Source organism: Epargyreus clarus, unplaced genomic scaffold (assembly GCF_041222505.1).
Source record: "Epargyreus clarus isolate Ecla_fem2 unplaced genomic scaffold, WU_Ecla_fem_2.2 ptg000015l, whole genome shotgun sequence".
Classification (NCBI taxonomy): domain Eukaryota; kingdom Metazoa; phylum Arthropoda; class Insecta; order Lepidoptera; family Hesperiidae; genus Epargyreus; species Epargyreus clarus.
The window spans coordinates 15,452,476-15,515,931 of NW_027332223.1; the positions used below are offsets into that span (position 1 = coordinate 15,452,476).

The window sequence follows — 63,456 nt, forward strand, 5'->3', positions numbered from 1 at the left end:
TGTGTCACAGGTCTCCTTTCAGAATGAGAGGATTGGCTGAGGATTAGGCCATAGTCCACCGCGCTGGCCAAGTGCGAATTACGAATGGCTTTAAACACTTTTTTGACTGGCTGTAATACTATAAAAAAAGTATTTTTATTTGTGAATAAGGTAACATATAATGGCTGTTGGATGTCAAAGCAATTTTGAAAATAATGAAACTGTAATTAAAATGTAATTTAAAAATTAAACGATATCGTCAAATTCGGATTGTTTACCATATGTATCTTGTAGGTACATATTTTGAAGTCACGTATCCTTTGAGATTGAAAACTACATAGTGCATCAGGCTGACCAGTCGCCGAATACGACACGAGAAAATAGACCTATAAACTTATATTATTTTACCTACCCGTTTAACTCTACTACTCACCTATTTAGTGAAAAAGACATCATTGTTTAGACACACACTTACACATTAATTTCATAAAAAAACTCTTTTTTTTTCAAAAAGATCATATTAATTAATCCCTACCACGTATTTGTAATAAAAATGAAATTGTCCAAAGTCTAAAGTTTCAGTAGCATAGCGCCAGATTTTTAAATGGATGATGGCCCATTGCTTTGTGTGGGCCGAGTGGTGACGATGCAATTTGGTGCAGCGTGCCTGATGGATCTCTGTGCGGTTTGACGATACCTTGCTTACGTCACGTAATGTAATGTGAGCAGTGATAACCTAATGGTAGTGATTCGTGAGAAACTCAGGAGGTCCGAGGTTCCGATCCCAGACATACTTTTGCTTTTGACTTACCAAAGTTATGTGCCTATTAAATAATAATACATTATTATATGAATAAATAATATGAAAAAAGTGTGTGAAATATACCACATCGAAATTTACCTAAGCCTCTCACTCTAAGAGGAGACCCATGCCTGTAGGACAGTATTGAGTCAACAATATATGTATGGGTATGTTAATGTAAATGTAAATGTAAAAATATTTTCAAGAAACGAAGTATATCAGTCATTACAAGTGATAATACATTACAATACAATTAAATTTAAAAAATAATTTGAGTTCTCCGAATTTAGTCTTATTACTTACTTAATTTTAATAAATCAAAAATATAATCTTTTCCTTTTTCGAAATCAGTGAATTTAATTGAAGGATACATTTCATTCATTTAAAATCTCTTTTTGTCACACAATTTTATATACGTCAACCTATTTCTGGATGCACATCTACCAAAACATTTATTTCATTTAAATTTATTTTATATATATTTTACAGAAGTTCTTTTTAATAAAAAACACAATGTACTAAGAAATATTTTTCAAAAAGCTTGTATCAAAATTATTCTGTTTTTATAAAAACGGTATCGCTGTCTTGTTCTCCATACACTTCGAAATTGATAAAACCAAATACAGCAGAATACATATGAGTTTTTCATACATATAATTATGTGGAAAGAGAATCGACAGTCGACTTGTGCATGATACAACAGCTCCGGGCTACCGCAGTCTGACTGATACAGGGGTACAAAACATTTGGTATATTTTTAAAACTAAAGATAAAAATAAATCCCTTTTAATGTTTGCCAACTGGATTAGTACTTCACTATTCTATAGTATTTTTATCACAACTTGTTACAATAAATATTGTTATCCAAAATGGCGTTATTTCAAAATACTAACACTACCTCTCTTTCGATTACATCGGGTTTACGAAATATTCAAATACAAGATAAAACATGCACTAAAGTCACCGTATTAATATATTTTTTTATTGATATAAATTTTATAACTTTATTTGACTGCTCGAAACATTACAACATTGAAGTAGTTTTCGCTTTTCATCATGGTATTATTTTTTAAATTTCAATTATACCTTATAACTTGTTCAAATATAGCAAGTTAACACGTTTTGACAAGCAACCTCAATAATAAAACATACAGGAGGAAGGGCTCGCCCCAAGCGCGGTGTCCCGAGGCGCAAACTTTTAATTAGACATACCTTCGCTATATTATTCACTACCCTATCCTGAAGGCGTGATGCAAAAATTATTAATTAACTATACTTCCCCAGGCTTCAATACTGTATGACGAGTCTATATTCAGACGGTCTCTAGAGGTTTTTACATTTTAATGTGGATCGAAATGAGGGTGTAACGTATGGTTTTTGGTATTTATTTCCTACAAGTTAATTTATAAAGAGGCTGATGAAAAACAAAGGGGATTAAGCCTGGAGGAGTCTAAATTAATAAAAAGTATAGAGTCTGTCTTATAGAATTACTGATTTTTCAATGCAAGCGATTAGCGGTGGTCGTTGAATCAACGTACTAGTTAAATCAACTGTTGATTCACTCTCAACGAATCAACGTTAACTAGTTAAATACGTCAACGACGTTGAACGGAACGTTTCGTTATTTTCAACGTAAAAATTATTTTGTTCAGAATTAAACTTACTTTAAAAATAAAATTAAAAATTTATATATTTTTCATAATATATGAGTAGCAGACGAGCATACATATATCTTAATGTTGTCGGTATAATAACATAATTTATGGTCCAATTATGTAGAGTATATCTTATAATTTCCTAATAAATAATTATAAATATCGAGAATTGATATTGTAATACACACTATGTCAAATTGTTTCTAAAATAACATTTACCGCACGTCAGTAAAGACGCGTTGATAATTGCAGCATAGTTAACAACCGTTTATCATTGATGCAAGTTGAAATTAGTAGCACGTTAACTCGTTGACGAAATTAACTAGTTGATCAACGGAAATTAACGTTGACGTTTCATTGATGGAAAAAACTTCAACGACCCACCGCTACAAGCGATAAACCTGTAACAAGTAAACTGTAACCATTAGGATTTGATCAAATTCTTATTTTGTCATATTTCAAAAATCTGCTGCCATACTTACAAAAGATAGATAGATATTAAAAAAACGTAAAAATAAATTAATTGTTTTCATTAATCCAATGTAACACACACATAATCCTTTGAACTTACAGTATTGATTCTCTTGTCATTTACTAAGTTTATAGTCTTTTACCAAACTTTTATCCTTTTAAAATTGCATTATATTGAATTAAAAAATAATAAACCAAATATTGACATGAATAGTTAATTGTCATCCTGCAATTAATAAAAACGTGGGTGGGTGAAACATTTTAACATTTATATAAATATTTCAGCAGTCAAATACATTAAATAAAAACAGTTAGGTTCCGTCCATTAATATAAAAGTATCATTTTACTCAGTCAAAACATAAAATCGTCGCGGAATCAAATATATTATCATAATAAAAAACCAACGGTACGGCGGATTTAAAAGCTTCGGCGGTACTGTAGAGTGTAACCTACATACCTCCTTATATCTCTGTATAGAAAACCTAATATTTTAGAGGAAAAATAAGAAAAGACAGTTAGGATGTCATGTCAATTGTGTTGATACGAAAATTAATATTTTATGTTTAAATCTTTCATTATTGTTCGCTTACTTTCGTTTGTTAATTGTATATATATAAATCTTTAATATAGTGAGTCGTGTAAATAACTTCTGAGTATCATTTCCAACAACACCACTACACATTCTATATTGGTGACCACCGACTAAAACACGTCATTTAAGAAGATGGAGAAGTACGAAGACGCGATACCCTTGGAAACGCGAGCTGTTGATCGAGTTGGCGTGAGAATTCCGCCGTTTTGGCCCAACGACCCCAGCCTTTGGTTCGATCAAATTGAAGGACAATTTGCTTTGGCCAACATTACCAGCGATTCCACAAGGTTCTATTATGTGACGTCTCAGCTTGAACATCAATATGCTGCAGAGGTAAAGGACATAATTTCCAGACCCCCCGATTCGGGCAAGTATGAAAAGTTGAAAGGTGAGCTAATTAGACGTCTTTCCATGTCCAAGAATAAAAAAGTGCAACAACTTCTTATGCACGAAGAAATAGGCGATCGTAAGCCGTCACAATTTTTGCGACACTTGCAAAGCCTCGCGGGTTCGTCTTTGCCGGACGATTTTATGAGAACTCTATGGTCTGGTCGGCTGCCGCATTATATTCAAACACTGATAGCTTCGCATCCGGATATGCCTTTATCAAAAGTTGCTGATCTCGCCGATCAAATTTTAGAAATTGTACCACCTAATTTGCAAGTAGCATCTTCTTCATCGACATCAACATCCTCTTGCAAATCAATTGAAGCTACTCTGAACCTTATGGCAAAACAAATAAGCGAACTTACTAGCGAAGTGGCAGAACTCAAGACTAGTCGGATGCCGCGGAATCGGTCGCGTTCACGTCCTAGATACAGACATCGCTCCCGTAGTCACTCGCGATCAGCGCAACCGCCATCTAACCATCCGCACTGCTGGTACCACTTCACTTACGGGTTACGTGCGAAGAAATGCGTCAAGCCTTGCAGTTTCGTTGACTCGGAAAACTCACTGGGCAGCCGGAATTAGCGGCCAACCACTGCCCTTCATCTACAGGCCGCCTTTTTATTACTGATCGCTACACGAAAATGCTATTCTTAGTGGATACTGGTTCAGACCTGTGTGTTTTCCCGCGTTCAGCTTGCAAGGTGCCCTGTACCAAATCTAGCTTTGACCTTGTAGCAGCCAATGGTTCCGTGATTCATACATATGGTCCCATCCACCTGGATTTGAACCTTGGACTCAGGCGTTCTTTCAAATGGAAATTTACGATAGCCGATGTTACAAAACCAATAATCGGAGTAGATTTTCTAACTCATTATAATCTTCTTGTGGATTGCAAAAATCGGAGACTTATAGATAACACTACCACTCTCACTGTGTCTACCCTATGCATGAAGATTCCTGAGGACGTCGTGTCAGTTAAAGCAGTAGCTGGAGACACCCAATATCACGAGATCCTGCGTGAGTTCCCAGAGGTAACTCGTCCTATGGGTATGGTTACAGCACCCAAACACAACACAGTGCACCACATCAGAACCACACCTGGACCTCCTGTCACCAGCAGACCACGACGTTTGGACCCAGTCCGTCTCAAAGCTGCTAAACAAGAATTCGAGGGTATGATTTCTTCCGGTACTGCTCGCCCTTCAGAAAGCCCTTGGTCCTCAGCCCTGCACCTGGTCAGGAAGAAGGATGACGGATGGAGACCTTGCGGTGATTACAGAGCTCTTAACGCCCGCACTATACCTGACAGTTATCCCATCCGTCATATTCAAGATTTTTCATATCAGTTGTCTGGATGCACCATTTTCTCCACTATAGATTTAGTAAAAGCTTACAATCAGATACCTGTCAACCCAGATGATATTCCCAAAACAGCCATAACAACTCCCTTTGGCTTATATGAATTCCCGTTCATGACTTTTGGACTAAGAAATGCTGCACAAACTTTTCAGCGATTCATGGACGAGGTTTTACGCGATTTTGACTTCTGTTATGGTTACTTAGATGATATTTTGATTTTTTCATCTTCTGAAGAGCAGCACAAAAGTCATCTACGCCAGCTTTTACATCGTCTCAAGGAGTACAGTGTGCTTATCAACTCTGCGAAGTGCACATTTGGAAAATCTGAGGTGCAATTTCTTGGATATCTAGTCTCAGCAGATGGAACCAGACCTATGCCAACCAAATTCCAAGCCATCCAAGACTTTACTGTACCTAAGACGGTTAAGGAGCTTCGCCGTTTTCTCGGCATGATTAATTTTTATCGCCGATTCATTCCTAATGCAGCTCAGATCCAGGCACCACTCAACTCAGCACTAGCTGGTCCGAAAATTAAAGGTGCCCATCCAGTCCATATGACGCCCGAGATGACTGAAGCATTTCAGCGTTGTAAGGATTCGCTTGTCCAAGCTACGCAATTAGCACACCCAGACCCTTCTGCTGAACTAGCCATTACAACTGACGCTTCTGACTCAGGCATAGGCGCTGTTTTGCAACAAAGGAAAAACAAAGATTGGGAACCACTTGCTTTCTTCTCTCACAAACTAACACCATCGCAAAAGAAGTATAGTCCATATGACCGCGAATTATTAGCCATTTATGAGGCAATCAAGTATTTCCGTCATATGATAGAAGCAAGAGACTTTGTTATTTACACCGATCACAAACCCTTGACGTTTGCATTTTCCTTAAATAGAGATAAATGTTCACCAAGACAATTTCGATACCTTGACTTTATCTCCCAATTTACGACTAACATTAAATTTATACCAGGTCGTGACAATGTTGTGGCCGATACACTATCCAGAGTAGAGGAAATTGGCTCATCTATTGATTATGAGGAGCTTGCAAGATCTCAGGAAACTGACTCTGAACTGCAAGACCTGCTTCAACATGGTTCATCTTTGCGACTTGAGAAGGTGCAGATCCCCCAGTCGCGTCGAACACTTTACTGTGACACTTCAACAACATTACCACGTCCATTCGTAACACCTAGCTTTCGCCGACAAGTCTTTGACTCCTTACACAGTCTGAGTCACCCAGGAGCAGCAGCTACAGTGCGACTGGTAACACAAAGATTTGTCTGGCCAGGGATTCGCAAAACTTGTAGAGAGTGGTCACGTGAATGTCTACACTGCCAACGCAGTAAAGTTTACCGCCATACCTCATCTCCTCTTTCCTCTATCATTACCCCTACTTCAAGGTTCTCTCATATTCACCTTGACATCGTCGGTCCACTACCACCTTCATCTGATTTCACATACTGTCTCACCGTCATCGACAGGTTCACGCGATGGCCTGAGGCTATCCCACTCAAAAACATTACCGCTGAGACCTGCGCATCTGCCCTTGTGTCTGGTTGGTTTGCCCGATTTGGATGTCCACTCAAAATTACCACTGACAGAGGTCGACAGTTCGAGTCCCATCTATTCAATGCACTTTCATCCATGGTTGGAGCTAAGCATTTCAGAACGACCGCATATCATCCATCAGCCAATGGTATGATCGAACGTCTGCATCGCCAATTAAAAGCTGCGATTATGTGCCACAACTCTTCCAACTGGACTGAGGTTCTTCCCTTCGTGTTACTCGGCATACGAAGTGCATGGAAAGAAGACCTACAGACATCTTCAGCAGAGCTGGTTTATGGCGAACCTCTTCGCCTTCCAGGTCAGTTCATAGCTCCATCCAATGACCACACCACTGGAGACATCACTACTCTAGTAACTCGTCTGCGCACTAGCCTAGCCAATCTCACACCAAAACCAGCATCTTGGCACAGGAATAGTCCGTTCTACATCCCACGTGACTTGAAAGACTCATCACACGTCTTCCTGCGGCAGGACCATGTTCGAAGACCGCTGGAACCGCCTTACTCAGGTCCACATAAAGTCGTCGAGCGCAACTCTAAATATTTCAAAATTATTATGTCAGGAAAGACAGTTACAGTCTCGATTGATCGACTCAAACCAGCCTATCTGATGCGTGAAGCAGATGTACTGCCTGCTGAACCTGCTCAACCAGCTCCAGAAGTCAAGAGAACAAGAAGCGGAAGAAAAGTTACATTCCCAGACTATTATCGATCGCAGTAGCGATCTCGGTGGGGGAGTACTGTAGAGTGTAACCTACATACCTCCTTATATCTCTGTATAGAAAACCTAATATTTTAGAGGAAAAATAAGAAAAGACAGTTAGGATGTCATGTCAATTGTGTTGATACGAAAATTAATATTTTATGTTTAAATCTTTCATTATTGTTCGCTTACTTTCGTTTGTTAATTGTATATATATAAATCTTTAATATAGTGAGTCGTGTAAATAACTTCTGAGTATCATTTCCAACAACACCACTACACATCCTATAGTACTAATGGCGGTTCCATTAAAAGCATGAGTTAATCTCGAAAAAAGTTTATTTTTGTGGAAAAACGTGGTGCGTCCATTTTATTTGGCTAGGCTGGAACGTTGTATTGTGGGTATATATGAGTTTGGTAGGTCATCGTATAGTTTATGCCTTTGCATAAATTGGGATACCGATAGCATTGTATAGGTATTTTAAAATTAAGTATATGACGTTATCTTATGATCTCTATCGTCGATCATTGGGTGAAGAAAAAAAATAGAGCAGAATAAAATAAACAAAAGACTAAATTAAATATTAAACTCTTCAATAGATAGTTAGCTACTGATAAAAAGTAAGTAATACTACTAATAATTATTACAACTTTGGCTCTACGGCGATATATTTTTGTCAGTTTCTAGATTTTACAAAAAAATCTTAATTTCTCTAAAAACCTCGCTAGCTTACCCTCGTAACTGAGAAAGATAGTCCATTGTTGGGATATTGAAATTGTTAGGTCCAGTCCAATTTAAAGAGACGTCAAAATGTAGTCAAAAATGGATAATAACAAAAAATGTTGCAGATCCCTGCAGCGCCATGTTCAAACTCACTTGACCGTCGGAATTTATGTGGTGTCGTCGGCACGCGCCCGCACTCGGGGCGCATAACGTATATCTATGTATCTATGGTATAGATATATCTTTGGATACATAATATATAACCATGTCTGCTTCTCTGGACGTCTGTACCAGGGTTGTTGCTGATGCAGGTTTTTACTAGATCAGCGGATGCTGATGCTGATGCTGATTTTTTCAGATTAATATCAGCTGATGCTGATGCTGATGCTGATATTTAAAGATACTAAATAATAAATATATTTTATACTGAGGTATTTGTACGTCCCTTACGAGAATAGTCTTTTTTAACCAACTTCACAAAATGAGGCGGTTTCTCAATTCTACCGTATATATGTCTTTTTATGTTTATTCGCGGATAACTTCGTCGTTTATGAACCGAACTAGATGATTATTTTGTTGGAAAAAAAGATATTTCCAAAGTAGTTCCATTATAAGAACATAAGGGTCTGATGACCAGAGAAATCGAGGGGAACTTTCAAAAATCGCAAGGGGGACTAGTGCATTTGTAAGATTTTTAGTATGTCATCACTAAAAAAGGTGAAAAAAATATTAATTAAAAAATACAATCGACTTCCATGGTCGCTACAAAGCAAAAATCAACTGAAACAAAATTTTGGCTCAGCACATATCTCCGAAGCCGGCGCTCATACTGAACACGCTGTTTACGCCGTTATCCAACGAAATATATTTAGCACCGACTTCAGAACCATGTACCAAACCAACATCCACTTCAGCTACCCTCCACTCTGCAGTGACATAGAAGTCGGCATTTATTTGTTATTTTTTTTACAAAAACTACACTGTGTCGTATCTTTGTTCAATAACGAAATATTTGGTCATATTGCAGTTTTCACTGGATGTGGCATTATGAATTTAATACATAATTCTGTTATTGATTGATTGAACTATGATCGAAAGTTATTGATGTCTGACCAAATTACGTTGTCAATACAATCGAATGATTGTTTGATGACAACTTGTGTTTATAAACTTCTGTGATTGGCTAAAACTCCAAGTGATTTAAGCTCGGTCCCGCCTTCAACGAACACGTTACAATTTCAATATCAGCATTAAATATCAGCATCTTTTGTTGCGGATGCGGATGCTGATGCTGATATTTAAAAGAAAGCTGATAATCAGCGGATGCTGATGCTGATGCTGATATTCGCAACAACCCTAGTCTGTACTGCCACAGCATCGAATTCGGCTGTAAAGTAACTGGGTCGCCGGCCCAGAGATCGTCCTATCTGATATTGCAAATAAGACTTGAGGACCAGCACTAGTTTATAAGGTTTAACCAATTAATAAGTATGCATGTATGAATCAATGAGTATACTTTATAGATATTAATTAAAACCAGGGTACGTTTAGTACAGTGATTATTAATTCCGAATTGATTTACTAATAACTTGAATCGAACGTTTCACACAGTAAAGCGATTTATAATAAAAACATTACTATGTACTTATACTGACTTAAAACAAACGTAGACTTAACGATTTATATTTCGGATATTATCTACTGGAAGAATAAGGCTTATTAGGAACATTACTTTGATGTACTGGTACTACATATTTGATTACTTTCTTTATCAATAATTTCATTCATATCTTGTATGATATAGGTATTATTTTTTGTCAGTTACATACCTAACTCCATATCTTAATGCACATTTTATAAAACCTACATTTTGCTTTGTACTTGTGGTACAGTATGCACCAGAATTCCTTTTTTCCACGCAGATAAATTTCTTACCAGCCTCCCATCCTCATCTCAAGTAATATACAAGGCTCACCGCGCCTCTTGCGTGTTATTACTTAAATTTAAAATATGCCATACATTTTTAGGCAGATCCTTTGGTAAGCATGAGCTCGCCAACCGCAGCCTAATACGGCGTACTTGTAGCTTTTAGCCCGGTTGAAGGCATTTAGGGTGGTTACAAGTGGACTTTTTTATGCGATTACAAACTGATTAGAATTGATGCTAAATAATCGAAATATGCTTGGTATAGAAGTAAGTTATTCATTACTTGAACATGTGAGTGAATGCTTGAAATGTGAGTTTTATATAATATATTTAAAGTGTATGAATTCTACTAAAGTACAATTATTGACCTTATGAAACTTACCTTAAGCGCCTCCTCCTTTACACCTATTTATTTAGACTCATATACAACAAGACCTACAAAACAAATAAATACAAGAAATCTATTTTAATCGCTCTGATGTCATCTACTTCCTAGTCTCATACTAATAATATTTTTAAATATAGGACAGTAATACGTAAACTTAAACTCAGCTACTTTTTATAACATATTTAAGCAGAATCAACTGTAGAGAGATAATCTACAGTGCAGTATTAAAATAGGTACAGCCCTAACGTATAAAAGTTAAGGGGAAAAGGTTAATATTTTTGTAAAGTGGTTCATTTCTCTTTCATTAACACATTTACGTTTAATCTACACACATTTCTACATTTTACACGCCTATCTTCAAAAGGCGCGCTTTTAAATAGCAAGTGTGTAGACACCCTAAGGGCTTTTAGCAAAAATCAGCTCCGTTGCAAGCGAAGCGTATTACCCTCGGTTTTGTGATTTTGATGTGATCAAAGTGTTTATAATTTAATGTTTTCGTCAGCTAAATCAAGAAGCAATGTTTTCGATACAAACAGCCTTTGAATATTCAGTACAATGTTATTAATTAATTATTAATAGGCTTCGCACGCGCCTCCGCCCTCTAACGAAATTATGATTTTTAGCAGTTTTTATATTTTTGAGTTAAAAGTATCTTACGTCAGTCCGTGTAAAGTTAGATACTTTTCTGTTATTTGTTGGGAATTCGTTTCCAAAATAGTTACGCGCGTCATTCCTGAAGTATAAGTTAAAACACCTAACCTAGTGTAAATACGAGTAGTGCTGCCTTACCACACTCGTAAATGAAAAAACAGCAGCGCCTTAATCTGCTGTTATTAATGCATGTGTACGATGCCGTTGGCGAACCACAAAGGATTCTACCACCTACATTTTCATGGGAAGAACGTAACAAATGGACAAGTTAAAATCTATTACTGATCATGTTTATAAACAGGACCAACAAACTAAATACGATATTTACAGCGTCTGAAGTCTTAATCCAAGCGGCCAGCCTTCGCCTTGAAGATTAAAGTGGAAATTTTAAACAGTTCTCTTAAACCTTGCTTAAGCCTTGCTCAGCTGACTCGAATGTTAATGCCTTGTGCTTTTAACGGAAACAAGAATATTGATAAAGCCTCCCGCGCGGCTTTAAAATTTCTATACTTCCCCGGCTGTAGCACATGTCGGTTTTGGTAGAGTTTTGCGTGAAAGCCTATTTCGTATTTCAAACCAACAGTTTCTAATATTTTCGTTACTTACTTATAATTAGTAATTGTTGGAAATTTATTTTAAGAAATAGTGATCGTAGGAAAAGTAAAATTTCAATGTTTATTTTGTAAACCATTAAAACCGTAAAAAGGAATTGTACGGATACTTTAGTATCTGTATTGGTCATGGATGTCTTTAAAATGGACAGAAGCTACGCGATCTGTCTTACAGAAATAGGGGTATTTTGATGAAGTCATCTTGCTTTGGTTGAGATATCTAATAAAAAAATAAGTTAGCACGGAAACTCTAAATAAATATTGTATACAATTCCTCCGTTGGTAACGGTCCACGTGTAGCAGCGATGGTATTCTAACCCAAAAAAATAAATCGCATAGGTAATTTAATTCCCACTCCAACTTAATTCCCATTGATGAAAGCCCTTAATATCTTAAAACTACCCGCAGAATTCACTTTGAATTAATGAGGGAGCGTTGCAGCCTTAATAAATAAGAAATGAAGCCTGAAAGCTCTCAAACCATCCGCAGTTATAATAGCCCGATGGCTTGTAAGGAATTTTCAGAGCTGAAAGCAGTTGGAAATCTCAAGTAACGGCGTATTTACACAGAAAATCTTTGCATTTTAAAGTTTTCGTGCACTTCTCAAGCGGGTATTATGTAAAGAAACTTTTCTGTTTTATATTTTTTCTACCAAGTATTTTCATGTAATGTCTCTAAATTTTCATGTTTATATAATCATTTTTTTTACCTATATTAACTGACTAATAATGGTAATGTTTTTCAAGCTTATTATGTACCTACGTATACGGATTTACATATATTTATTTTTTTTGCACGACCTACATCCTAAACCCCTCGGTGGATTTTAAAATATGAGGTCATTGGATTTGTCAAAATTATAGAAATGGACGAGTTCTACAATAAATAAATGACTGATGGATGTTATTAAAGGTAATAAAAGATTTATAAGACTAAGTAGGTACTTATAAGGCCTACTTTTGCCAAATTCATAGCATAGCAAAAATCGCAACCTGCATTCCAATGAACCCATCAAAACATAACAAAACACAAATCACGTCTCAACCCAGAACAAACAAATCCAGGATACTAACATACCTTGACCTCGTCAAGTACCATTCGACATGCTGAATGAATGAACTTTTTTCATTCCGCCCAGTGTTGCCACTCGAATTACTTTACTTTGCCCGCGGCAAGTGTCGGAACATCCGACAGAGTTTTTAATGGTATCTACATCCTTAGGTTATTATATGTTACGAGATTAATTTGCAAAGTTTTATTTTTATTTGGTTTTATGGTTGTCATTTATATTTTTGACGTATTTATGTTGCTAACCGACAATGTTAATGATGTTGGGTATTTAAAAAGGCCTACTTGTAAATCGTAGTTGATCTTTGTGTAAAAATTTGACCTAATTCGCCCTAGGATTTTTCAAAATTAGTCCCTATCAGTATACATCGTTATGTCGAAAAAACTTCCTTCTACGGTTTCATCAACTGCTATACTTAATATAAGCACAGATTAATAAATAGTTACTACGTAAATATAAGGTTCTTAAAAATTCCAAAAAAGTCTTCTTCAATGTCGCACAAAATAACAGCGTAATCTAGTTGGAACTCCAGAAGTAAAAAAAAAACACATCTATAACATAAAGCCACTAAGAACAGATTTTTTGTTGTTAGGTAGTCAGCTCACCTTTACATTGTATGAACCTCCTTTACACGAATACAGTGTAAAATCTAGAACGTTAATAACGGTTCAAGTTTAGACCATAAAACACAATGTTGCTATGTAACAATTGGAAATCTTACAAGCATAGCACTAAAGGCGAATAGCGCACTAAAACTGTTACTAAGTTGTTCGTATGATCCATAAAATAATAGTTCACTCTTATTAGATGCTTAGGTTGACTACAATGCTTATTTCCGATAGCTATATACAAGTTTTCCAGCAACAAAAGAGGTTACTATTAGGTATTACTTAGGAGGAGATGCGACTAGCGAGTCGGGCAAAGCCAAGGCAAATTCTTCCAAAAATGCTGATACTCATATTCCTATGTACATTTGTCACAAATATCATGTGATCATGGCAATTTCTAACTAAAAATGAGCGGCCATATGGCCATATAATACCGTACACGACCGTGTCGATTTTAATAGACTAAAATAATTACATACATAATTGGAGTTTAATATTTCTCTAGCTGTTATAATTGTCTCGCGTGGTAATGTATGTTAAAGATCTAATTCTAGGCACGGGAGATCATTGTCCCTGTAGTTCCGGGACCAGAATAGGGCTACGGTATCTCCTGCCTGTCGTAAGAGGCGACTAAAAGGGGCTTCCGGGGTAACGGGCGGCAAGAGTGATGATGACCGAAAAATTTAATGATATATGTGATAAGAATTCACTTGTATATTTCAATACATTCGAGAACTTATTTTGTAGAGAATAACAAATAGAACGCTTCTATTATTCCAACGCGAATTGTTCTATCTCTAGATCGCGTTATCATTTGCGACGCGAACTCTACAGTTCTAACTCTACCGATTCGTTTCTTACGAACTATGATCCCCAATTTATCGCAGTGCAACTTGCAGGTGGGATTTGCAACTTTACCAACACGAAAGGATTTTTACAAAGATATCCGTGTTTAAATAAATGTAGAGACATTTGTTATGGAGACATTAAAAGGATTTTTGTTTTTATCAAGAAGTCTAGAATGTTTTGTCGTCTTTTTAAAAGTTGTGAATGTATGTACATTTTTAAGCGACTTCCAAAAGGAAATATCTATTTGAAAGTATTTTTTATAAGATTGAACTATCAAATTATCGAATTCATCCTATGATAAATTGATACTACCACCTATGGACATCTGTGACTGTGTGTGACTTGCACCAAAACGCAAGAAGAACTTCATTCTAAAAGTAGTTGCTTTCTTCAATCTTACGCTCTGAGTGCCTGACCGGGGATCGCCCTACCATCATCGGTTTCATGGTAACAGCTTTGTTACGCGTGTCGTATGAAATATTATATTTTATAATCCACTAATTTTATTAGTTTATTAATTAGTTAGGAAATATTTTTAGTTAAGTAAAGAAACAAATTTAGGTATCTAAAGTTTTAATCTTCGCAAAACCTAGAAATAAGATGTTTGTTGAAAAACGACATTTCAGTTGCATTGAGCACGCTCTTCCCTCATTTATATAATTACAGATACATAAACGTTTAGAGGCGGTCCACTCACAAAATACTTATATTTTACTTTGAACTTTGAATAAAAGTAAAATATTAGACTATGCTGAAATAATTTCCTAGCTTTTAAATAAAACAATCTGTATATTATTTCAATATTACTTTCATTAAATAGAAAATTAATTTTAAGCTTGATAATAATTTAAAAGTTAGTTTGGATTTAATATTTATATCCATATTTAAAATGCAACACTATACAAACTTTGCTGGGATAAATGATGTGTATATGCAGGGTGAGGCGATGCTGTGTTCCGTTTTGAAGGGTGTGGTAAGGGAGACAGTCTTGACTCTGGTAGGAATATCTAATCCTATCTGGGGTTAATTACATATGTCCATGGGCGGCAGTAGCCACTTACCATCAGGTGGACTGCATGCTCGTCGGCTACTCCTATATTACAAAAAATAAAAATTGTAAAACTTACCTAATCCTTATAGCGAAGCTGACCAGGATTACTACCTAAAACAAAAAAGAAATGATTACATGGAATTGTGCCATCGATATTTTTCCTATATTATCTATCCTGTGTTAGTTCTCAGAGGAATCAGCGCATCCGTGTCCGACCTCAGGTAGAAAACTAATCTTATCTGGGGTTGATTACAGATGTCCATGGGCGGCAGTAGCCACTTACCATCAGATGGACTGCATGCTCGTCTGCTACTCCCATAACTTAAAAACATAAGAAAACTTTCGAGGCTTACACAACACAAAACAATATGCACTTAATCTTACTTAATCATAAGTATCCAATAATTGCATTTGCATGCATTGAAACGAAAAGAAAATATATAATGTTTCCAGCTTAAAATATGCCTATTTTCTATTTCCAAGTTTATTCTATTCCTACTAAACTCTGCACAAATAAGCCACTGTTGTGTTAGAAGGGAAGTTGCAAAACGTGCTCTGCTCATATTTTGAACGTCAGGCCATTATTAGGATCCCTGCACACTGCACAACATACAAAGGTCGTATACACTATAACTATACAGTTTGCGAGATACTCGTTATATATAAATGAGATGTGCTTTATTTGATAGCGCGCTCTTATTGCAAGTCATGACCAACTTTAAATGTAATATGTCTGGTATATGCGCAGTCGTTTAAGTAATATTCAGTGCATAATCCTGTGAGCTTATACAGTAACTACACTACTTATACATATATTAAATGATACAATACACACTGCTGTAAACTTCATTTTTATAATAATTTAGTATACTAATACTTTTGTGATAGAAAAATAACTTTTACTATAAATATGTTATATTTAAGATCCTAGTAGCCTTGATCTATCTCTGCATTAGTAGCATATCAAGCTGTCCACTAATCGCATTTGAGGTTGATAAAATAATAATAATAGTTAATAAAATAATGGCGGACTGCTTACTCGTTAACTTTCATTTCAAAAAAATTAACAAATAAAATAAAACCGACTTCTATGTCACTACAAAGTAAAAAATAATTGAAATAAATGTTGGTTTAGTACATAGTCCTGAAGTCCATAACTCAAAGTTCTAATCATCAGACCACACCCATGTCAAGGTAGGAAAGTACCGCAAAGAAACACTCTTTCGTATACCGATTTCAATTTTCTTTTTTTCATACGTTAGGTTAAGAAATACTCGAATTATTCAACTTTATAAGAAATCAGGTTTTTCCAATTTTCAGGGAAAACTGGTGAAAATTTTCAAATTTCCTCGAAATGGGTCCGAAGGGGGTCCCCCTGTGAAACTAGCCGCACATAATGGTGTTTGACTCATGACGATCGGTTGCGGCATCGCGAAAAATTCGCTGGTCATACATAAAAAAAAATACATACGTGTCGAATACATAACCTCTCTTCCTTTGGGAAGTCGGTTAAAAAAGGAAAATATTATTAAAATAATATACGAGTGACCACTTAACATAATGTAGACATGCCTGTCGGCTATTTCTATCAAAATTGTTATTTTAATCCAGTCTAAAATCTACATAACATTCAAGTTTTTGATGTGGCACTTATTATTGTGATTGCTGTGAGAAGGGTTAACTTCAGGCCTGATAAAAGACCCTATTTGCATGGAATACGAAATTTAACATTACGTTTTACTTTTATATGTAAAGTTTCGCTTAAGAGGTTGTGTTGTCTAGACTAGGATAATATTTAACATTGATGATATTATTATGTCTAAAATGGAGTGTTGATTTTATTAACCTTTTGAAGTAAGTTTGTAAAGTAATGTTTTTTTAACTAAGGCAAAAACCCCAAAGGCAAATTGTATTCATAGTTTAAAAATTCTGACAGTGTGATAACGATGGAATTTTTATCTAACTAAAAATAAGTCTAAATAAAATGTTTTAATAATTTTTGGTTATTTTCATGTACGCTCCAGGCGAATGAACTTGGTACAAGACAAAATTTTATTTCCAACTTACAAAAAGATAAATAAAAGATCTTAGAAAAATTTGTATCACATAAATTATCATGGAAACTCTCTTTAATGGTCAATAAAAGCTTAAGTACATTATAATTTCCGAATTATGTAGAAACACTGAGACATGAAGAGAGGTAAGGCTGAAGCCTTACTACGCTATCTTAAGCGCTGTTATTATCTGACAGGTATACGTGTAAATGAAGCTATGATGCCATCAGTCAAACCACAAAAATCAAATTATAGTCATATAAAACTCACATTCAGCAGTGATAACCTAGTGGTTAAGAAATTCGGCCTCTCGAGGGATCCGAGGTTCAAATCCCAGGCACGCACCTCTGATATTTCAAAGTTATGTGCGTATTAGATATAAATTATCACTTGCTAAACGGTGACGCAAAACATCATGAGGAAACTTGCAAAGCAAACCTGAGAGATTTATAAAAAAAAAATCTCAAAGGTATGTGAAGTCTACCAATACGCACTTGGCCAGCGCGGCCTAATCCTTCTCATTATGAGAGGAGACCCGTGCCCAGTCGTGGAACAGTAATGCGTAGATGATGAAAACTCACATAGCAATATTGTTGAAGAAAAACATCTTAAAATATATATTTTTAGAAGCAATGAAATACTATACTCCCTGTACGATACAAACACGCCACTTTAAAGCTAAGAACACAATTTGTGAAGTGAGCAAAGGCAGGTTCCTCACGTTTTCACCAATCTCACGCGTGGGACTGAGCGAAAATATGTACGGCGTCCGAATATGGTGCAAGTTGAAAGCGGCAGCGATGTGATTTATATTATTTTGTGTTGTTTATAACAACACGGTAATAGAACTATTAGTACTAAGATGTTACCGTAAAACATGTTTCATTTGGAATAATACATTAATTATGTTTTTTTATAATGAGTCAATTGTACCTGAAGAGTTACTATATCGTAAAAAAATATTTTTTAATAACTCACTTAAAAAAAGGTTTGTCATCCATTATGATACCATTTCTCAGTACAGTACAGTTTCTCTTTTATAATATGAATGTCAAGCTCTGCTTTGTTCTTATATAATTGCAACATGACAAGGCGTCTCACTCCTTAAGGGAAAACTCCATTCTGGCCAGGTATTAACGTGGATCCGTCTCACACGTCTGAGGAACATCACAGATTGATTTATAACCAGATGAGCTGACCGTCGATTTCCGCGACATGTTAGTCGGGTAGTTGGGATTTCCGTGACTAACAAGTCGCGGAAATCCATGGGCATTTCATCCATACTCATTTCAATAGTACTTTTTTACGTAAAGAAAGAAAATGTGTGTAATATCAGACCTCACAATGAGTTCAGACAGTTTGATACCATGTATGCGATACTGAAACATAAAACCGCTGTCAGCCTATACCTCCCACCGCACACGGTATTCCGTCCACGCTCCTGATAATGGGGAAAAATATTCCGGTCACAGTGGCGCCCCCGAGGAGTGCGGTCCAGCGATAGGGTATCGTCCGTTTGTCAAGAACCCTATGAGGTTTCCGCCTCGATGAGGTTTTGCAACTCTGTGAGAGTTTATACATGTTCGTACTTTGATGGTACCTACTTTTGAGTTTATTTAGATTTGTTTTGACGGCAAATATAAGATGCACTGTGATATCGTTATCACCGAAAGATATACAAGAAATTGTTAATTTTTTATTATTATAATATTAAATTATTATAATATGATATGTGATTATAATATACTAGCTGACCTGGCAAACTTTGTACCGCCTCAAAATCTATTTATCAAATATATTTCATATAAAATATAGCCTATGTTACTCGTGGATAATGTAGCTTTCGAATGGTGAAAGATTTTTTAAAATCGGTCCAGTAGTTTTTGAGCCTATTCATTACAATCAAACAAACAATCAAAGTTTACCTCTTTATGATGTTACTAGTTTTTGCCCGCAGCTTCGCCCGTGTGTAAAATAAAATAATATAACATACTAACACACATAAAACTAAAAATTCGTACCTTCAACTTTGCTTTGGGTCTCAGACTATCTTTGTAGAAAAATTCTTTAAAATCGGTTCAATGGTTTAGGCGTGAAGAACAGACAACCAGACAGACAGACAGACAGAGTTACTTTCGGATTTATTATATTAAGTAAGGATATTATAGTATAGATAATGATATGAGATGAATATTCAAATACCACCACTGAATTTTCGATATGACGTGCATATGCGCGATGAAAATCCCTTTGTGGTTCGACACCAGAGGCATCACCGCCTCATCTTTTTCTAATTTATAACAACAATGTACTGAACACTGCTGTTATATTCCAGTTGTTGTTGTTAAATCCTCATTGCATACCAACCGATCTCTGATAGCTTACCTTAGCATTTCAAAAACAATTTCATAAAGATTTCCGCTCCATTTAACTTAAGTAATAATTTTACGTAAATATTTATCATTCGTAATATATTTCTTTATTTATTCAAAGCTTCACAGACGTATTACATAAAGCAAATTAGTTACGCATAGGCTTCAGTGAACACAACATATGGCGATAAGAGACCATTTCCATTCAACGCCTAAAACATTCAGTTTCTCTCTGGAATAACATTTTCTTACGGATATGTTTTAAAATGATATTTGGAGGTGCCAAGCTGTCGCGCTTGCCGCTCCAATGCGTGTGATGTGCACGTGCCTTTATCTAGCGATCATATTTCAACCTTACTTCATACTGATAAGGTTATTTTTTGAAGTATTAGATTCTATTTTCGTCACATATCTAAAGGTTAAATGCGAATAAGTTCGCTGTACATGCAATACACGTGAAAAGTTTGCTTTGCCTAAATGTCATAAGGCGTTTTGATGAGAACAGTAGGTAATGTGAATATTTTGTCATTTGTTGTAGGTACTAGGGAAGCAGAATCAATCGATGGTGGTTAAGAATTTCAATCACAATTTGTTAAACCATATATTACATTTGTGTGTAGGTTATCGAACCCTTCAAAACTTTTTAAAGTCACACTCAAGCTTTTCCAGCTTTGCAAGTAAAATAAAATTAATTTCAAAATTTTACGACGTCCGAACTATTTATGGCTTGCATTAAATCAATAATAGCCAGTAAATTCGACACTTGGGACCGCCATCTTGATCGTTCGTAAACTGAAATGTGGGTTTAAAAAACTGCGAACATTCACAAACAATAAATGAACACATTTAACTGAAACAGCCAACTTTACCCGCTGGATTCCAGGCTTCTACCATTTGTCACTTTTAGTGCAGCTCGATCGCTTGTCGTCTATAAGTCGTTTAGACTTTAGTTCGCGGCTAAAATATAAGACTCTTGTTAAACCCACAAAAATGGATTCAGCCTTTTTCGAAATTACCCAGAATAATCAGATACGCACGAACGTAATTTTTTTCAAAGACAAACACAATACGTAAAGAAAAGCAATTAGTTTGAAAACAAACCCAATTTTAATATTGGTCACATCTTGGTCACTTTCACAATTTAGATGTATTCAACGACTCTCCCATATATTAATCCGCTGCTTCGGATGTAGGGCGTGTCACAGAATGAGACATACATAGAGTCGAAAACCATAACCATTCGCATTCGATTAAAAAGGACCGCGTATAGATCAAACTTAATCGAGATTCAAGTGAGACCCGCACGAGTATCAGTAGTTGAACACAATGTATTAGAGCGTACATTAGTCGCCCGAACAACTTTAATGTCCGTCGCAATAAACATTGCTTGTGTCTCGTAATGTATTTATGGCTGCAACGAAATGCACCTCGTCTGCGCATAGCTGTAGAGATATTGGAATCGCTTATACAGTTCATCTGCTCTTAACGAGCTAACGTGTCTCTAGTAAACAGATATGTGGATTTCACATTAATTTGATCAAATGTTTGGTAAATATTTGATCGAATGTAATCTAAGTTATACTCAAATGTATTGAAAATTTTTGTTCACCTTATTTGATCAAATGCAGTGTAAGATTTGGTCGAGTCTATTGTGAGTTTTAGTCAAATGTAACGTGAATTGTTGGTCAAATGTAATACAACTTACGCTCTTATAATTTTTGTATCAGATATAACTTATAAATAATAAAACCACTAAACATAAATGACACTGAAGTAGTGTCGACAGTAGTGTCGCCGTACAGTTAGATTTGTCCGCAGAATCTACACGTGATTCTGATAGCCATCACAAACATATCTTCCGCAAAAACTTCCATCCCTCATCCCTTGCCAATTACCTTAAGTAATTTTCAAGAGGGTTAACCCTAAACTGTCTCAGAGGTATCCGTTCAACTAATTGATTCAATGGAACATACCGTTAATTGAATCCTGACCCATTTGCGATCGAGATAGCTTTGTGTTTGACCCTCTGAGCCGATTCAGTCAATCGGTTTTGAGTCAAATTGATGAGGATTAGGTCACTTCACTTATTAAGCAGGTTACCTAAGTCGCGACTATACACGACCTTTTATTTCTATACAATTTTTTTTAATCTAACTAAAACTATATTATTTTCCTTACGTTATAGTTTTTGTTTAAGTTCAACATGTTCTTTGTTTATTCATGGAAAAGTGTGATGGACTGTGCCTTACATGTTTCTTATTCTAATAGGATCTCTGCCTAGCAAAGGGTATATAAATAATTTTTAACTGTTATAATTAACGACTTAAAAATGCATGTACCTAAAAATATATAATGTTAGGTTTTCATTCATAGAATAAATTTAGACTTTTAAATAGAACCAAGGATTAAAGATTATCCTCCGAAACCCACACAGTTAAAAATGTAACACGCCTATTTTAAAATTCCATTAATTTTGTTTTAGCGAAATGGTATTTTTGTGAAAATCAAATTTCGCAATAAATATTCTAAAAGGTTTTCATGATATTAAATATTCATAGTTTAGATTTTAACTATTTTGGTTTACATCAATTGACTCTCCTCGTACCTATTGTCCCGTACCTAATATACTATTTTATTTAAATATGCAGTTTTATATAGGATCATTCTAAAAACTTTTATTATCGTGCTGGATAAGCAATTTTTACCACCATCAAAGCTTAAATTGAAACGTTGAAGTAAAAAAAAATACCACATTGAAATGCTGTTGCCATATTTAATTTCTGTTCCGAAAATTTCTGTAGCTTTTAATCAAATACTGAACGGATTTTAACTGTTTGTAGAGTATAAATCCATAATTATTCAAGCTTAGGAATCTGCGATAAATCCCGCACGTGGATATCAATCGAACATGCAAAGATATTGTGGGCACGGACGAAATAAAACATTCCGTTTATGTAGAGTGCACGCTTGACGTGTGGCGTAAGTTAGAGAATATAGCGAGAGAGAAAAATGTCTAATACAACTACCTGTTAATGTATGATTACTATGAGTATTCAATATTGCAATCCAAAGATACTATCGAGTAAGTAAAAATAACTACTTAATAAGCGACAAGCAAAGTTTTAATCACCTACTACTTTTGTATTTTTGGACTGTGGAATCACTACCGTCACACCTATTCTTGGGTTATATTAGTTTATAGGGATATTGTCTAATAAATTACTTATTTAGTTTTTTTTCAGGGCCGAAGTATGATAGCTAGTGTTTATCAAGAAGCTTAACTAGAGTTTAATTTACGAAGACAAACTGTGGAACCCAAACGGACTTCGTGAGATAGAAGAACTTAACAGCCCCAAGCGGTAATAACGCATCTGTGAATGCCTACAGACAAAATGCTATATCGAATTCGTTAATGTTGATAAAGGCTTTGCTAGTAATGTGAAATCATATATAAACCATTCCAAAATGTCGAAAATACCTCAGCTACTAAAATCAAATCCACTGAAGTTAGTACACATAATCGACGAGCGTTTCCAGACCTGCTATTAACATCAAAGCTACTAAAGGTAATAGCCAAAATCTCTGAGTGACTCCATACGCTTACGCTTCTAACTTGCACCAACCCACGCAGTCACAGACGCGGTTCGGACGCGCATAACGAATGTCCAAACACTGAATAGCTGATGAACAATTTGCATACGCGAGTCGCTATAAATCGGGGTGACTACGATTTATGGCGTGCTGGGGTAAAAACGAAACTATTTAATAGTTACCGACTCCGGACCAGATACGCAAGGATGAATCGAGGTCAATTTGTCAAGTGGAATTGGTTTGGAATTTATTAAAATATATGTCACTTTTTTGTTAAATATTGCAACACAGCAACCTTCGGTACATTTATTCTACATGTCACATCTTAGTCTATATCAGTATAACGTCTTAGACACCTCTAAGACTAGTGTAGGATCGCCACATTTATCGATTTGCACTGCATTTCTCGGGAAATGTCCAGACGAGACATAAATTACTCCTGATCATTAGCAAATGAAATTAATTTAAAAATAAAGTTTTTACTTAGATCTTTATTATGTATTTTATCCTTAATTATTTATTTTTATTTTATTACTTTTAATTTACTATTTTTTTTCAACTACCGTTATACGTATGTCAACTACAGTTATTTCACATCTAACAAGCGATTAAATGTGTATTTAAAAACCTTTAAAATGGAAATATAATTACTTTTGAAACTTATCTACGCTTTATTAAAAATATGGCTACCCTACACTAGGCTGTGCGTTAGCACCACTATTTCATTGATTGAAATGTCCCAGCCGAGGTGCAGAGACACATGGCAGCATGCAGCGTGACTGCATAGAAGCGAAGCGTGCAGAAGCGAAGCTCGTTAGGCCCCGACTAAATCCGTAGTTCTGTTGCGGCTATATTTATCTAGTGTGGCAATACTAAAAAGTATTTAAAAAATCATTGACGACCTGTGAGCCATATAACTATTACCTCATATATAGAGGTGCAGAGTTACACGACAGAAGGCAGCGGGATTACATAGAACCGAAGCATGCAGAAGCGGAGCTCGTTAGGCCTCGGTAACTTAGACTGACTGGATTCTATTGAATTGAATATATTTACCAAGATAATAGTTGCTACTTCCCAGGACTAAGATGAACCGGAAAAAATGACTCGACCTTCAAACTGATATAAAAGCAGATCTTATCTAATTCTAAACGGCGTGCATTCCGCCTGATGATAAGTGGCCATAACAGTATTTTGTCATCATCCCAATCAGATCTAAGTCATACCTGAGATCAGTCACAGATGCGTTTCTATCCAATAGCACTATATTTGAACGCTTCAAATAAACAAGAATCCCTTACCACACCTTTCAAACTAGAACTTAATGGTGTCACTAAAGACTCAATCACCACAGAATTTCACAGGATTACTCCCTACCATTTAAAGTCCACTCGCCAACAAAAATAAACGAAACATAAATGTCACTATTATTTCACTGAGCAATAAAAACAATCCGCATTGGATGAAGATGCCATTTAATACGAAATTATAACGAAATCGCTCTCTTATCCTGTCGTAATCTTGGGGACATGTTATGGGATTTCTGGAGAGTTTTCCTTAAGTATTAGGGATTTATTTTACTTACAAAATTCTTTGAAAATAAAAGCTTATTGGATTGTTCGTTTATATTGAAAATTTTGTTAGCAACAGTGTCTTTTGATATATTTTAATCACAAATGAAATTAAATATCCTTATCACGTTTTAATGTTCCAATTCTTTATTGCCCTTCTATAGGGAAAAACTCCGACAACTGGGCCAAGTCTGAATCATACTTTATCATTTACCAATACATGTTGATTGAGGCAAGTACGCATTAGAAAATAATTATATGTTTGTGTGATTTAAGTAGCAAACAAGGTGATGTGGACTGTATTATAAGTGGTCACTGTCCCTCGTGGATATCCCAGTGCAACTTCAGATATAATAAGTTCTATTTGAATCCGATCACGGTTAAGTTATCACTCTTCACGAACAAGATGTTCCTCTTATACATAGGTAAGGCATCCAACAAAACAGAAGAACTGCTTTACTCCAGAAATATGTGAGTCGGCGATACCTCCCCAGTCAAACCATATTGACCTCTACCACCTTTCACTATATAAGAACATATTTAAGGCACAAAAGATACATCTTTGACCTTTAATGAATCCTGTAATCGTTCTCAGAACCCTCCGTCCTACTTACCATGTGTTCTTTTTATTTATTTTTATTTTTTTATAATGTAGGGGTATGCAGTATGCGGTAGATGAGCATGCAGTCCACCTGATGGTAAGTGGCAACCGCCGCCCATGGACATTTGTAATCAACCCCAGATAGGATTAGATATTCCTACCTGAGGTCGGCCACTGATGCGCCGCTACCCCTGAGTACTAAGACGGAACGCCTCGGAAAAGTCTGTTTCCCTTACCACACCCTTCAAACCAGAACACAGCAGCACCTAACACTGCTGTTATTAGGCAGAAATAGGTGTGGCGGTGATGCCACCGGAGTCGATCTACAAACGGTTCTACCACCTTCAAATTAATATTCTAATGTAAACTAAAACACAATTCTTACCTAATATCAAAAGAAACCCAACCTCAATACACGTAAACATAAACAAAATATCGCTCAACGTAAAAAGTATCATTTCAGAGGACCCCCATTAGCGTAACGTAAAGTGGTTATCAACATGAGCTTGGCACATTTGATGAAATTTCCGCTCACTCAGAACGAGTCGTTCGTTGACCGGATATTGTGCCGACCGGCTGACCGAATGAAATGGGTCACGAGACGTATTCATTCGAAGATGCCCCCTCCATTATGTATGATGTATAAGATGGGCTGACAAGAAATGTTTACGATTATATTATAAAAATTTGTTTTTTTTTTTTTTTAATTTTGTTAGGTTAATACAAACGGCACGTAGAGAAATTTAAAGATTCATAACACAATTTAACTGGTTACGTCCCACCGCTGGGCACGAATTTCTATAAAAGGAGAAACCTGAAGCTTACTCCTTCACGGCGCTCCATTGCGGTCTAGTGAAAGAATTTCTGTTACAAATAAAAAAATACATAGCATTGTACCAACATTTCTTTTCCATACGAGCAAGCAATTAATGCGTAGAGACTATTGCTACCTAAAATTATATTTACTCCAAATAGGGCGATGTTTTATTCAAACTTGATCACTGATACGCTTCGATTCTGGAAGATTAAGTAGGAATGTGGAATATAAATAAGTCCGGTTACCTATTTTATATGATAAAATATAAATAATGGTAAGATATTCTACGGCGGTGGTACCATCCACCTTAATTTATCAATTTAGAGGAGAGCGGGAACATATGGAGAATTGCGAAAGAAATAAACAAAAATAAAACCTATTTAAAAACTTGATTAGGCTTAGAAAGACCCTCCAGTCACTCAGATGAACTCGTCGACCGGATATTACATCGACCGGGTGACCGAATGAAATGGGTCACGGGAAAACATATTCATTCCAAGATGTCTCTCGATTATGTATCACTGCACAAACCTTGAACGGTAGGTATAACCTTCACTATTTTCGATTCTGCTATATTTTATGACTTTATTGAATCAAAAAGTAATGTTTACAATGAAGCTGAAATATCATTGTGACAATAAAAGGGATTATAAAATCATCTTCTTAGTTTTTTCTGAGTTTCAATTAAATATATAATGTTTTAAATTAATTGAAGTCCTCAATTCGACCTCTTCAAATGTGTACGTATAAGTTCCTCACACCAATCGCAGTGGCTAATAAATCAATAACATAATTTTAACTGCATGGCACAATTGCGACACTTATTTCTGACAACAAGAATATGGCAAAGCAGAGACGAGGCATTCTAACTTAATTCTCAACGGTAGCAGGGCATCTGTGGTCGACTTCCATTAAAGTCCAATTCGTTAAAGTTATTAACGGGATATATTTTTTCGCTACTTTATTGTCATAAAAAACAACACATAACCTTCACTGACAACCAAAATAATTCGATGAATAAACCAAAAAACCAACAATATCTCCACAACTTTACCACTTCGAAACAAGTATGAGCCATATCCGTGATAACTTTTCCTCTCGAGTGTACGCAATTTAAAAGAAAAAGCAATGGTGCCCTGTCCTTAAATAAAAAGTACAGGGCAAAGACTTTTGTCTGTCGGTACAGGAGTGGAGTGTCGGTGGTAGACATAAAAAATGTGAACCAATTTCACTCGGCGCCCGCAGACTGTCATGAATATTAACCATTTTGCGCCACCGTCATAGATTATGGAATCAAACGACAGAGGCGCTGGTTGAAACAAGTTTCTGCTTAAATTTATAAAATAACACCTTGTTCATAGAGAAAAGATGTTTAAATTAAAATGTATGTGTAGCCATTTTCTCTATTCACTAGCTTTTATTTTATAAACGGACGATAAACTACAATTTTTATTTGTATAAAGTGGTAAAAGTTAATGTAACTTTGAGGAGAATGGTAACTCTAACGTACTTTAAGACTCGCTCCAAATTAGTCCTTAGATTTAGCAACCAACATAACATGGGCAAATTAAGTAATAATATATTTGATTTATCTGGCGCTTTTTTGTTTTAGAACAATTATTTAATTCTTGTAGTCTGGTATCAAGTGTGGTAATGCTGACTTAATTATATTTTATGCGTCACACATAACAATTACCTACAATTATTGATTAATAAATACTTTTAATCAATGTAGCGTCGGTTACAGATAACATTACTATTTAATATCAGGCGAGACACACGCAAATAGGCAAGAAAAGATTACGCAAGAAACGACCACTCTGTAAAACCGAGAAATAGTCTATGAAAAAAACACCGTAACATAGTATGTCGGCGTCGATTGCAGCGCTTACGATCCTTCAGGGCCGTATTTCAGCTGAAAGTGCCGCGTTACAGATTACGTCCAATTTTCTTCGCCAGTACATTGAATATAGTACGGCGTGCCATTGACAGAGACGGAACTGTGCACCACGAGCCCGCGTAAACAGTTTTATATCACAATATCACGAGAAACATTTGTCTTTGTACAAATATTGTTATGGTTTACACTTCGCGATAACTGGCATTCGGAATTTGAAATCTTTTTTGTTTATCTTATTTTGCAGATGATGTTTAAATTGGCTGAATTTTTATATTATAGGTTCAGGTAGTGAACGTACTTGCAATGAACCTGATATGTGACACCTATTGACCTTAGACATATGTTATCAATCCATATATGATCAGGGTCCTACCTGAAGTCGGAAATCGATGCGTTGTTAAATAACATTTGGACTATCTTGGAACTTTTCGTGATAACTATGGTAAGGGAGACCTTGACACACCTTGCAAACCACCCGACAACCCCCATTTATTTTTTTATTTTAAGTATTTTTTATTATAGCGGCCACATTCATACATATTCTGTGAAAATTTCAAGTCTATCTATTACGGTTCTAGAGACAGAGTCCTATGTCAGACGGACAAACATCGGAAGCATAGTATATTCTGCGTAAAACTGCTAGTCCGCTCTGAATATAGAAATGAATCGCGTCGCCATAGCAAATTGTATGACTACACCTGCTCGCAACTTCAGAGCGGACTAGCAGTTTGGCGCGGACTATAATAGGGTTCCGTTTATACCCTTCGGTTACGGAACCCTAAAATCAAACTGCAGTGACATACGAGTAGATTATTCAATAAACATGCAGATCTAAGTGCGTGGCTCCGTTTTATTGTTTACGTATTACAATACGCAAATTGAAAGCACGACAACGCGGGTACGCATAAAACGTGAATACGTTTACATAGAAATCTGTATCGCGTTTCAAATTGTACGCCCATTGTTTAAAACCATGCGTTTATTTCTTTTTTTTTTTTTGTGAAAAAAGAAGCAAATGAATTTGCAGTCAACTAACAGTAAGAGCCGGTCCACACGGCGCGTTGCGTTGCGTTGCGTCGTCGCAACGCAAAGGTTTTGACGCATAGCCGGCCACACGGGCGCTGCGCCAACGCAGCGTTACTACGACGGAGTCGTAACGCTCCGTCATCGCAACGGCGACGCACCGTTGCGATGAGCATTTTAAGTAATCGTCGCAGTCATTCTATAGAAAGCATGGATCGGAAAAGACGTCTGGCATTGCTGCTATTACAACGTCACCGTCACAATACGTAAAAATAAGCGAGATCAGCTTGCGTGTGCGTTCCTTATCAACGCATAAACAACTGAGCGCTGCCGCTCCGGCGACGCAATGAGTACTCCCCCTCCCGCTTCGTCTGGTGCGCTGCAGTTCAGTCGCGTATGCGCTGCGTCGACGCAGCGCACCGTGTGTACACTATGTTTATTAGTATGTAAAACGACGCAGCCACAGCGCTACGTCGACGCAACGCTAACGCAACGCGCCGTGTGGACCGGCTCTAAGTGGCCGCTATCCACAAAAATCTGCATTTTTTTTTACCCGACAGCCGAGGGTAGTGTTTGACAGCATATAATATGTATGTCTCATTCTTTAGCATGCCATGTAGCCCTTATTATTATGTAGCTGTAGGACTTATTATTCTTATTTTTTAGCGACAGGATTATTATTTATTGGCTATATGTTTAAGCAGTCGGGTTTTTGTTTTTTATTATAATTGCTAATTGATATTATAAAGAAAATGAACACAAGCTTTAACGTAGAAAGATAGACTCCCAAAAACATATATAGGAGTAAGTGGTAGTTCTTCATAAAGTTCTTATATATGAAATATATAAATTGCACTCAGTGCACTGTCCTTAATCTTTATTATTCTGAGAAGAAGTCTGCGTCCTAGACAAGACAGTAATTGTTTGATGAATAAAGTGACAAATAAACGGATTTAAGAAACAAACTATACTACGAAGTTTGACTCTGTTCAGTATATTGTAACTATTTCTGAATAAAAATCTTATATATAAAATTCTCGTGTCACAATGTTAGTTACCGTACTCCTCCGAAACGGCTTTACCGATTTTCACCAAATTTCATACTGTCTATTTTCATACCCCTAAGTGATAAGGGTTGTTCACCCTTAACATTTTTTTATTTATAAAGTAACACAACGTTTGCCGGGTCAGCTAGTAAATATATAAGCACAACAGATTTTAATCAAGGTTTCCCTATTTATAAATTTATCTCGTGCTTAAGACCAGAGATAAATTCACAAACGTATAAAACTATCAATTTGCCCCACCGATCTCTGAATCACTAATCGACGACGACCTAATCACCTAAAAGCCCTTCCCGATCGTAAACAAACCCGAACACCCAATAAATTTACACATGGAGTTACATTTAATTTTTAATTCACTCCCGCAAGACGTCCGTCCTGCTCGACGGTCGAAGCGTGTCTGATGTTTTCGGGTCGTCGAAGTGACCGCGACGCTTAGTTATGCTACCTACCCTCATTTATCGACGTGAGGGTTTTAAATTGAAGGTGCTGTATATATTAATGTGTAGCGATGTAAGTAACGACGTATCTATGGTTCTACGAAAGTGTTTTACAGTTACATAGGAAATAAATCTACGAATAAGGTATTTACTGATCATAAGAATGAAATCACTGATTAGACTTTTATATTATTTACCACGCGTGCTCATAACTATTTCTTTTACATTTTTATAATACACGCATAGTCATTTGTGATACATAACTTTCCAATTGTAGGTGCATTAGGTGCTGGAATTAAATAATTAATTTTGGGGATCAGATAATGGGTGAATAATTTGTCATTTATATTTTTAATTTAGTAAAAAGGAAGAATTTGGAGTACGTATACAATTTTCTGCCAAATCTCGAGTACTTTTGGAATTGATCATACAACTACCACACTTAATACAATTTGAAGCGCTACAACCCTGACTTATAGACACTTATGGAAATTGCAAAAAGAAGCATCGGGCCTGATTTTATTATCAAAACTAATCCAAACGGACGTGTGGGCCACATATTAAAATTCCCACCATATGCGGCCTGCCGAAACATTATTCAACGCCACGTCCCGAAGAGAAGGCGCGTAAGTAAAACTGGATGATTTCTCAAAGGGATGTTTGTCAGGGCGTCGGCAACGCACGAGTTCACTTTTTGACCGGGATACCTTCGCGACGTGACGCGAATGACGAGGGCTGGTCCAAATCATAAGCACAAACCATTGTTCTCAGCATTTGTGGAAATTAGAAGATATTTCTGTGCTAGACATTCTGGAATCATCTAAGCTATTGAAAGCTTCCCTACTAGTGAGAAAGTATTATTTCTTGTTGTCTAATATGGGATTCGTTTGGCTTTGATCCTGTGTGAATCCTATACGGTCACGGATGTGTTTGTTTTGAGATCCCTGAACTTCTAAATATATACACAGTGAGACATCTAACTAATCTGATCATTCCCCTGCAACGTTTGGTATCTAGAAGAGTAGTAGAAACATATAGCCTGGAACAGCTCTTCTGCGAGATTTAAATTTTGTGCTAGTTTCAAATTACAAGGAAACCTTTTAATTGCAAATCTGCACAGAGGATACTTAATTCTTCTAGAATAAGTTCTTTAGCAAGACTAAAATATGCGAATTCACTTACACCACACACCATGAAAGGGAAGCCGGTATGTTTTTTCGGCCCGATGATTTTCAGGCAGATCTCTTGTTGATCTGAGAACGCCGAATTTTGGCCCGTACGTGCTCAAATTGCGTAATATTCGGGTTATGCCAGTTTGATATGTGCCTATATTGTTAACACGGTTCTTAGGCCAGCAGGTATTTGTTCTGTGATATTTACATAGGATGTGAAATATTACGATGTAAGCGAAATCTTTGATTTTGTGCAATTTGGGTTTATTTCGGATTACCTTAGTAGACTCAATTTTAGCGGAAATCTGATCAGGTTTTAGTGATTTTTTAAATAATTTTATACTACTTTTAAATAGTCGCAAACGAGCTTGCAGTCCACCTGATGCAAAGAATCCCGCCCCTGGATATCTATAATCAACTTCAATAGGACTACAGTCCTACCTGAAGTCGATCACAATTGTTGGTCCTGAAGACAATTTTTCCTACTAGTTTTGAAACAATTACTTACTTATTACCTAGAAAAAGTATCGATTTTTTGGTAGGAAAAACTGATTAAGACTGATATTATTTTTCACTAACGGGTGTTAGTAGGAATGCTTAGTACATTGTTCAATGTATTAAATAAACGTTGGTCAATTATCGTATCACAAGAAGCTTAGGTACCTAACGGATATAGATCTTCTCAGTAGAGGTCGCGTTCCGATCCGGTAGTAGTTTAAGAAAATATTGTAACTGACAATTTGTAAGTGCCGCCGTTGGCCTATACAAAAATTAATATATTTCATTTCATTTCATTTCTATAATATGTAGTCCTTACAAAGTTATGCAACGTCAAATATTGAATAGGATTGCTAATGGCTAAGCATACGCGTTTCCACACATTTAGATGCCTTTCTGACTGGGACCCGAACCCGAATCTCTCTGCATGATAGATCCATGTCGTGACTATTAGCAAACACAAATAAAATGGTTTCATAAATCTTAAAATTGTATGATACTTAGCAATAAACAAGATTTAATCAAAATAAACAAAAACCTAGATTAAAACGTAAATTCTTTTGCGAAAAAATATAATCCCAACGAAGAACAAAATAATATTGTAAATAAGAAAAGTTTACGCGTTATCCAGTTATAATCAAAATTAATTGTTTCGAAATTGTACCTTGCTTTCGCTAAGGGAAAATTTTTGGGTGCCCTAATTCTAAGTAGGTTTAATGGAGATTAATTTTAGTTTGCAAAATAAAATGAAAATTGGATTATTTTTTTGAATAGATGTCTAAGTAAATAAGTATTAGGTAACTAATCTTATAGACAAAAGGAATGATTTAAAATGTTCCCAGCATTACCTTTCGCAATGAACGTGAAAACATTCCGTCAATGTGACGATAACCTATTTCTCAGGCTGTAAAAATTTAGTTCAAACACTTTTCATTGCCACAGTCTAAAACAATTCTTTTCAAATACTCTGTCCTACTGCATCTTCATGAAAACAATCTATACGTGTTATATTACACTGTGGATAAAGAGAAAGGTATTCTTGCGTTTTATCGAGAGCCCTATTATTTTCCGTAAGGTTCAATTTTATGGTACATTGGTGATTTACGATATTGTTGGTTAGTTTCCGAGGTAGATCTTTTCAGCATTGTATCTAATGTTTATGGCACGAGGTCCAAAAATCTCTAAAGTTTTTAAGAAGATGTAACATTTTTATAGCTTACAACCATGTTAAGTGTAGCCTTGTTTTGTTTGGGTGGAATAAGGATGGTGAGGTATTCCGACATCTAAGGCATACCTACCAACACGAATTTGGCATAATCGCAGATAGGACTCTATTTACTGAATGTGGTATAGTTCTTCGTGTGTACATGTTTTAAGTGAGTAGAAAGGGAACCGAATTTGTAAGAGGCATTCCAACTTAGTCCTGGGGAGTAATAACGCTTCTATGACTTCGTGTCTTCTTAGATGCCTTTTGGCGGTAGCATCTGCTCACCCTTCATTAGGTAGACTTCGTTAGTAAAAAAAAGTAAGTTGACTAAAGTTCATGAGCAGGAGTAATATTTACCATCAGGTTAACTGCTCGGTTACTTATTAAACTTCTTTAAGATAATCTTATTGAGTTACAATTACTATGCAGCGATGAAGATAAAGAATTAAATAATGCAAACAGCCATCGTTTGCTCCACATGATAACACTTCCATAACCTATCTTGCCTTATCTTGTTTTGTTGTTTGATGCTCCCAAGACGCAGCGTGATACTCGTTGTTTGTACGACCGCGATTATGATTTTATGCGACCTCCGAACAGTTCTGTGTTCCTGGTACTTTCTCAAACAAACTTTGTGCTGCTTATATGACGATGACCGGAGTGACGGAGCGGTAACCATACCGGTCTGATATGCAAATGGTCCTGGGTTGATCCCCAGCCGCCTCTTCTCCATAACGAAATACCTTGTGAAGTGGCGGAAGTTGTACTGACATTCAAAAAGTGCTCTGTAAAGAACCTATTTTGAATAAAAAAAATGATTTGATTTGATTTGTGCCAGAAACATATTTAAATGATAAATTATGATTTCTGTTTCTGGGTCTAGAGGATTGTGTGTCTATGACACCCACTACATAAGGAAACCTAGTGTGAGGCTGTGATCGTAGAAAGCGTTTCTGTACCTACATATGTAGATATAAGAAGGAGAAACAGTGTTAGCCTAGCCCTAATGGTATGAATTTCTGTTTCAGCTACTTCCGTCTTTTTCATTGTATGTGTCTATAAGATATTGTTACATACTTTTGTTATAGGAAGACTGTGAAGTGAAGTTCCTGAAAGTTCCCCAAAAAAGGACTTCAATCAGTATTTAGTGCGGTAGATTCTCGCCAAAGACATTCAGGAGACCAGTCTTAATCAGTAGAACAATGAAGATGATGATTATGACCACAATCAGAAGAAGCTTTTTGCAGCAGAGAAATATGTCTAGAATCAGATAGTTTTGGGAATTACATTAATCAAAAACAATATAACAACTTTTGTAGTTACTCGTCTGATAAAGTAAATACGCAGTGGTAGACACCACTTAACCTTGGCCATTTCATTTACATAAAAAGTCAGTATTATCGTTCGTTGTAACATGAATTGTGCCCAAAGGGGCAGTCCTTCGCTCCGCAGAATCACCGCGTTTATGATTTTATGGGGCATCCTATTCACACGTCTACACAACATCAACATTTAGAAGTCTACTTCTGGATATATCATCCGAATTGTTAAGGGGATAAGCGGATCCAAAACGGAGGTTGGATGGGTTTGTAAGTGCCTATGCTAAGGGAATACTTAGTATTAAATACTTTGTTTAGTTAATTTTTCGCCAAAACAAAGGTCCTCCTGCTTAGTAAATTTACAACTTAGCCTCTGCTTAGAAGGTGGGGTGGGGGTCAAGTGCCCCTTAACGTAACATATACATACCCATGATCTAAATGATTCCATTGGATACAAGTCTCCTTTCAGAAAGAGGTTTCGTGGACCCATGGAACCCATGGGATCTTTGTCATTTGGCTCTTATCTTACGGCGGCGATACATTACGGATGGATAGACTTAAACTTTTAACAGATAGGTAAAAATAGATTGTCAAGTAGACGGAAAAACATACCGACAGACGAACAGTGCAAGATTAAATTTCGTTTTATTTTTTTACGAAATCCCAATGAGTCTATTTATGATGTTTGTCAAGTACCTATTTAAGAGCCTAAAGTTACCTATGCTCATGTAGGTTATAGGGATGAACGTAAGGGTTGAAGTGTTTTATGTCTATTTCCCAGCTTAAGCCCCCTAAAGGTCTCTGTTTACAAATGGGGCGAAATATTGTTTATGATGCGAATAATCGCGTTTGTCGTGTATATTTTACTTCTTTGTAAATATTTTCGGGTTTGCGACGATACACATATACATACGGGTTGTAAACTGCTGGATGTAATATACTTTATGAATTTGTAGTAGTAAATGAGTAGATATGAAGTCTACAAAGGACCTTTTAGAGATATTTGTAATCAAGTATATAATAGCTACTATAAGAGGGCTCCTGACGTATTGTTTACTAAAGAATAAGGATGCAAGCACAGACCTGTTATTTTGTACCCAATAGATCTCCCACGTACTTAGTATGGTTAAACCTCGGGTTAAACAGTGCACATTACACTCACATTGACGAAGTGCCATTTAGTCCGAAGGTAACATTTATTGACATCGGATGTCAATTGACATCAATAAATATACAAGACAATGAAATTACCACTATACCTTAATATCCATATTTATTGGTATCACATACTTACAATTTCGATATATCGTTAATATTTTAACAATAAATTCACACTACATCATCGATATTTTGTTAATTCATAAAATATAAGTAAGGCACTTTTTGTCGTCCACGTTATTGTAAAAATCCCAAACTTTCGATATTTTTTATGTATCAATTGACGAAGGCTTAAAACTATAAAAGTTATATTAACGGTTCAAATTTACAAAATGATTAGGTTGATAGTAAACACACGTTATAATAATATGTACCTATTTTTATAGAAATAATAAAATATGAATTATTTTGGCATAGATTTATCGAGGATTTTGCGGTCAAGTCGTTGTAACATGCTTGACCGCTCCGGATATGAGAACCTTTGACCGGTCGAACCCGGATCTACTCTATGTACATATTATATCCTTATTCGATTTGCCTACGAAATATAGGATATTCTACTATTATTACTATAACTTAAAAAAGGAAAGATTCCTATGGTGATAAAAAAAACGTACAGCCGAAAACAATTTTTATATCTCCTAATTTTTCGAAAACAGTAAAAAGTAGGTAAATAAGTTATTTGTTAGTGGGAGTAATTTTGAGTGTAAGTTTGGTCAAAATCAGCTTATCTTTTTGCAAAAGTGGACCCTACCCACTGACTGACAAATACCTATGTACCTACTTATAAAGTTGACATAGAATAATGTTCATAATGATTCACAAATTGAAAGTTATTTCTTCAGTTAAATAAAAGTTATTCTGTAATTAATTCGGGCACTTAGTTAAACTTCATTTTAGTATTGTTAAATCAAAACAGATTAAAATAAACATTCAAAGATTTTACATATAAAACTTTAACGTAGTTAGATACCAGTGATGGGCAAAATTAAATTTAACTACTGATTACTAACTACGATTACATGTAGTAATGAGTAATTATAACTACAGATTAAAAAATTAACTACATAAAGTTAACTACTTTTAATCGTAGTTACAAACCACCACCAGATTACAAATTGTAGTTAACTACACCCCACACTGTTACCTACACTAACTTTTTTTTTATAATATAGGAGTAGAAGACGAGCATGCAGTCCACCTGATGGTAAGTGGCTACTGCCGCCCATGGACATCTGTAATCAACCTCAGATAGGATTAGATATTCCTACCTGAGGTCGGCCACAGATGCACCGCTACCCCTGAGGACTAAGCTGGAACGCCTCGGAAAAGTCTGTCTCCCTTACCACACCCTTCAAACCGGAACACAGCAGCGCCTAACACTCCTGTTATTAGGTAGAAATAGGTGTGGCGGTGGTGCCGTCGGAGTCGAACCACACAGGGTTCTACCACCTTCATACACCTTCATACTAACTCACTTATTATTATAAATTCGTTACATACAAACTATAAAATTACTAACTTACTTAAAATAATGATTAAAATTCGCTAAATAAATAATATTTGAAAATCATATTACAATACATTGCCTTAATTATAATACATAGAACATTATTATATGAAATACAAAATCGTGGCGGCATCTCTTATCACACTGATAAACTACTTTAACTACATGCATTGTAATTTAAGATATATCCCGAACAACGCCATCTTACATCCACAAGATAAACTACAAACTGCTAAGAATACGTCAGTTTGTAAAAGTTCAGCTTCCTCCTGGAAGATGTCGCTAGTAACTAAACAACTTACCCTACGGAGCGCTATCTGTGAACACGTGCAACGTGTATGTGTAACAGCGCCATCTATACATACTTCTTGTAACTTTTAATACGCACAAGGACGTTGCGTCGCACAATTCCCCATAGATGGATCTGCAAGAACTATTTATGATTTTCAATCAAGTCATAATCGCGTTATAATATAAATTTATCTATTTTTATTAATATATTATATCATTACAAAAATATATTTTTAATAATATTTTTTTTACGTTTATATTGAATGTTTTTTTTTTTATATTTATGATTAAATAATAATAATTTTATCTATTCCTATACAAAAAATGTTACGCAATTTAATTTTGAAAATAATACTTTCGTAAATTATATTCTTTTACACTATAAAATGAAAAAATAAATTTTATTTCTTTAAAATAAAATTATACTTACATTTATTATGATGATTTTAATTCGTTGCAATATAATGCATTTCTTTGTTTTAAAATCAAAAGCATCGACTAATGTGTACGTAAATTTTACCAATGCTTACAACGACCGTGTGGCCTAATGGATAAGGCGTCGGACTTCGGATCCGAAGATTGCAGGTTCGAGTCCTGTCACGGTCGAAAATTGTAACTCTTTTTTTTAATTTATCTATTAAACCGTACAATCAAATTCCATATCGTATTAAAAGTATTAAAGAATATTACCATTTATGTTTTCATTTGTTTTTTCTTTTGATCAAGTATTTTTTTTTAATTTACCTGCTCATTAAAAATAATTTAAAATTAGGATGACCATAATCTTAATATAAAAAAAACATTTTTTATTTATTATTAATATTCATAATTTATTCATGTTGAACAATTTAAATTGTTGTTACAGTATGTACCAATGTGTTGATAGATGGCGCTACCAGTTCACTCATTTGATATCAAATTGTCATCTATTAGAAACAGCTCTCGCTTACAATGTAAGTAGATAACAATATAAATAAAAAAAATGGCAATTAAGTGAACGTTGAACACGCACACGGAGTGTTCCGTATAACTAAATTCATATTTATTTTTTATTTGTAATAAGTATTTATATTGTACCGAAAAACGCCGAAAAATAGCGGTTGACTGTATGGCGAACCCCGTTTATTATTAAATTTAATTTACTATTTTGTTGATATAGTGGCTATCGTTAGGTAGGTACCTACATACGCTATAAAAAATCAATCAATCTAGTACGGTTCAAGAGATAGAGCCCTGGTAGAGTAACAGGCGAACAAACAGCGGAGTCTTGGTTATAGAGTTCCGTTTTTACCCTTTGGGTACGGAACCCAGAACAAGGAGGGAGTGGGTCTTCTCAAGAGGGAGAGCTCTTCCCAAAATCCACCCTGAATCCACCACTGTACTACCTATGTATCTAGGTATCTTAGTATGTGTACCTAGAAACGTATGTATGTGTTTTCATCACTTAGGAGGTTTTAGTGAGTGAAAGAATATGTTGTATTTTGTAATTCTGATATTTTAAATACTATGAACTAAAGTAGGTTCTTACAGGGCCGGATTTGCGGGAGGGCCGGCGGGGCACCTGTCCCGGGGCAATAAGAGAACGACCGCCACATAGAGAAAAAACTCGTCGAATCAAACTTTCACGTTTTCTAAACAGTATTTTTTCGCACCTTACCCACAATACTTGCATACATAATCACCACAATCTTTATTGAATTAATTTTAACTGGCAATACATTGTTGAAAGACTTAGTTTTTAGACTTAAACATATTTTTGTTCACGTTTTATTCGGAAATTAATTAACCTTCTTCGTTGCTCCAAGCCCTCCATAAGAGCCTTTCCTCCTTCGGTACCCCAAGCCCACCAACTCCGTCCCTGCCTCCATATGAAATGTAACGTACGTCGCCTCACTCATACAATTGCCGGTCCCATTCGCGATCGATATCATTGTCTGGCGTCTCCTGAAGCGACCATTGTATAAACATTTTGTCGAGATTCTATTACCTAGGCACATTATTGACATCAGGACTAAAATATAAGCTCTAAATATAGCTATATATACAAGGCCTAGACTCCGCTCCTATTTACCCATTTTATTTCTTGTGCCTTACAGAGTGTTAAGAAAAGGTAATGAAATTTGGAAGAAATAATGATAATTTATGTTTTTCGAAATCAGGCGACACATCAAGCTAATATTGCCTTAGACCTAGAAAAATCTTTGGAGTAGTAGTAGAATTGCAAAGCCATGTCGACTGAAGAAGAGCTGGTTTGCAAATTTTGGAAGAACCGCGTATCAAATATCACCTAAGAAATTCAAAGCTATGGATAAGTCTTAAATCTAGTCTCATAGTGCTTCTAATGACACGAAAAACTTAATTTGGATACTACTGCAATATTGCATGTGGAAATCTTTTTAAAGAAACTGGACTTATACCTACTACAAGTGTGTACAAAAGAATTAAGTGATCGAAATAGAATGACAGTTCTAACTGAAGTGTAACGCATCGAATTAGGTATAATGTGAATATTTTTTGCCCAATCAACTCTTCTTAGCCAAATACAACAGGATTGTAGGTTGCTACTACCTATAAGGTGAAAAATTAATTAAAGTTATCGTAACCGAAGTTATCTTCTAAAAAAGAGTGTACCGATCACAGTAAGTGTAGAGATACATGAGACGTTCCATTTAACTTGATGATCTAGTATTATTTAGTGTTGAAGAGTGATCACAGTTGCGTATGTTGTGGAGTATCTACCTCCTTAACATCAGGCAAAGTGGTAGCTCGTTGGCAAACTCAAACTTACAAAGAAGTCGTGTAAACCAATCTTTTATCTTAGTATTATGATGAAAGTCCATCATTAAAAAGGTATAATTAATGGGAAAGAATGCCTTACCTTTATGTCTAATTTCCAGCCACGTTGGGATGTCTGTGACGCATACTACGTCACGAGTAAAGTATATTTTGCTTTACGATATTGACGTAATGTAAATCGCAATCAAATACAACAATACCATAACAATATAGGTACAACCGATAAAAGCAAATCACATAATTAGTAGTCTGGCCATAAAATTTTGAAATAAATGATAATGCTAGAGTTACAGGGTGCCTAAGATTTCGTTGACGTCCCAGGTAGAGTCTAGTTTGGCTTTATAATGGTGAAGTCACAATAGAGACAGCGTCAAAATGGAAAATCAGTGAGTTTCTATGACGCGTAAGTATGACATTTGGTACGGCTAGAGTCGAGATAATCCCTGTTATGATGACATAGAGTCCCAATTGGACATAGCCTCGGCTGCAGAACGGTGGTGAGCGGTGGTTACCAGTGACCAGCACCAGTAGAGTCTAACTCTGATTATTAAATAAAATAGGCTCTATGATTTTCGATTATAGAGTAAGAACGTTTTTATGTTTATGTTTTACGTCCTATTAGCTTTTGAAGTAGCAAACTAGCATGCATTCTCTCTGATGGTAAGTATTTACTGTCGCCCATTAACGCCTGTAATAAACATCTGTACCCTTATCATGAGTTTTTACGTTTTGACAAATATGACTGTTTTGGTATTTGTTTACGTATTTGCCCAAACAATTTCCAATCAGCGCCCCTAGCGGATTGTATTAGAACTATAGTGTCAGTAACGTAACATTAAATATCTAAATTGACAAAACGGCGCTTTATGTTTTGTCTCTCTTTTTTGCGAACATGTGAGGCAGACAAAAAGACTTGAGCACTTACGTTTACTCAGTCTACTGAAGCAAACGGGAACAGAATAATGAATTGAGCAAACGTAACGTTAAATGGTGGGATGTTTTGAAAACAAATGGTAAGGGTACAGATAAGGTTAGTATCCTACCTGGGGAGGGCCACAGATGCATTGCTACTCATGAGGACTAAGTCGGAACGCCTCGGATATGTATCTCTGCCTTATCACACCAATACATGTTTAATACATGTAAATAGGTATAGTAGAGTCTCGTTGACTCACATACTTAATTGTGATGTAGAGTAGTAAGTCTACAATCACACACGGCATTGTCGCTTCCACTCCCGATCGATACGATTGTCTGGCGTCTCCCACGCGCCTATTGTGCTATTTGTGCTGTTTTATTGCCATTTTGCCATGTTTGTTCTGTAGTATTGTCATCAGTTGTTACTAGAATCCATCGATATTTAAAATTATTTCCACTTACCCTACCTTACAATGTCTTACAATGCTTTGCTTATAAAGATCTATACTTGACAATTTCTTCCTACTACAAATTGTAAAATTTCGATCTTTGGTAGGCAGACATGGGATAGATTGATTATTGAAAACAAGAGTTAGGTAGGAAACAAAGGTAGATCTGGGTAGGTAGGTACAAGTTTGACATAGTTATGAAGCTGTTATACATTTTTTTTAACTGACAGATCATCTGAAGACTCTATGACCTCTACATAAACCTGGGTGTAATAAATTCTTACTCTGACACCATACATCTCTGTAACTAAGTATATCAAGGTGTTTAAGTAAAAACAAGAAAGCATATAACTTCATGGAATAAAAACATTTATTCGACAGTCAATGATTCTAAAAATATTTTTTTCAAGCTGTTCTAACTTATGTTATTAGGTATGTAAGTATCATTTAGGTATGTGAATGATATCATTACCTAAAAGAAAGTCACATAGCGGTTAGAGGTTTAGGTAAAAATCCGAGCCACACCTCCATAAGAAAGCGAGATTCGCCCACAAACACCCACAACACGTCACAGCGCGAACAATGCGCACAAAGGGCTCTGCTGTCTTCCCATTGTACGGAACAAAGGGAGCCCCGCCCACAACAAAGGCGGCTTTGTTTCATCTACCGCCGAGACGCCCTGATTGGCTGAGATGCTCCACACAGAGCTGATGCAACTTGACCACCCGGTGTTGAGGAATGTTCAGAAAAACTTGATCGTATCTACAACTACTTAATGTGTCCCCACTTAAATATGCACCTTAAACCTGAGCTACAAGCTTCAGAATACAATGCGAAGGAAAGCAGATGCTTTTAATCGAACGCGGTCGCTTTGATCCGAATTAAATTGACAGCTCTCTATAAATAGCTACTTTAAACGACTTTGGACCGTATGTGGTTTTTGGTAGCCGTTTTTCGAACGGTCAAGGTCTGGTTACGTAATGTTGACATAATGTTTTGGAAGTGCCTACTTCAATGGATTCTATAGATAAGTTACACAAGTGTCTACCTTCTATATTTAACTAATGTACCTACATACATAGCAGTGATAACCTAATGGTTAAGAAACTCGGCCTCTTGATCGAGGGGTCCGAGGTTCAAATCTCAGGCACGCACCTCGGATTTTTCAAAGTTATGTGCGTATTAGAAATTATTTATCACTTGCTAAATGGTGAAGGAAACATCGTGAGGAAACCTGCATACCTGAGAGATCAACAAAAAAAAATCTCAAAGGTATGTGAAGTTTACCAATACGCACTTGGCCAGCGCGGTGGACTATTGCCTAATCCTTCACATTACGAGAGGAGACACGAGTCTCGGCTGGGCACGGGCCCAGCAGTGGGATAGTAATGGGTTGATGATGATGACCTTTATACCTTTTTATAAGGTGGAAGTAGCTAAGGACCATGCAGGTCATCTGATGGTGAGTAGTCACCTCCCATTTATCAATATCTGTAATCATAGAGAACAGGAATTTTAACTGAAGCCAGTCGAAGACACTAAGATGGTTACCTAGTGTGGAGGCAAATCAGCCGCTTATTTTAATTTGTAGTTGGTAGAGTTCTGTGGCACATCAACGTTATCGAGTTCATACCCTAAGCTCCTGGAGGTGGTTTCTATCACATCTGATTCCTGAATAAAAACAATTAAAATTATCTATATTTAGTATTACTTAGGTGCTTAATGTATTATTTATGTAAGTAGTGTATTTAGGTACGTAGATAATTTAATGGTATGAGAACCAAAGACACAGAGTTCATTTTAAGCGGTTTTTTATAACATAGGAATAGCAGACGAGCATGCAGCCCACCTGATGGTAAGTGGCTACTGTTGCCTATGGACATCTGTAATCAACCCCAGATAGGATTAGATATTACCTGAAGTCGGCCAAGGATGCGCCGCTACCCCTGAGAACTAAGCTAGAACGCCTTGGAAAAGTAAGTCTCCCTTACCATACCCTTCAAAACGGAACACAGCAGCGCTTAACACTACTGTTATGAGGCAGAAATAGGTGTGGCGGTGATGCCGCCGGAGTCGAACCACAAAAGGTTCTACCACCTTCAATAACCAACACCCTAAGCATTTATTAAATCAGCTTTAAATAGGTTTAAGAATTCAAGTATGTTACTGATGCCCAATAGCTGTAGTCGATTACAGATATGTTGTTAGCCCTAAACATTTAATTGAAACTCTTAATGTCGCAACTCTACCTTACAAACAAGCTTTTAACACTCCAAAGACAGAAATAGGTGTGAGCTTAAAAAAAAAAAAATGTGAGCCGTCACGGGACGCCTGGCAGATGTGAAACATCGACATTATTTTGTAAAAGTAATATGCAGAAAAGAACATATTGTGATAGGAACTAAATATGTCATAATGATAAAATAAAATATTACGATTTTATCCAGATAACGATGACTATTTATTGAATAAACATTTATTTTCATTAAATACAAAAAATTACGAATTTATTTCAAAGCGTGACTACTTAATGGAGAGAATCGCACAGTGAATCGCACAGTGCGCATGGCGACGCGTCGCCACACCGTACACACTACTGTATATAGACTGTATATATATATACCATCGTATGCGTGCGATGTGCGTGGCATGCGTCGCCACAACAGAAATCAGTTTTACGTGCGGCTATAGATGTTTCACATCAAAATTAGTATATTCTGGTACTATTAGATTTACAAAATCTTACATAACATTAATAGTATGTCTTGTGTTTAACTGATCTTGGTGACGTCCAGTTTCAATAATAATATTTTGTGACCCCTGTGATGATTGTTGGGTTCTGAATTATTTATAAAAAATATGTTATTAAAATATACAGAAAAAAATAAATTGGCTCCAATATATTAGTAAACTCAAGAATCTTAGCTAGTTATTTCAATATATTACTAAAATCGTAAATTATAAGTATCAATAATGAATGTTTCACAATAAATGCCACTATGATTAGAAAAATTAATTAATTTTTGTTTAATGTTCATATTTATAACAAATAAGAAAAAAATTTCGTGCGCTGCACGCCATCAGCTGATTTTGAAATACAATTCTGTCAGTCTTAATAAATTTATTCTCTGAGAAGAATGACATTAAAATTAATTAATAATTTAAAAACATTGTATGCAATGATTTTTATGTGAATTTTAATCTACCAAGATAGTAGATTTTACATTTGCTGGCGCTCAAAACACACCAAATATACGCGTGCTTAATGCACAGATAAATGCATACTTTAATTATAAAAAAATAATTAACTTACTGATGACTTGATGGTGTGTCATAGTGTGATTTTGCTTTCTTTGCAGAAGGCTGATCACTTTCACTCTCTAAATTATCACGGTCAGGCATTTTATTATCAGAAAAATAAGCGGGCAATACTTAAAACATACAAAATACGTCAAGTGGTGTAAAACGAGTTAAAACGACTCCAGTCGCTCTCGCGCGGCGTAGTAATACACACGAATGTCACTGAACACGTTAAACGTCATTATTTTGAATTTTAAGCCTCAAAATGCCTTCTTGTGCAATGCATAAATGCAAAAATTATGCTCGAAAAAGAAACAAGATTCATGGAATCACCTATCACACGTAAATGAAGAGAAATTATTAAATTTTGTTTATTTTTCGTGTTCGATCCGCCATGATTACATGAGTAACCAGAAAGAGACAAAGTATGTTTTTGTCAATGAAAGTGATAATTTTTTATCTTTTATCTTTATCACTTTCATTGACAAAAACTTTCATTGATTGAATTGAACTGTCATAGATCAATGAAAAAATTTTCATTGATCTATGACCATAGATCAACAGAACAGAAGTGACATTTTATTGAAGCTCACGATGTTTATACGTGTATGTTATAGTTTAAGATCCCACGGCTTAATTTTTATATTAGTGTGTTTTAGTCAAAATATAACTTTTTATAGTTTATTTTAATAAAATAAAATCGATATATGGGAAATTCTGTATCCTAATCTCTAAATTTTCTTCGATATCTGTGGTAAATAATAAAAAATATTACCATAAAATTTATATAGGATAGTATACGGTATTTTAAAATTTCTTGAATTGAATAAATTAATCTAAACATAATTTAATAAACAATCTTTGTATAGCCAGAAATTAATCCTCAAAAAGACCACGGTAAGATTAGAATCTTATATATAAAATTCGCATGTCACGATGTTAGTTACTGTACTCCTGCGAAACGCTCTTACTGATTTTCATCAAAATTTATATGCATATTCAGTAAGTCTGAGAATTGGCTACTATCTATTTATTTTTCATATCTCTTAAGTGATAAGGGTTGTTCACCCTTAACATTTTTTTTATTTATATGGCAACACAATGTTTGCTGGGTCAGCTAGTACATTTATAAAATGTACACAACTTTGCAATTAATGGTCGTGTGTAAAATAAAACTGAAAATAATAAACATAAATTAGTAAAGATACTTCGCCGCCTTGAAATTGAATGAAGCCACAAACGGCTTATTAGTAAGTTTTTTTTGAATTATTGACAAATAAAAACATTTTTAGAGAAAATTTACAAATAAATAACTAATACTGCGTAATTTACATAATAGATAAATAATTATTTCAAATATTTTAGGGACATTTTAGCACGGAGACGTGGCAAAACTTTTTTACGCAACTATTTCAATTCTCAAAACTGGGTACATTTTCTTGTTAGGAGTGAGTAATATTTACTAATATACGATAATAAATATAAACAATTTTTAAATCGTATATTTTAAACCAGTCGATACATCTGTATAGATACATTCTTTCATCAAATTATATATTTATATAATAATAATTTATTTAGTTAAACTGTACTATAACATTTCTACGTAAACGATGTACTAAAACTATTATCGACAGTTCTGGACATTTTTTACCTTCTGTTCCATTATTTCATTGTCTTTGACAAGCATGAGTATCAATGAGAAATATACGTCCATACGTCCCGTTTTTAACGGGACAGTCCCTTTTTTCGATGCTTCGTGCCGTTGTCTCCGAAATGAACCGTTGCCATTGTCAATTAAGTAACAGTAAATATTATAATTGTGAAAGTAAAAAACATGGGGTGCTCCATTTATCAGTTTTCATAAAGCGCCCCACATTTTTTGCACAATTATACTATTTACTTTTCCTTAAATGATTCCTAGATTGAAAATTATTTTCTACTTTTTAGTTAATTTTATCATAAAAGCGTGTTTTTTATTATTTCTAACTATATTTTTTCAAGTAAAAAGTATTTGACATAAAAAAATCGATGTCCCGTTTTGACTGAAGTAATCATTGGTCACTATATTCCATGGTCAATATTTACGTTTGCGTACACTTGAAACGCAAGGTCAAACACTAGTTGTCTTTTTTTATCACATTGTTCTAATAGCTCTGTCCCTTATAGAACATTTGTCTATGTAGTTAAAGGTAATCGTCGCCACGCCAGAAATCTTTTTTACGTGCGGCTATAGATGTTTCACATCAAAATCTAAGTCCATGTGTGACAGTGCCTTCTCAGTTGAACCAAAAAAGACTCTACCACGTTTCCATGTGCCAAACGTAGAGTCGCAGTCAAAGTAAAGTAGGCAACCTACGACTATTAGCCTCAGCTACAGCAAGTGCTCTCGAGAATGTCGAAATTGGCAAGTGGAGAGCGAGGGGCAAACAGTGCTCGAGTGTCTCCAGAACACAAATTGCCACTCAGGCCAGCCGAGTAGCGAGGACCACTGATTTTGGCAATAAGAAACGGTAATAATCTTATGCACTACATACTTAATACGTAATTTAATGGGAATTGCAGTACTATACAAAATTGCTAGATTTTATTTAAATGTTTTCAAAATGCTAGGAACTATGCTGAGATCAAAAAAGAGTCGAATCGAATAGTTCTACCACCTAAAAATAAAATAAAAAAAAATAAGACCAAAGGTTTCATTGCACCGTAGGCGGAAAACAGTAATTTTAACCGACTGAAATCGACCAGTTAACGTGTCAGTCATGACGTCATTTCAAACATATGTCATATGTCCACGATATCCAAAGGTCAGCGAACAAAACTATCTATTTCGATAGATAGATAGTGCCTATCGTCTTTTCCGCGTTCCCCCTAAACCTTCACCGGGTGACCAAATCCCGGATTACGTCCTGTAAGTGGACATCCTTATAAAAGGCTGTTGGTATTAAGTCGTAACGTGACTTTTGTTGTAGATATTTAGGGGATTTTCACGTAGCTTACCTTATCTGTACATCCTATAAAATATACCTTTTGACATTGTTAATTATAATATTGAACTAGTGGTTTGGGATAAGTTATTTTGCATATACTTACTCGTAGGTAGGTACTGGTGACAGTTATACGAGGAATTGTCAAGGTCTTTGAGGTAACAATTAAATGTATAATTAAGTTATATTTTAAAAAGCTTAGTAATTTAGTACCATTAAAGTCTCTACGAGATAGAAGTACCTCGTTACGTCGATGTTTGTTAACATTTAAAGTAAGGAAGAGGTTTATTGAAGAGCATTTCGGAACTATTCTCACTAACTACGGCTTACAAAGATTGCATTGATTAGCTGTCTCTTTATTATCATGTTTTCTACAGATATTTTTTTGCAAATTGTGTATTAAACCCGAACATGACTACTAAGGCTGGACCGATTAAACCGAGATTTTAGCGACAAAACCAAACCCCACAATATCAGGCAAATAGGCTACTAAGCAAACCCGACAATACTCCACGCCAGCCTCGCCTCGGCAATAGCCATCGAGCTAGAACAATCCAATTAATTAAAAAGCAAATCTCCAAGAAGCCGTGCCTCGGTGCGGTTTTAATTATTGGCTCAGCGCTGCCTGTGACGTCGTTGGTACTACAATAAAACTTGGGAGCTGGTATAATTGGAGCGCTGTATTCAATATAATTGGCCGGTATTGGAGCTCTGTGCTCCGAGCCAATCAAAGTTTGGAGCGACAATGCCCCGTTGCCGTACCTAATTGCCAATTGGCGGATTGATTAAAAACGTGTCCAACCATTGTGTTTAAACAAATGTTTGCACAATATTCGAGGTTTGCGAATGTTGTGGATTGTTTTGTAGCGTAACATGCGGACTTGGGCTGCAGATTCGTCTGTGTCCTTTCATGGTAGTTATATACAGAGGAGTACAATACTGTTTTTTTAGGAATTATGAGTGCCACTAGCAATAGCTTATGTTGTAAGTTTCGCCTGGAAAACTCTCAGCCAGGACAAAATACTGTGATTGGATTGAGACAATGTACCTATTTGGTTCCGGTTTGGCAAAGTATTCCACTGTAGGCGAAAAATGAGATTATATGTCGGTAATTTATGACCGAGGCCCAGAAGGTCCAAATACCTACCTTATTTGTATCTCAATATAATGAAGTCAAAAACAAAACAACTCGCGTACCACACCCAGTCGCACAAATGATTGCGATTGTGGATATTTGGGTCCATGCCACATCAAAGAATGCTACTTAATATAAATGGAACTATATAAAAATATGTATAACGTGGATAAGGTCCAAGATAGTAACTCAATAGTCAATACCAAATAGGGGATGATTTCTCACATCAAAAAACGACCATTCAGCCACTGCGAAGGTTATAATTAATCATAAATGATACTGGCGGTGTTTACGTGAATGACTGCACAAAAAATATGGCGGTTGATCGTAAAACCTTTGACAACAAAATGGAGCTAACAACCCGTTTGCCTAATCATTGGACTAAAACAGTGGTTGTCAAAGTATTTTTAATTGATTGTATTGAGATTTTTGGTGTCTATTTCAGGATCAGATCTCCTCAAAAAAATGTCCAAAAAGAGCTCTCATCCAAAGCCAGCAATGAATTTGCGGCTCCTCTGGTGACTATTTCCATCATCAGCCCATCTGCCTTATCGCTTAATTTAAATATGTTTTACCAATAGGTACCTATTGTATTCATACTTATGTATCTATTGTATTTTGTTATTGGATTAATAGCCAAAAGCCAAATATAACAAGTATTTTAAGAAATTACTTCAGAAGAACAATAGAGTATTTTTTCTTCAGCTCCTTAATTAAATCCGAAAGGACATTGTTGTAAGGATTGACTTAGAACGCCTTATAAGATCTACAAGGAAGTCCTCCCCATTAAACGTCAGAAAACTTTAACAATCGCTGACCTCTGTCTAAAATAGCACCTGCTAGTTTATTATCGCAATAGATTTGTTGTAAATAAAAAAGTATGAAAGAAGAGGAAGTGATAAAAACTCCTTCGGGAACCCCTATTATAACACCTTACTGACCATTTCTAGTTTTTTTATTTCATTGACAAAATATGAGAACTTTGAATTACGTTTCGAAATTTGCGTTCCATTCGGTTTTTTTTGTGATACTTTTTGTGAATGATAGCGTTTGGTTGGCCACAAAAAGTTCTAAATCGGTTGGTATATTGGTCCATAATTAGGTACAATGGGGTATAAATACATAGACGTTAATTAATAAAATGAAAAAAATAATGGGTATCGACCTTACCTTAAACCATTATTGACAGGGTTTATATATAAGTATTCAAAGTGCTTTTTAATGTCAAATACAAACTTATATACCTAGATAGGTACATTAAATTTTTACTCTAGGTACCAAATTGATGCGCGATTCTAAAAAAATATATTTTACCCCCTTTAAGAACTAATAAAATGATTACTAGAATTTATTTTTGATAAAAACATCATATGTACCTACTACCTATGTTTGCAACTATAGGTGCATACCTATAATCATATAAACATTTGAGTATATATTTCTAAAGTAATAAAAATACAGTTAAAGCACAGATTACAGAAAATGCCATTAATTGGCACACTAAAATAAAAAAGCCTAAGAATTTCAAAAATAATGACCATCTTTTTACGGTTTGAAAATCTATTTTCTTCTCATTGTACCTAACACTAAATTGTAATTGTATCAGACGAGGTGTGATAAAAACGCCATAACAAAACATGGTGGCAAGGTATTTTCGGATCCCATGGGTTTTTTGGTGTTTTAGGCCCGTGACGAAACATCCTTGTAGGCAGCCATTTGTAATGAGTCAGCTGAATTGAGTTTTTTATCTGTGCTTCGCCTTTACCAGCATCTGTTGTGAACATACGGGTTTGAAGTAAATAGAACAGGTAAATAGGTAATTTACTAAGATAGATGATTTTTTTTTATATATTATAGTTTTAAACAAGTATACAGTCTGAACGCCAAGAGGCTCCTACCATCCGGAGATTTCGATGCAACCTGAGGTCGGGCACAGTTACTATTGCAGACTATGTTGGAATGCCTCGTGTCATAACACACTCTTCAAACCGGAAACTCACTACCCTAATCTAGTTTAACCGTTACATCTCTGTGTCAAAATAGCAGAATATGGGCACATGAGACGTTTTACCTTATTTACTTTTCAAGGACAAAAACCTAAGCTACATTAAGCTAGGTAAAATAAACCATCCCTAAGATGGTTTATTAATAAAAGAGAGTAGTAACTAAAGTGATATCTTAAAACATATTAATCGTTGGTAGGTATAAGTATCAACAATATCTTAATTTATGTTGTAATTTTAATTACTGTAATTGTGCAATAAATCATTTAATGCATATCTAGCAGGTATACTTTTGTAAAAAGGTGTTAATTATTCTTTTTTGCGACTCAAATTTTACACAAAAAGATCTTTCAACAGCGTCATTATCCCTTATTTAGTCATTAAATTAAATATTTGCATAACGCCTTTATCCAGCGCATTTCAGAATAGCAAGATGACAATCGCGGCTGAATGTGTGCGAGGCACCTATAGCAATGAAAATTTTAAATTTAATTAATAGCAAGTGGCGTCGTCGCCCCGATTATATTATTACGCAGAGCTATTGTGCGCCAGACGGCCCCTCTTGCCTCCCCCGCGGTGGGGTGGCCATGATACTTTATGAGGCGAGGACGCTTTTTCTGGATGAATATGTCGCGGAAAACGGATTGCCCTAAGTTTGCTTTCACTATCCCATATTAATGCTTGTCTTAAATTTACCTGTGTGATTTTGTTAGTTTTTATATATGTATGGCAATATCCTAGCAGTAAAATTAAGTACTTATATCTACTTACTTACGTTAAAGCTTTTCTTAAATTGGTAGTTTCTAAAAATAACAAAAATAAGAATAGTCACCCTAAAATGTCGCATCCCTTGGCACTTAAATTTTGCATTGCTTTAACACTGAGTCCACGATTATTTAGAGATCAGAGAGAAGCTTAGAGCTTGTTTGTATATGGGAGAGTTGGACGAGACGAGAAAAACCTTTAGGTTTTTTGCTGTCAAATGGCAAAAAACTATTTATTCTTCACGACAATTTTTGAAGCTACGCTATGTATTACATACAGTTCACAACATCTTCGTCAACTAAACTAACTTTTGTGATGTATCCCAAACTGTTCCATGGTCACCCTACAGCAGGGTACATGTCCCCCGGCCGAGACGAGCGCGTTGGGCGCCGCTTTGTTAAGCAAATCCGAGTTGCCTTGCTATTGCTATATATTATGTAAGTATAATGCCGATCTTCGCTTATTCTATGATTATTCTAGCTTTCCGAACTGAATCTTGAGTAAACACGTCAAAGCCTTGCTTTTTTAGGGATCCGTACCCAAGGGCAAAACAGCACCCTAATAAGCCTTCGCTGTCTGTCCGTCTGTCACAGGGCTCTATTATTTGAACCGTAATACTAGATATACACATTTTTTTTACTTGAACCGTAATAGATAGACACTTGATTTTTACAAAGTAGGTATGTGTAATGGTGGCTGCCATAACAACAAACACTAAAAGAAAAGAAGTTTGAAAATAAATGGGGGTCTCCACTATACAAGTGATTGTGAGTTTGTTTGTTTCTTTGTTACATTTTCATGCCTTAAAACATAACTGGTTTTTATGAAATTTTGTACACACGTTATCTGGGGTTCAGAAAAGGAGACATGATACCTTTTATCCAAAACCTTATATCTGACTGCGAGCAAAGCCGCGAGTACAAGCGAGCTATAAAACAGAAAAAGATATTTAATTAATTGTATCAGGCGTTACTTTGTGGAAATGCTTGCTATTAAGTGAAGATTAAAATATGTATGAATGATTTAAAAAAACATATTCATACATATTGGTATGTATGAATAATGTATTTTTAAACCATGCGGTAGGTAGGTATGTACTACCCACCCTTCCACAACCAGAAAGTATTCGTGTAGATCAGCGTTTCCCAACCTTTTTCAGTCCACGGACCCTTAGGAAATCAAGCACATTTTTCACGGACCCCCTTAATAAAATGAAGAGCAAAAAAAAAAAACAATCCCAGCCAAATATAATTTGAAAGACCGATTTATATATACCGTGTGCTTAGATCACGTTTTTCTTATAAAACCGGTTTGCTGATTTTTCGTTTTGCGGCCCTTATGCATTTAATGAGCAATTATGGCAATAACAATTATATATATATGGTCCGGAGACGACACCGCGGACCCCCATACATATACTCGCGGACCCCCAGGGGTCCGCGGACCACAGGTTGGGAAACGCGGGTGTAGATGAAATAAATATAATTAATAGAAAAAGATATAACAGTGCTACCGCGAACCATGATTAGTTCCTTGAAATGATGTTGATGATGATGTTTAGTCAGGATTGTTTGATTCAGCAGTATTGTGTGCCGCTGCATTGTTGTGTAGATGGCAGTGTGCTATTGTCAGTTTTGTGATATTCGAGTGATGTACGATGTGGGTACCCGCGGATATTGCGTAAAGACACTGGATGTGGCAGATATGCAAAATTTAGATAAAAATTTAGATAGAAACTCGCAGGACGATGACGGGTACGTGAACACCGTGAATGAGTATCTACCTACTGTACCCTTAGTATGAGTTCTTACGTTTTTACAAAACTAACTGTTTGTATTTGTTTACGTATTTCCCATAAATTTCCAATCAGTTTTGATACAGTCCGCTAGGGGTGCTGATTGGAAATGTACGGGCAAATACGTAAATAAATACAAAAACAGTCATTTTTTTACAAACGTAAAACTAATCATACTAAGGGTGCTGCACTCGCATACCTTTGATTCGCACTGAAAATCCTACACCCCGCAGAGAACGGACGAGCATCGTAGCGAGTATCGGAAACAATCGAATAAGTTATTTATATTCTCACCCCTATTCCTCTACATTCGGCAAATGTTACTCTATAATTTGTGTGAGCTCAAACTGTAAACTGTGTGAGCTCAAAACAAAATAAACTAAGTAGTTTAGGAACATGAAATGGGAGGTATCTTTTATATGTATATAGTTCTCGTATTGAGTATCTAAGCAGTTGCCAATTAGTCGAACTATTAGTTTTTTAGAGTTCCGTACTCAGAGGGTAAAAACGGATTTTACTAAATTCGACTCGCACTTGGCCATTTATTTACAATCATATAACTGCTTAAGATAATTGAAACAAAAACACGGATATTGTTGTCACACGATATGTTTGTGCATACGCATGACAGAAATATAATATGTGAGTCGTTCTCAGTACGAGTTCCGCATTGAAGTGAGCGTAGTAATTTCACTTCTAGGATTAATAATTCCACACACTATCATATTGAATCGCGTGTATACAGAAACGGAACGCGGATATATAGTAGCGGTATTGTTGGATTGTATGTTTATTGTACGTATTCTGTTGTTCATGTGTTCAACGGATATAGAGGAAAAGGTAAAATTAGGATGGTTGATACAAATAGTTTAAGACATGTCAACAACCTCAAGGACCATGGTAGCAAAGGTACATGCTATCCACCTGATTTTAAGTAGGTCATCACTGCTATCTATGGACATTTGAAACAATCGATTGAATTTATTTTAAGTTGTCCACAGAGATATAATTACTTTTTACATAATTTGTATTCGATATTCGGTGAATCCATTATTCGATGTATCTCTTATAATACTTATTCGTAAGATCATCACCGCTTATCAGACGTAAAAAGACATACGGACGCATCTATGGTCATGCAAAAAGTTTGCGTCGGTGGTGAATTTCGGTATTTATCGCGCCCTTCGACGGGCGAAATCAGTAGCAGATTGTTGATGAAGTACTTTTCTCACAGAGTTCTTTATTTCTAAGCTAGATTTTAATAAATTTTCTCTATCTATTCAAAGGAGTAGAACTTATTTGTAATATATATTTTGAGTTAACAGTGGTGTAAGGCTGCTTTGTGATGAGAGAACTGCAAACAAGATCTAATATAAGATGTTTCAATTAGTCAAACGTAGAAATGCAATTACCATCTTAACAGACCTCAAACACAAAAGGATAAAGATGTATTTTTTGAAAAATTCGGAGTGGGTGGTGGATGTGGTGTCGGCCGGATTCGAACTCCCGACCCCATCTTGTCTGCTTCAAACAAAGGACATATTAGGATTTTTTTGAAATCCTGCTTAAGACATAGATATTAAACTGAAAATGAAAAGCCATCCAAGGACCAAATCAACAATACGATGCGTCATCGAAAACAAATCACAAACGTCGATAATCAAACAATGAACCGTAATCAATATCTCGAAGGGTGTAATCTTAAAGGAGGGTTTTAAGTCCTCAGGGGTTGTTAACAATGGCTGTTTTTCATATAAACAGCTCAAACCCCTGCAATACACGTCGCAACTGACAGCTCCGTAAATTATGTGTTTTTCACAAAACTCGGACCAAAGTTGCGATGTTGACATCGATTTTCAAGTTTCGTCCGCTTAATAATTTATGGGCGAGGTTTGCGTTTCGCTTCGGTACGCTGTTTACGTTTAAGTTGTTACCTGTTTTCGGTAAAATGTTTACGATGTCTGCATTTATGTTAGTGGGTTTAGAAAAGTATCTATAAGGTTTTTGTAGAAATGTAAAGTGAAATTACGAACGGAATTCGGGTGTTTTGTATATTGAGTTTTAAATGAAATTAGCTACTCTTTTTGTCACATAAAAATAAACAAAATAGAGTACTTATGTAACTTGTCTAATATAAGGGATACCTAATTGTCGCTCATGCAGGTCCAACAACGGGTCCTATCCGAGGTCAGTCGCATATGCCTAACTGCACTTGTTAACTTAGTTGAAATGCCTAATTTTAGAATGTTTCCTATCACTCCCTTATAACATTCCCTTAAACAAAAATATAACGCCGCTGTTATACGGCTACTTGGTGTAGTGTAATGATCAAAAGGCATCGTAAGATAAGAACAAGTAGGGTCGTGAGCCTCATAAACTTCGCAACGTAATAACGTGTTTATGGTTGACCATAGGTACGCCTCCATTCTTATTCAGGGTTAATTACAAATGTACCTATATCGACGGCACCACTTCCTATCAGGTGAAGTCAAAAAGAGTAAGTACCACGGTAATAGTTCCGCTCTGAAACAACACTCGAAACCGCTCTGAATACTATCATAACTACAAAATTTTCTATAATGTTTTTAAACCGCGAATTACTTAAAATATTTACCAAGTCTAAAAAGTACGTAGGCATTATTTCCACAAACCTACAATAAACGCAACGTCTCTATTACAATTGTATCCGTAGTTCCACATGTTGTTTCACAAGCAAATTGAAGCAATCATTGCTTAGTAATTATCACCTAGCTGGGTTTAGGGGCGTGTTTCACTGACGCAGAGTAAAGTCTAGCGAGAGAATATGAAAGAAATGTTTTAACTCAATATCGTACCTAGAGAGCATATTCTAAAACTTGTAGTAAAAGCTCAGTGATATGAATTACGTTAGAGGTTCACGGTTCGAATATCTCGATACACTCAACGTTCTATTTCTGCATGAAAGCGCATACGGAATCATAACACCCTTTCATTTGCATGTAAAACTAGAATATGGAAAATAATAGTGAAAATATCACCGTCAATTCGCATAAACGAGAAATTTTCTTTAGCGAGAAAATTTAAACGCTCAGCGTTATCGTTTACGGTGGAACAAATGGCTTTGTAGCAAATATTTAGAGGCAAACCACGCAACATAATGTCTGATATTACCGCGTGCAGTATTACGTGCTACAAGAAACTGTTCCATCGGAGGTTTATCTTTAATTGTATAGTAACTTGTTTAGTGTTGCCATTGTTGCTGTAATACTCGTGTTTTAATGATAGCGTTGGTCTCTAGTGTATGTTAGAATGTAGTGGTTATTATAGTTTGTTTGTTATGGGGTGAAATATAATTTGAAATAATGTCAAATAAAAATAAAGGTCTAATGAGGTCTGGTGTGACTTAAATATTTAGATATTTTAGAAACCTAGTATCAAGAATTATGGGCATCTTAGAAATATAAGAGTATTTAACTTCTTTTCCTCTAAATATTTGTACAGTTCAATCAATCTGATCAATTCGTTAGCTAATTTTGGCTTACACGAATTTTCAACACTGTTCCCATAATTACGAAACCAATTTAGCTAAACCGCTTGACCCAAAGTCAATTACGGAAACAAAACGGTCACCGCCTCCGCCTTTATCTGTCACTTTGACAGCTGTCACGTGACGTGTCAAATGTCACGCGGCACGTGTCGGCGCGTGTACTTTAAACTGTTATCGGGAATTTTGACAGCGGCGTGTCAAAAGTTTAGACTTGTGGGAGTTGGACGCTTTGACGCTACGATTTTGTTTTGTTGTCGCGAAATGAGCTTTTATTCAAAGCTTTTAATTTAAATTATAAATGTTAGAATTAAATGGGCTTGTGGGCAATTGTGGCGAAGGCCATTGTAGCAAAAATTAATAAAGAATTACAGTATTTTTTTTTTAGCTAATTAGGTACATAGGCATTCTTATGCTGAAAGTTTGTGATTCCAAAGGTGGATTTTGCCTTTCAGTTTTTGTTCTTTTTATATACCAAAAGATGACTGAGACAAACTTAACACCTCATAGAAAGTTCATCTAAGTATCAGATAGTAGATAGGTATATACTTACTATATTCCTACGGTATCACACAACTAATCTGAATATATGGGATGCTTCCCTAGCACACCTTTGCCATTAAAGGAAAAAAAAATTGAACGATTTCTTAAAGATCCCTATAAAAAATAGTTTTTTAAAACAAATCTTAAATTATGACAGTATGGCAGTACTCACTTATTATTAAGTGTACTGTACACCCGTCTATAGGTATAAAAACCACGGGACCCTACCACCTTTCTCATATTTTTCTATTCCATTATACTTATGTCTTAGATAAACTCTGTTTAATTTACTCATTAATACAAGACATGACACAATTTCGAGTAGGCCCAGTAATTACTGGAATGACATGGGCTGCGCGGTTGTGATTATAAGGGGCCCATTATCTTGTCACTGCTAACGAGATACCTACACACCGTCCGACGTACTGTAGGTGTTGCCATACACCAGGTAGATAGGCTCTAGCGGGATTAGTATGGTAGGATGGTTAGCCAGATGGAGTAAAAAGTTGAATATGTTTGTCATTGTGTAAACTTCATTTTTTTTTATCAAAGTCAGTCAATGTGCCTCATAAATAGAGAGATGTGGATATCGATGTCATGGAAATAAGTGACTACGTAAAATTAGTAACTAATTATGTAGTTACGTAGCTTAGTTACGTAGTTATGTAGAATTGTAAGCTCTGTAAATTGCAAGTTTCAGTTGTATAATTCGCGTCTTTTTTATTTATTATGTTCGGGACGTACACTTCTCAGACTAATTCGGAGAGCAGTACAAATTTTGAGACCGTGCAAGAAATTCAATAAGACACTAGCACCTGTCAACCACCTAACTCCTGACGGACGACGTTTCCTTTTATAAATCGACTTATAAATAATTTTATAAGATGGATAGCTATGATGACCGATTTTGATTATATTAAAAAATCTGCCACACACTTAAGATACCTAATCTGAGCGCTCTCTTTTTAATCGATAGGTAAAAAGTACATTATTCATTGTTACTTCAGCTCATTATTTAATAATATTATATTTAACTTATTAAAACGTACTTTTGTTTGTTATGATATAGAATTACCCGCGCCGTCGCCTCGGAGTGGATGTATTTATTAGCACTGTTTGCTCACAAAACAATCGGCGGCTGCATCCGACGCCGATTTTATTTATTTTCGCTCGTTTTGTCGTAATCAGGACTGGGGAGGTGCTTAGATGTACAGGGTGATCTTAAATGTTGAGTTAGTTTGTTTAATTTGAGATTAATAATAATAATAATTTACTTATTTCAATTAAAATCCATATGAGTATCCATATAAAATTAAGCTAGCTGGTAGTCCAACAGTAAATGTTTAAATCAACGGCCACAGTTACCTTGGGAATTTTGTTTTAGCCTTTGCACTTACAATTGCACTGTGAAACTACAAAGAGATCTACCACATAATATGTTGTCATAGCGTAAGTGCCCTGAGAAGTATATTCACGAATTCAATTTAAAGTAAAATTAACGTTAATATTAACTGTGAGAACCCTCGCACATCTCATCACATCACATTACGAGTAGGTATGTACATCCATGATGTTATTTGTTTTATTTTAAAAATAGCTCGAGGGTAACCTAGTATCCAAGACAAACAGGTTTTTTTTTATAATATAGGAGTAGCAGACGACCAAGCAGTCCACCTGATGGTGAGTGGCTACTACCGCCTATGGACACCTGTAATCAACCCCGGTTAGGATTAGATATTCCTACCTGAGGTCGGCCACAGATGGGCCGCTACCCCTGAGGACTAAGCTGGAACGCCTTGGAAAAGTATGTCTCCCTTACCACACCCTTCAAAATGGAACACAGCAGCGCCTAACACTGCTGTTATTAGGCAAAAATAGGTGTAGCGGTGGTGCCACCGCAGTCGAACCACAAAGGGTTCTACCACCTTCAAATGCAATAAATAAATAAAATAGTACATTTAAATAATCAGTCAGTTTCTAATTACTAATTTTACATCGTATAACGTGGTTCTTAATGTTATGTCAGCCCATTCCATTTTTCTAATTTTAAGCAAGTATGATTTTTTGGGGCATAAGCCTCTGGGGATAAAATAGGAGTAGCTACATTTTTAACATTACTTAGCTTTAATTTGTTTTTAGGCAATTCGGAAAAGCCAGTTACTTCCTCCCGAACTTTACTGAAAAATCTCGAAGTTGTAAAAATATATTTTATATAATTTAGTGCAATATTGAATGTGATTAAAACTGATAGTGGCTCGTTGTAGAAGCTTTTTTGAAATTCTATACCTAATTTTACAATTTGATAGGTACTCGATTAAGATTCGCCTGTCAAACATGTATTTTCTATCGCCAAAAATTAAACCCTAATTACTACAGAACATGGTACTGACTGTGTTACTAGACCCACTTCAATAAAATCTTACGTTAAACATGTCATTACGAAGAATATGAAAGACATTGAATCATCTTACTGACTTTATGAATGAAAAGATATATCTGTCTGGATTTACTAAAAGAAACACCCTGTACATTCTCACCTACCCATTACAAGAGGGTTCGCGCAATTGTTTATGTTATTCCACGGCGTTCTGCTCCACAAAAGACGGCCAGTTGTTTACTTTCCGCCAAATCACTACCCTTGTACGCAATGATATCTATCCATTGCATATTTTATTAAAAAACAGGGGCGCATTCGGCCGGCAAACGGAATAATCATATTCTAACACGATGGATCTAATATCAACGCTATATTGCTATTTCTAAGGTTTATTTTGTATTAGTGTGTTCTGTATTGTTTTTTGAAGTGATTGAAGGGTTTTTTATTATTTCTAAGGGCTTTAAAAGTGAAATGAGATAATGACGTCATAAATATCCGATTGCAGAACAGTGTTGGTTTTAGGTTTCAAGTTATTTCCATAGTGCTATTATGTTAGTATCATTTTTACTAAATAAATTACATTTGTTATTTCAGTTACTTATTATTTTTTGAGATATGATGTTGTTTATTTTTTATACGGGAACATTAACAAATCCAGTTGAATGATAAAATTCAGTAGGTAAATAGTTGATGCTACCCTCACTTGTCAAATTCGCTGTTGTAACAAATATTAGGTATAGGTACATAAATGTTTAGAAATAACTTATGTCTCTCACTTTGATTTAAGTGTACCTATGTTAAGGTGTGCGATAACTATGTCCCTAGGTCCTGGTTATCGACACCAGTTAAATAGGCGGCGCCGACCTTATTCATAAAGTTACTTAGCACTACAATATACCTACTTAGGTAACATTTTGGGGCTACTCCCCCGTTGTCGTCGATGTAAAACGAATGTTATCTGAGAATTGGAAATATGGTTCTTTCGGGATCCTGGGCACGAATAGTGCTCTGCTGTAATCGGAGGAAAACTCCAACCTTGACGGCGAAGGTTTAAATAATTGGCAAAAATTTTTAGCGCGAAGTTAGATTGCTCCTTAGAATGCTAGCCTTATTTAATGTGATCATAGATAATTATAGATATATCACCGCCTTGTAATCGAAGGACGCCATTAAATGACTTAAACAACTGACAATTCTGTCAGCCGTTTAATGGGTGTCATGGTGTAATTTACGCGGAACAATGCCGACATGCGCATTTAAGACACGAAATCTAAGAAAAAGTGCGAAGAAATATCGTTTCATTCGTAAACGATCTAAAAAGTACATTTTTTTATTATTTTTCAAACACGAAAATAATTGACAGTGACAATTGTCAAAATTTTCTTGTGAAAATGTAACCTAACAATAGGAGCGAGTAATCTTTACTAATCTATGAATGTGATGTTAAGTTACGAGTAGGTTACATGGAGTTTCATAAAATTAGGCTAGCAATAGCAGATCTATTCACCAACCTATAAAGATGAGGTCGTTATAGACCTTCCTATAAGGTAATCAAACGTGGGTTAGGTTTATTATCACATTGTTTTAATTTTGCAATGAATTCTTGTCTAGCATAGATTAGTAAAGATTACTCACTCCTAACAAGAAAACGTAACCAGTTTTGACAATTGAAATAGCTGCGTAAAAAAGTTTTGCCACGTCTCCGTGCTAAAATGACCCTAAAATAATTGAAATAATTATTTATTTATTATATATTTTATGCAGTATTAGTTATTTATTCGTAAATTTTCTCTAAAAATGTTTTTATTTGTCAAGAATTCAAAAAAAAGAACTTACAAATAAGCCGTGTGTGGCTTCATTCAATTTCAAGGCGGCGAAGTATCTTTACGAATCTATGGTCTAGAGCAGGGGTTCCCAATCTTTTGTAACCCGCGGCGCAGTTACAAGTTTAATATTCTTTCACGGCGCCCTGTGCCCTGTCCTTTTTTTTTTTTTTGTCGAGGGGGAAACCTTCAAAAGGTACCCGACAACGTGGGAGCGACGCCGAGTTATGTGGGATTTTTACCGCACTAAAACCCCCCTGGTGGCCGTCCTCTGCGCTGCGTAGAGGGCTCTGGGATCTCCAAAGGAACGCAACCGGAGTCCTCTTAGCGCGTTGCCCCGTCGGGCTCCGCCCAGGTGAGCTTGGCGCTCGCCACACCATCTGGTGTATACGACGGTATGCGACCACACATACCGTCGTCCTTCCCGGGGCCTCTGGCCAGGCGGTTCGAGCTCCCACTCTTGCCGTCCGCAACCCCGGAAGCCCCCTTTTAGTCGCCTCTTACGACAGGCAGGGGATACCGTAGCCCTATTCTAGTCCCGGAACTACAGGGACAGCCCTGTGCCCTGTCCTAGCTAACTATTTGAAGAAGACAGTCGAAAGAAATAGGTAACTACAATAATAGTAGTTACCTTAGGTTGATCGAAACGAATTTAAAACACCACAATATGAAATTGTACAATACGTTATTATAAAATGATTTAAACGGAAAACAACAAGAAAGACTTGAGAAAAAAACAAAAATTAAATACGATATGTATTCAGTCAAATCAATGTGAAGGGTGAGCTGAGTGATCTCCGCGCAGTTTTTCAAAGTGGGGAATATCACTTGACACTGCTATTCTCATTTCTTGCTCCACATTGATCCGATATTTGTTCTTTATCACAACTACATCTGAAAACCCAGCTTCACATAGATATGATGTTGCAAACGGAATGAAATTTTTTAATGCTTTGGATGTTAAATTTGGATATTCATTTTGAATCGATGACCAAAACGCCAATATTTGTGGTGTCCAATGATTAGAGGATCGACTCACGGCGCCCCTCTTTACT

At 35.8% G+C, this 63,456-nt stretch overlaps 1 non-coding gene across 1 annotated transcript; it reads left to right on the top strand.

Moving 5' to 3' along the window:
* The first annotated feature begins 38,520 nt into the window (after positions 1 to 38,520).
* Positions 38,521 to 38,593, top strand: TRNAR-UCG (transfer RNA arginine (anticodon UCG)). Its single transcript has one exon. It is a non-coding gene; the product is annotated as a tRNA-Arg (tRNA).
* Positions 38,594 to 63,456: the final 24,863 nt, after the last annotated feature.